At 37.2% G+C, this 60,948-nt stretch overlaps 3 protein-coding genes and 1 long non-coding RNA gene across 4 annotated transcripts in view; 2 read left to right on the forward strand and 2 right to left on the reverse strand.

Moving 5' to 3' along the window:
* LOC121420745 overlaps positions 1–38 on the reverse strand; it is a 2,382-nt gene extending 2,344 nt beyond the window's left edge. Inside the window, exon 1 of the long non-coding RNA XR_005970818.1 lies at positions 1–38. This exon is cut by the window's left edge and continues 30 nt beyond it. This is a non-coding gene — a long non-coding RNA (uncharacterized LOC121420745).
* Positions 39–2,970: 2,932 nt separating this feature from the next.
* LOC121419676 lies at positions 2,971–4,878 on the reverse strand. Its single transcript, XM_041614135.1, has one exon. It carries the CDS (start codon positions 4,876–4,878, stop codon positions 2,971–2,973), a length of 1,908 nt encoding a protein of 635 aa, XP_041470069.1.
* A 28,350-nt stretch (positions 4,879–33,228) lies between these two features.
* LOC121419677 (fibrinogen-like protein A) lies at positions 33,229–48,023 on the forward strand. Its single transcript, XM_041614136.1, has 5 exons — positions 33,229–33,256; positions 34,179–34,304; positions 42,666–42,820; positions 43,830–44,094; positions 47,623–48,023. The coding sequence occupies exons 1-5, from the start codon at positions 33,229–33,231 to the stop codon at positions 47,913–47,915; spliced, it is 867 nt and encodes a 288-aa protein (XP_041470070.1). The 3' UTR covers positions 47,916–48,023.
* A 4,096-nt stretch (positions 48,024–52,119) lies between these two features.
* Positions 52,120–60,073, forward strand: LOC121420838. The gene is made up of 6 exons (XM_041615463.1): positions 52,120–52,192; positions 52,891–53,209; positions 54,754–55,062; positions 55,987–56,252; positions 56,833–56,871; positions 59,931–60,073. Exons 1-5 carry the CDS (start codon positions 52,139–52,141, stop codon positions 56,854–56,856), a joined length of 972 nt encoding a protein of 323 aa, XP_041471397.1. The 5' UTR covers positions 52,120–52,138; the 3' UTR covers positions 56,857–56,871; positions 59,931–60,073.
* Positions 60,074–60,948: the final 875 nt, after the last annotated feature.

The following is a 60,948-nucleotide window of genomic DNA, read 5'->3' on the forward strand; positions in this document are numbered from 1 at the left end:
TTTGAATGTTTCGTGGTAAGATGGCCATGGTTCAACTAGATTTTGGAAGGGGAAAAAGAGAGAGAAAATAGGAAAAGAGTGAGCAAATGTTAATTCTTGACATAAAAAATTATATATATATATGAAAGCAAGGGACAAGCATAATCATGATAATAGTCTAAAATATAATTTTCGTATGGCCCGCTATGATGCGATTTCCACAATTGTTTTTACCCTGCAGAATAGTCTATATGTTTTTGTATATGGCAGTGGCATAATGATATAAGGAATATGGGGGAGGGGGAGGGGTATTTCGCATTTCAAAGTTTAATTTGTTTTCCTGTTAATATTTTTCCCCGTCTTTTATAGAGATTTTTTGGCGGTTCAATTATCTAGCCCCTCCCTCGTTCAGTCAGCAAAATACCAGTAGGATGGAGGGTCGGGTGTCCGGACACTTTATTTTGAAGCCTTCTTTTTGTCTTTGGATTACACTAAAAATACGAATTAAATAGTTGTAATCATCTTCTTTTTTTCTCTCTATAATATTTCCTGACATTTTGTACTAAAAATTGATAAAACTTCCCTTGTAAATTTTTTTTCCAAATGGTCGATCGACTTTCTAAAATTGATCGTCCGGACACACAACAACTGGGTGGCACATCACGCTAACATACAGCCTAGAATCTCATTCAAAATCCCAAATTGCGTGCAAAGTGAATGGGTGCGAAGACATGGGGCACCGTTTTCTTGGTTCAATCTGAAAATGACTGCCCGAGGTTTTTTTCCAAGAAAATCATATATTTCTTTCATTTTTTTAATGAGATATTTGGTATACTTACTAATAATAATAATTGTTAGGTGTCCGGACAGGTTGTGTATCCGGACGGTCGATTTTAAACAGCCAATTGAAATGCTCTTAAATGTTTTAGCACAAAATGTTAGACAATTATAGAGAACAAATATTGATGATGATTAGCACTGATCAATACACAGTTTTTGTTTAATCCAAATACAAAAATAAGGCTTCATTTTCGTTACGTGTCCGAACACCCAACCCCCATCCTATAGGAAACATTATTATCTGAAAGATTTTGTGAAATAAAATAAAAAATCATATTAAATCTTAACTCAAATTGTTAGGTGCGCAGACTTGTGGACCACCATCATAACTTCAAATAGAAAAGCTCGTACCGTATAGGGAATCTGTTCTCACGAAAGATTCTGCAAGCTCAGTTCTACTCGAGTCATGCCCGCCGAATTACTACCCAGAATATGAATGTAGACTTATCAAAATTACTTTTCTGTTACGTTTAGATCTAATTCTTTGTTTCAGATCTAACTCGCAATTAAGTATTATAATCGACAAATAGATCTAGATCTACGTATAGGCCTAATTTTTAGGTCTATTCTCTCTTGTGCAGTCGCCACATCTTCTTCTTCTTCTGTATCCTTCCTCCGCTGTATCGGAGATCCGCAGTTTGATACTGCATTAATGGTAGCGTTATATATTTTGACGTGAGAGTAAGGTAGATCGAGAGAGGTGAATCTTATGCAAGAAATTTAAGACAAGTAGGTTAAGGTCGTTTCTGGAGGAATCTGCTAATTCGACGTCAGGTAGAAACAGGACGGAAGCGGTAAATTGTTGAGGTTCTTGATCATTGAAATACACAGAAAAATACTGCAGTTCCTCGTCTTCTTTTATTAAGTGTAGAAGTGTTTTCCTGTGTGTGCTAAACGCTGGGCATTCTCCAACAAAATGTACAACGTTTTCCAGTTCGGAGTGGCAGAACTTGCAGGACGTTGTGGTACTTTGATTCATAGAGAATAATCTTCTATTCGTTGGGTATGTACTGCAGGATAATTGAGCTCTGATGGATATAGCTTCCCTCAAGAGAGGGCTGGAGACTTGCTTTGGGTAATAATTCTTTTTATTACGTTGGATCATGCCCGACCATAGACTTAGAGAAGATTTTTTAGCAACTGCAATTTCAAGGGCTGCATAGTGTTGTTTATAAATTTTTCCCATTGTTAGCTTCTTCCATACTTTATATGGAATGCGCTCTCTAAGGATGTTAGTGAGACTTGGAAGCTCATAACTATTCAGAATTTTTATCCAGCGTCTTACCAATGGTGTATTGTTTGCTATACCATTCAATAGGATTCTTCTTTCAGTGCGCTCGTCTGAAAGGCTTGCATATTGCCCAAGTAAGAGAAGAATTTCATAGTCGATTCGCTTATCCATTGGAAGGATATCTAGCAATAAATAAATAATTTCGTCAGCCGCACTCCTTGGCAAACCAAGCACTCTTTTAAAAAGAAAAGATTGAGCCTTGTTCAGACGGGACAGCATGTAGTTGGTAAGTTGGATAATCTGAATCCCATATAGCATTCTTGGTATGCAGAACATTTTCCAAAGATGAGTACATATTGGTGGCAGCAGGCGTAGAGTTCCTTGCTTTGTTCCAGTAAGCGAGAAGAAGGTGTTATATCCCTTTGATATGATGTCATTGGTGTGATCAATATTACAATTGCTTTTTATTATGCCAAGGTGTGGGTGCTCTCTGCTTTCCTTGATCGTCATTCCTCCCATTTTCCACTCGATTGAACTTACACTGGTTGATGTTTTTTTGTTTATTACTACTACGGCACTTTTTTGTGGATTAATTTTATATCTCCAGGCACAGGAATAATTGAAGGTGAGGTCCAGCATTGATTGGAGTTCACGAGGGCATGTACTGATAAGAGCAACGTCATCTGCAAGTACTATCACTCCCATGTAGCAACCGTTAATAGAGCATCCTAGACAAGCATTCCTTAGTGATTTGATCAGGCCATCGATGAAGACTGTATATAAGGTGGGAGAGAGCACACTTCCCTGTTTTACACCTTGAAGGATTTGAAAAGGAGAGCTGACTTTTCCTTCCCACATGACTCTACTGGTACTACCATTGTAGAATTCTTCCAGTGTAGATAACAGAGATTCATGGAGGCCTAGGTTTGAAGCTTAGAAAATAGGCCTTTATGCCAAACGATGTCAAATGCTTTCTGTGCATCAAGAAGAGCAAGATATGTTGTGCATTTCTTGGCAGAGTTCAGTTGGATTATTAATTCCAGTGAGGATGCAGTAAGGAGGCAAGATTTGCCTTTCTGGAATCCAAATTGTAACTGGTCTGGGACATCATTTATTGCAAGTGGAATTTCTAGTTGAGATTTGATGAGCATTTCCAAAACTTTACCAATTGTTGAAGAAACTGTTATGCCTCGGTAGTTAGAAGGATCTTTAACATCTTTTCCTTTTCCTTTGTGAACTGGGACTATAAGGCCGGACTTCAAAGGTTCAGGAATATACTTTAGGGATATACATCGATTGAAGAGGGCGAGGAGTAATTTCCGAGCTATTGGGCCAAGATATATAAGATGCTCAGGGGATATATTATCAGGTCCTGCAGCTTTTTGTTTCTTGAGAGAGTTAATAGCTTCATCTAGATCTTTTGAAGTAGAGGGTTGAAGTGGTTGATTCAGATTGTCCTGGAACGGGCGAGTGGGGAAGGCTTCATCTATTTCAGGCGGAGAAGAGGCATTTATATAATCCGGTTTAGCAAGATCTGAGAAATATGTGTTGAAGCCATCTAAAACTGCCTCTCCTTCATACGTTGTACCCCTATAAGACAGTGTGTCGGTGGACCGAGATCCTTTGGTGCGTTTGACAAGCCTATAGGAGAGTTTGTCATTGCTACCTTTAGCATCCTCAATTTCTGAAAGGAGATTATTGTGACACATCCTCCGTGCTTGCCTGATGCTACTTCTAAAACGACGTTTGGTATATATATGCTTGATCCAGAGAGGGTCCTTGCCTTTTGGTTTCCCGCTGGCCCTCCAGAGACGCCAATAATGTTGAGATTGTTTATAACATGCCTCTACCTTTTTTGTCCACTCTCTTTTCCCTTTCCTTTTTCTTTTCTGACGGCCCTTCGAGTGTGGTAGAGTTAGTGATACCTTCAGCATTTCTTTGCTAAGTTGATCAAGCAACAAGTCAATTTTAGTCGGATCCAAACACATTGCAGGAAGATTATAGAAAAGTTTCTTTGATATTAGTTCCATAGGAAGAGTATAGAGATGGTGCCGCTGGTCTGCACTGCACTGATGCCAAAATATCTTAGGACGAAGTATAGACTTTCCAGATCCTCCAGTGATGCGATCAGGTATATCATGATCTACTTGACAATTGGCTAAAAGTGGTAGTGAAAATGTCACTTTAACCGGTGTGTGGTCAGAGGTGTTGAGAGGATCATCATGCTCAATAAGAAGGTCAGAGAAGCAGTTTTCTAGTTTTGCAGGTATTATAAAGTCATCAATGTATGAATGTCGTAAACCATCATCTGATTGGAAGGTGTACAGCTCCTTTTTATTTTGGAGAGATGACAAGTTAATCATGTTCTCACTAATCAGAAATTCCTTTAGAATACGTTTTGTAGGTTTCTTGCACGATGCATTTGTCAGATCAGCATTCAGATCTCCACCAAGTATAATCAAGGCCTCTTTATGAGTTGTTTCGATGTGGGATATGGTAGAGAGCATATGATGATACTCAGAAATACTATTGGCATCAACATCACACGGAAAGTATCCATTGCAGATAATTAAATGCGAGTTTGATGGCTCATGGAGTAGATCTGTAATGACTAATCTTTGTGATTGAGATTCTATCTTTGTTGCTTTCCAAGAGCTTGATGTTCTGATGAATGTAGCTACTCCACCCTTTGCTCTCCTTCTTGGTAGTGGTAACAATGAGTTATTTTGCTGTGATATACTAAAGACTTGGAAGTTATCATTGATATTAGCAAGCTCATTAAGGTCCCAATGGTAAAGCCAGTGTTCTTGAATTAATAGGATATCCATTCTTCTAATAGACGTGATATGAAAGCATTGTTAGACTGTGCCCCCCTGCAGTTGAAGGTTCCCATTCTTAGTTGTTTTCCTTGCTGTTTTCTAGTAAGTGGAGACTTGTGGAGGTTAAGTGTAGTATTTGTTGGTGTTGGGCTCTCAGTGCTTGGCGAATGACAGGGTCTGTAGTGGATAGGGGTAGTGCTAGAAGATTTATTGTATACATCACTGCCTGGTAAGTGTTCTCCATTAGAGTTTTGTGGTCGGCCGTTGAGGCTCGGCCCTGCCGAAAATCCTGTTGCTTTGGTGAAGGTGTTAGGTTGGAGGCCTCCTGATTCAGTTCTTGAGTGACTGATGATCTATCTTTCGTGATGCTGTTATCCTGTTGTTTCCTGGGCTGTTGTAATTCAAGGCATTCTTGAAGAGATATTGGGCTGAGGGGCCTAGAGGTGTGGTAGTGGCTGTTTCTATTTTTCTTTCTCTGAGGTAGATCTGAATCATTGGTATCATGACGAGAGTTACTCTGCTCTTGACCATCTTTAACCTTGTCTGCATAAGATACAAACTGTGCCTGCATATCGTTTATCTCTCTTGCTGTATCCTGTTGAGTTTTTGATGTTACATAACTTGTTTGTGCTGGCCATTGTTCATTATAGTTGACTGCACTTTGCCTTCTTTCATTTGAATGAAACTTGGTGTTTTGACTCTTCCTGTTATTATTATTTATTCCTTTGCTGACATATGGATGGTTTGGTTTCCTTCTGATGAATTCTGGGTGTTTCTTTTTCACACTGAAGGGAGGTTGAGCCTGAATACTAGTATCATAGTTAGAAGCCTTGTCTGAACTGGTATCGTCAGATAAGAAGCATTCATCAATCAATGGAGAAAATGAGTTCCTGATGGGTATTCTATCTCTAGTATTACATGTAGATGTTCTCCTTTTCATCTGACCTTTAGGCTCATTTCTGACTCTAGAAGTTGACTTTGAGGTATGTTGGAGGAGGATTCTCATTCATCATAAGATCAACTCCTTGTTGAAGGCACTGTGCATATATGAAGTCGAGTTGAAGTTGTAAGTCATACACTGTATCATCCCGATCTTTTACAGCCTTCTCTAATTTATGAATGTAGTGATCTTTCTGTTTAAGTAGATTCTGATCATTAAAACGCAGATCTTGTAACTGCTTGATTTCTCTGGTAGACTCCCCCATCTGCCTGTGAAGACTCTCATTTTCGCTCATGGTCAGGCTAGTAAGTGATCTCTGAACTTTGAGGTCTTCTCTCAATCGATCTTTTTCTTTTTTCATTTTGAAACAATGAGTGCAGGGACCTGTAGAATCCAAAGAGTCTTGACTTTGATTGACATTATTACTCTTCTTGAGTAATTTTTCCCCTTCTGGCTCTAACTGCTCTACTGGAGAGATGATGGAGGGGGACTGGTTAGCATTAGGAACTGGGTCAGGAGTACCAGATTCTTCTTCCAAACCTCTGAAGTCTCCATGCTCAAGGTTGGAGGATTCACAATACTACAGGAGGAGCAGATAATTGATTCGTCTTTAACTGCTCTGGTAGGGAGGCAATGAAGGTGAAACCACTTGCAGCAATCTTGACATTCAACAGAGTTTTCAGTATTTGGTGAATTGCAAATAGCACAGTTTTCTTCTTGAGAAACCTGACTCTCTTGAGATGGTGTAGGTGGTGTAGACAGCTTCATAGGTATATCTTCCTGGAATCTGCAATCTGCACAGATGAAATCAATCTCATCCATACCTAGAAGGTGGGTCAAGTCTTGTGGAGACAAGATTGTGCATTCAAAATGTAGCCATCTGTTGCAGGAGGCACAAAGAATAGTCTCTGTACAGGCATGAGCTTCGCAAACTGGACATGTACATGTTGCCTTTCCTTTTCCTTTGCAGTCGCACCCATTGCGCTTCATGGAGTCATTTTGGAGAGCAGGTCAAGTCTTCTTTTAATCTCTTCAAGAGTTGATTTTACATCAGTCATATCCACTTGAAGATCAGAAGCATCCATGTTAATGATTTTTGATAACAGCTCTGGAATCAGCTGTGTCTGCTTTCCTCTTACTAGTAACTTGCTAGTTGCTCCGAAGAAAGTGATGGTTAATTTCTTCTGTTTGCCTCGCTTCCCATTAACGAGTTTATTGTAAGTTTCGATGGTATTCTTTGCAATCCCTTTGCTATTAACCCCTTGTGTTAGAACTGACACATGTTGTGGGTTGATGCCCCCTTTCTGGGTTGAAGCAAGAATGGCTAGATTCTGAAGATTCTCAAATAGTGGGTGTGGTAGGGTAACTGCAATTTGTTTTTCACCATTCCGAGTTAAACTACCCATATCATATCACCTAAAATACACGAAGCCATGGTCATATCATAAATTCAACAAATTTATCAAAACAGATGAAAGAAATTCAACGAAGTTGGAAGAAATAAAATATTTACAACAACAAAACCAATAATCATTAAGATTAAGAATAAGATTCTATTTCTAATATCAAAATGAGCTGTAGCTGCAGGATAGGTGAGAAGAAAGGCTGGATAATGAATAAAATAGGATGATGGCGATGGTGATGGTGATGAAAAATCATAGAATAAAAATTGAAGGATGTAAGATGAGAACGTTGAAAAATCTTCCAGCTCACTGACAGCAATCAATAAGTTTTTAAAGAAAATGAAGTTTAGCGAAGTAGGGTGTAACGTTAGGCAGTTAATGATAAGCAGTGTGACGAAAATAAATAGGCACTGAGTGCAAACGAAAAGGATGAAAGGGTTGACATTGAAGCGATGAAGGATGAATAAGGATGACCGAAAAGAGAGGATGATAAACGTTAGACTATACTAGCAAATGAATTGAAGGATGAAGGGTGACAAAAATCATAAGTCAAAGAGAGTGAATAGACAATAGAGACAGTCTGTAGATTTGCTAATAATATTGTTCAGTCGCCACAATGAAGGATTTTATCATACTGGCAATGTCCATCATTCAAATAACACGAGTCAAGTCTCAGATGTCAATCGAAAATGTCTTCCATACCTTTTATATCTTTCGTTCCTGATGAAACACAGCAGCCCATCTTACTTTGACTTGTGTGTAGTTCAGCATAGTAAGTGTTTCATATCCCTTTCTCGTTTGAATTGCAGACTTTAAATAATTTGATTTATTTTGATTAAAAATAAATGTTGTGTTGGTTTTATTATTGTCTCTTTGTTTAGTTTTTTTTTACCAAATCATCTACGAAATTCTGCGTTTTACAAAGAAGCGCGTAGTGTGATGCGCGCGTTGTTTTGCATTGTCACGCAGCGCAAAATATTGTTACGTCATTCAGAAAGGTTACGTTGCTCTTATCTCCCCCCCCCCCCCCGCCCCGTCCTCACTGTGCGGGTGGAGGCTGGTATAGGCGGAGGGGCCTACCGTCCAACCCAACCCCCCCAGACTGAAGTCTGGTTTAACTTAAACTCAGGTTTAAAGTTGTGGTTTAAGTATGGATAGCCAATTGTTACAGAAATCACTAACAGTAGAGATCATATTTCAGCTCATTTGGCTCGCAAATCATTCATAATTGTCTAGGAAGTATAAATAGATGATTTTTTTTCTATTTATCCTCAATTGAGGTACTTTATTATTCATAAAATATCAAAAGATACAGGTTTTTACATTAACAAAATTCACATATCACACGACAATATTTTACAAGAAATACAAAAAATACAATAAAATATGTTCCTTACACTACCAGTCACAATTCCTCGGCCCGCTGTCACCCGTCGTGAACCAGAGAACAATAGATTCAGTGGACTGAATCCATTGTTCTCCGGCTCCAACAGGCCAACCAACAGCGGACCATAAAAACCGCGACTGGTAGTGTATTCACTCAAAGTAAAAACGTATCTTCCGCAACTCAGTTTCATTAAATCTTTTCTGATTATACTTTAAACTTAGGTGAAATTTTATTTCTGCTTTCAGATCTTTCAATAAATAGTTTCCATGTAACACATGTTTCTTTTTATCATTACATTCTTTGACATAATTCTTATATACAGTATATTGGGCATAATTAAGGATGAAATTGACGAGTTTTGTTTTTCGGTTGCCTATATCATATCCTATAATAATAATTTTTTCATTAATGTCAATATCAAGGCCAAAAATATTCCGAATAAGACACGAAACTATTTTCCAAAATAACCTCACTTTTTTGCATGTCAATAAAAAATGACATATAGTTTCTCTGCAATTGCAAGTACAACATAAATTATCATTCAAAATTCCCCATTTGCATAAATTGTCTTTGCTGGGCAATATTTTGTGAAAAAGTTTAAAATTAAATTGTTTGATTTTATTGTCATTAATTTGTTGAAATTTGAATTTAAATACTTCACTCCAATCAAATTCGTTTGACAAGTCTAAACGATCTTGCCAAAAATGTAAACAAACGGGTTCTTCTTTATATTTATCCACTAACAAACTATAATAGTGTTTAGCTGACATTTTCTCGACATTTATTGAGTCACCTGTTGCTAACTCAATCACATTGGGTTCTTCTTTTTGTAGCCGTTGTGGGTTCTTGTATTACGTAATTTCTCTAACCAGAAGTGTGGAAATGCCTTTTTGAGTTTTGACATTTCGAAAGAAGTAAGCAATTGTCTGCGGTTAAAATAGTTGCTAATACACGAAAAATCTTTCCAATTCCCATCTTCTATAATCTGTCCCACTGTATAAATCCCCTCTTTGATCCAGTTTGAAAAAATAACGTTTCTTTCTCATGTTTTATATTACTATTATACCAGATAATTTCTTGGTTTACATTGCAAACATTAAACATGTGAATATACTTTATTTCAGACCACGATCTAAAAAGGTCAATGTAAAACACTGGTAACTGTTTTCTTTTGCATATTCTTATCATATCATTTTTTTGGCAATTAAATCTCAAACACATAGGAATGTCAGAAATTTTACTGATCCAATAATTGAATAAAATTTTCCATGATGTTTTTTTCACCTGAGATATATTTTTGAATCCATGATAAACGAAGAGAAGAACATTTGTAAATTAAATTGACCATTCTAAGGCCTCCTTCTATTTCAGAATTACAGCATACATTTCGCTTGACCTTTTCAGCTTTGGAATTCCATAAAAAAGAGTATATTAATCTATTTACCAATTTAATTATTTTCAATGGTACTGGGACTGCTGTTGCTGTATATACTAATTGAGAAGTGACTAAATGCTTTATGACAGTCACCTTCCCATACAAAGTTAGTTTTCGCATTTTCCATAAATCTAAAGTACTTTTCATTTTCTTCACTTTACCTTCCCAATTTAAAATTTCAACTTCTCTATGAAATTTTCCAACATAAACCCCGAGACATTTTATAGCATTTTCTGTAAATTCCAAATCCTCAGTGTTTTGGACATTGATATTTAATCTCATGAACTTAGATTTTGACCAATTAATTTTGGGACCGACATTTTTACCAAAATTTTCTACTTCTCTCATTATTTCTTTAACAGAGTTGACAGAATCTGCAAAAATTGTAGTATCATCTGCAAACTGAACTATGCTAATATCTATGAACTCTGAACAATCTGATTCAGGGTTAGGTACTTGAATACCTCTAATTTCTGAATTCTGTTTAACTTTTGCTGATAAAACTTCTGCCAAAATTATAAACAAAAGGGCAGACAATGGACATCCTTGTCTTACACCCCTGTTAATCGAAAACCTTTTAGATATCCAACCATAATTCATTATTTTACCACTGGCGTTATTATACAAAGTCTTAATCCATTTAATAAACGAATTTTTAAAACCAAGTTCTTCTAGTAAAGTGAATAAGAAATTATGATTAACGGTGTCAAAGGCTTTCTTAAAGTCTAATGACATAATGATACCAGGTGTTTCAGTACTTTGACAAAAATCAATTATGTCCTGTACAAGTCTAATGCATTCAGGTGCAGAACGATTTTTCATAAAACCAAACTGATCTTCAGATACAATGCAATGAATAATTTTCTTCAATCTAACAGTCAAAACACGAGCTGCTAATTTGTAGTCTATATTAAGAAGTGATATGGGCCGCCAATTATCTAGAAGATTTTTGTTGCCCTTTTTATACAAAAGAGTAAGGATGGCTTGACTTTGAGTTGAGGACAATTGTGTTTTGTCATATCCCTGATTCAAGCTGGCAACTACCATCTGTTTCAAGTCCTCCCAAAAACATTTATAAAATTCAACACTTAAGCCGTCACTACCAGGAGACTTGTTCAGATTCATTGACTTTAGTGCAAGCCAACATTCATTTTCTGTAAGCTTTCCCTCACATATATTTGCTTCTTCATCATTCAAAACATATAACTTTAAGTTACCTATATATTCTTTAAAATTATTTCTTACATCATCTTTTTGATACAGTTTAGTATAGAATTCATGTATATTTGACAAAATTTTCTCATCTTCCTTAATAATCTTTCCATTAATATCAATACAGTCTATTTCTTTCTTTTTGCCTTTTGCTTTTTCAAGCTGGAAGAAGTATTTAGACGATTTCTCTCCAAACTCTAGCCACCTTGCTCTTGAGCGAACATAGGCACCTTTGCATTGATATTCATACCATTTATTGATCTCACGTTTTAAACGACTAATTTCGTCTACATCTTTGCTACGTCGATCTTTATCTAGTTTTTCACAAAGTTGATTATATCTTTTTTCAATGTGTGTTATATGTTCCCTCTTCTTCCTTGACACATCAGAAGCATACTTAATGCTAAACTCCTTTATTTTAACTTTACACATCTCCCACTTCAATTGATTATCAAAATTGCTATATTCCATTTTGATCTTTTTAATAACATTTTTTATGCATTTTTTATACATTTCATCATCAAGTAAGGAATTGTTCAATTTCCAAAAACATTTTCCCCGCTTTTTTGTTGTTACCTGAATTTTCATCGAAACAGCATTGTGATCACACTTTAATACTGGTTTAATATCAAGAGAATGCACATACGGAACAAATGCCTAGGAGACTAGCCAATAATCAAGCCGTGAATATATATTGAGTGATAACTGCCTCCAAGTAAATTGTCTCCTCTCTGGGAAGTTCTTTCTCCATACATCTATTAAGTTATTACAGTTTTGAAATTTAACAAACCATTTTTTAGGTAAGTATGTATATGACATTCCACTTGTATCCAGCTTTTTATTTTGCACACAATTCCAGTCTCCTGCAATCATAATATCATTCTGTTTCTTTAACCTGTTCACCCAACTATACAGTGACGCATAAAATAACTCCTGTGCATTTTTAGCAGGAGCATATACATTCAGGCAAAAATAAACAAGATCATGACTCATGAATCTTAATGCTATGGACCTACCATCACCTTTGGCATACATATCAATGATATTAATGTCAAGATCCTTTCGGATTAAAATAGCTACACCTTTTGAGTGTTTCGTTCCATGATCATAAATTCCTAAACCTTTCCATTCATTTGAAATAAAATTTTCCAGGTCTTTTGACAAAAAAGTCTCTTGTAAAAATGCAATGTCACATTTTTGACGTTTTAACCATAAAAATACTTTCTTTCTTTTAAGTGTGTCACATATTCCACGTACGTTTAACGATACAAAGTTAATAGACTCTGTCATATATTAATTATCAAGATCCAAATGTTTCATATTCATATTTCTTCGAACTCACTTCTTCTTGTTCTTTACTGGTTTCATTTTCCTTTTCTTGGTCTTAGATTCTTTGTTTTTCCCTGCAGCTTTCGATGGAGAGGTCTCTGGTGACAACGTAGATTCATCGTCCTCGCTATTCGTGTAGACGCTACATGTTTCGTCATCATATTCTCCGTATGTTTGCTGCCTTGTTCGCTGTTCGTCTTCGCTACGTTTTGGCGTTGTTCCACTAGCCTTCACCTGTGATCGCGTCCCGTACGTTGCTCCATGAGGATTTCTCGACGCGGTTCCCGCGCTGTAAGAAGCTGATCGCGTCCTCATCGGTGATCGAAGATCGATGGCCTCGGATGTATCCGAATCTCTGCTCTCTGGCGGTTGCTGAACAAGCTTATTGATGAAGTCCGCGAGACGAGTTTGTCGCGTCCTGTTGCTTGGATTCGCAGAGTCGATGGACTGCGTTGAATCGCTATCCTTGAGTTGTCGTAGCGGTGAAGCACGAGGCGTTGCTATGTGATTACCTGGTGTGCGGTTGTTTTGTGGGCAGGCATTCTTCATATGACCAGTGTTTTTGCAAAGTTGACATTTTACATCATTGTGACATCTGGATACATGGTGTCCCGATTCAAGGCATCTGGAGCATGTGACTGGGCCAGCTGCACCGGAGTGCTCGGGTTGTCCAAGATGATACACGCGTCCCATGAAGTTGGTCCCGAATAACATTTTCCTAGGCAACGGTTGTGTTGGTGGGGTAATATATAATACCCGATCTCCGTTTAGACAGTTTGTAAGTTGACCGTTCACTCTCAGTTTTTGGCGATAGATATCTCCTTGAATCTCGCATTTCCGGTTTTCTATCTCACTGCGTATGACTTCGTCGCTGACGGACAGCGGGATATCTTTCACGGTCACTCTGGTGAGGTTTTCGTCCCTAGACCTTGTGAAAGGATTCACATCGTAGATTGCGACGGTTGCTCCGCGGATTACCAGTCCATTGGATATCAAATTGACGCGGTCTTCATGGGAGTTCAAATAAATTCTCCATAATCGGCGAATTTGCTGGATTCCCACTATGTTGTCTAGACTGAGCGTTTTGGCTAAGGCAACGTATATTTCCTCACCTGTGACCTGTTTCTTATCGTCATTCCTGATATCATCCACACGTAGAAAAATGGGCTTGGGTCCTTTGGGCATGTGTGTTTCTGGGCGTGGCGTCGCTTTATGTGCATACATAGTGCGTGTGTATCCTATACGCATTCAGTGTCACATACGCCAAACAGTTAAACTCCCCGAAATATATGAAAAATCGTAGCCAAAATATCCTTAAAACCAAGATAGGTAATATCAATGATCCAAAAACAGTTCCGTAGGCTAAAGATTACAAACAGATGGTTGTCCAATTTCGCGATATTTCCAGATATTAGTTCCGTAATGGAGAGGATGCTAGAGGGATGTCTTAACACCTCGAAAGCGCCCTCTATATTCATGTATTAAATAGATGATTGTCTTCACCAGAATCAGGAAAGAGCACAGTAAACATAAGAAACATACAACTTTATGAAAATTTTGACACTTGGCTTCCCATAATTTTAGCACAGAGTTAACTTTCATTCGACAAAATTCTAAACGAGAATGTGAAAATGGGGTCTACTTTATTTTTTACACCAACTTTTTACCCAGAGACTTATTTATATATATTTTTTCTCTCCCTCTCTCTCCCTTTCTCTCTCTCTCTCTTTCTCTATCTGCCAATTTGTCAGCAAACCAGTCTACATCGTAACTCAATATGCTGTTAGTTACCATGACAACGCCATATAAATCTTGATAACACCTTCGTGATATCACGTTTAATTACATCATTAAAGAACGTTAAATCTGTTCATTACTCTCAAACAAGATCTTCATTGTTATTTTCGTGTTTATAAATATTATTGCACTGATCTGTAATGATGAGTTAAAGGGATAGTCCGGGATGGAAATATTTATGTCTTAATGCATAGAGTAGATTTCACTGACCAAAATGCAGAAAAGTTCATCAAAATCGGATAAAAAATAATAAAGTTATTGAAGTTTAAAGTTTAACAATATTTTGTGAAAACACCCGTCATGAATATTCATGGCCTAATGATGTCACATCTCCACTTTCCGTTTTCTTATGTTATTACATAAAATGATTTTTTTATTATTATTTCATACTTGTGTGAATAATATGTCTCCCTTATAATGAAATAAGTTGCAGCAATAAACATCCAATATACTAAATCAGTTGTCAATCCAATTTTCCTAGTTCTTGGAGAAAAAAATTAATAAACCTAATTTCATAATAATAAAGCAAAAAGAACGAATAGGGATGTGACATCCGCAGCCTATCTAATAAATATTCATGACGACTGTACTTACAAAATATTGCTAAAATTTAAAATTCAATAACTTTGTTATTTGTTATCCGATTTTGATGAAATTTTCGGCATTTTGCTTAAAGAATTCTGCTCTATTTATTAAACTATAAATACTTTCAGCCCGAACCATCCCTTTAAAAGCCATAAGTTTTCCCTCCAAATTTAATGACTATTCCTAAATGGAGAGCCTATGGTGTTGTATGCCCTACGAGTTTGTAGTAAAGTGGATACGCGTTCACAACTAGGCCTTCATCAAAGTAAATAGCAATGAAAAGCGCAATGAGCGAAAACAATTTAAGGGCCACAACATGGTATCTGTGAAAAAAAATCTTTTAACATTCCGAGCGAAAAAATCGAGCGACCCAGTTATCATTAATTATGATAGATTCCTAAATCGTAACTCAATATTATTTAATTGCCATTTAAATACCATACACATCTTACTGATAAAATCTATTTCTTTCTCCACGGAATCTAACAATATTATTGTATCTAAACTGGGTTCCAAACGAAACTGATTAAACTTTACAAATTTTGGTCAGTTAAATAAAAAAAATAAAAATAAAAAGACTAGCTTCAACAATCTTTACTAAGCACATGTCAATAATTAAGAGGCTGGCTCAATCACAGCCCCTCATGTCAATCGATTTCAGAATCCAAAGTCACAAAATGGCAAAAGAAAGACCAATGAAAATGAAATCGCATTTAACAAACTTTTAAGTTTATTACACATGTCATTCATGGGCATGGCTTAATCTCAAGGAGACTACAGGAAATTAACATCAAAATTTGAAATGACTGGACCAATCAGATTGCCACGAACACCCCCCCCCCCCCGAAAATCTGAACTTGGTGTGTGTCTGTCTGTATCTCACTCAACCACACGAATGGTGATTTGGTTAGAATTACACCTAAAAATATATGAAGCACCTTTCGTAGTCATTGTAATTATGAACATGTTACTTATGTCACTATTCAAATATTGCAAGCACGAAGCGCGAGCTCACACCTTTTGAAATTCAGACCTGACGATGGGCAATCTAAGGTATGTTTGTAGGAATTCATTAAGACCATACGTATTTCGCAACTGAACCAAATAATGCGAGCGCGAAGCGCGAGCTGAAATTTTTCGATTTTGAGACCGGAAAAGGGACATTTGAAGGACTGTTTTTTTTTTAAGAATTCATGAAGAGTAGACATATCTCATCAATCCACTTATGTCAACGGTAAGATTCCTATAAATTTCCTTTAATCATGATAACCTTAATTAATAAGAATATTTATAAAATATTAAATTTCACATTCAGATCCTTCTTAAAATGATAATTTTGATATACAGAGACTGGGTATACCTATACAGCACCCAGGAAAATAAGGTCAGCGAGTTGTGCATATAAAGTCGCGCGTAATTTACGAACAGATTGATACAACACGTTCTACGTACGTCACTCTGTACTTACTAAGCGGCAGAATATTTACCACACCTTCTTATTCCTATGAATACTGAATCAACTGGCATCGAACAGTGTATTCACCGTCAGAAATCTTCTAAAGGATTCGTGGCGGGGGACTCATTGCAATGGTAAGAACTAACTGAGAAAATGACAAAGAAATATTTGAGAATGATGGGAGATCGTGTTATTGAATTGATTGAGGACTATTATAATAGTTTGTCTCATCTTGATTTCTCCGATCATATTTCACTCCTTTTCCTTTCCGTTTCTTTCTTTGTCACCTTTTTGTCTTCTTTGTCATGAAAATTATTAGGGATCCATGCCCCACCCCCATTTTGGAACACTTTAGAGATGGAGTAGGATGCTAATGACAGCATTTACAATGCATTTATTTTTCATTTTTCATTTTTTTCATGGTCCTGGGAAATATTTCTTTTCATTTTTACTGGGGGTGCTGATGTAAATTTGAAAGGAAAAAAAAAAGATTTTTACTTCAAAATGGAAGTCCATTTGGGTTCGACAGATTTGAAAGCAGAAAAAGGAGAAGACAAAAAAAGTTTCACCACAAAATGAAGGTCATTTTGGTTACATTTCTCAATTTCCACATCTTCCAGAATTTCAGTGGTGTTGCCTATGGAGAATAATACACGCAGCACCCCCCCCCCCCGGAAACCTTTAGGTGCTTCAGCACCCCTAGCACCCCCGCTTCCCAGGGCCATGGGAACGATTCTGACCCCCTGCGGCCCCCCCCCCCTTGGTGCCGCCACTGAACAAGAAGATGGGTCATTCTATTTCTCTGCACCTATTTTTTCTTACAGACGAGACGATGGCAACCATTTTGGCCCTTTTTCTTCGGCACTGTCGTCTCCCTATTCCTTTCTACAGTAGGTACGTATATCCCCTTTCTGAAATATGATTTGGCTTGTGCACCGAGTCCCGTACTTCATTATACTGAAATAAACAAACTAAAAGATGGGTGTTGAATCCCGAGCAGAATCGATGGGAATCTGTTTGATTTGCTAACTTTTTTTCGTTTTCCTAAAAATAGCAAAGTGGTGAAATAGGCCTAGAGTGCTGGAAATAATGCTCTGACAATGTTTAATATTTCTGCTTGAATATTAGATTATAAAACTCAGTTGCTAATTAAACTATAGAACAGGTATACTATTCATTGTGGCTCACTGGTAAAGCCCACGCCTCAGGAAAAGAGGTCATGTGTTCGATCGCGACCCGGCCGAGTACTAGCTGTCATACCAAAGACTTCAAAGTAAGACCTGCTTTCCTGTCAGTATCTCGACGTTTTAGAATGGAGAAAGGAAATAGTGCCATTATGTTATGAAGGGCGCACTGCTGGGAGATAAGTTCACAAGAGCTGAAGTAGCTTTCCTGGGTAAATAACAATCATCATAATATTATTTTCAATATAATTGAATTGAATTTATTACCAAATATTAATGTCAGGTAGAATTACAAGGAATAGTACATCACATATAAACAAAACATTTGGTAATTGGAGCTAACATAATAGCAAGATGCTAATCGAGGTTAACCCCAAATAATGTCATTATCATAGTTTAAACAATAAATTTAACTAAATCTCAATATTGTACAACTAATTCAATACTAATTCTACTTATTAATGTTGCAGAAAGTTTCGATCATTTTCAGTGAACATATTTACACTATTTACAAGAAAAAAAACGTCTTAATTATTCACAAATTCTTTACATAGAATTATTTGTTTTCAGGCAGTATTTTACCATATCAAATTAATTATAATCTTCCAGTAGCATTAATTTTAACGATTTGCTAAATGTCTTACGACTGGGGTGTTTCTAATAGTACTTGGCAGGAGATTCCATAAAGTAGGACCAGATAATGAAATTGATTGTTTTCCCAAATTGGTATTATTTTTCTCATAATTAACATTTCGCTTTTCTCTATTTCTTGTATTGTAAGGATGATCTATAAATGAAAAATAATCAATAAAACTATGTGGCAACCGATTATTAATTAAATCGTGCATAAATACTCCTATCAAATATTGGTAGTGTTTGAAAATATCGAGAATATTTAGATCATAAAATAAAGGAGCAGAGTGGTAAGTATGATGGTTGAACGTCATTATTCTAGCTATTCGTTTTTGTAATAATAATATAGGGTTCAGGGTTGTTTTGCTCGTCCCACCCCCATACTTCCAGACCATACGTTATATGTGATAAAATAAATGAGTTGTATAACATAACTAAGATTCTCTTTGTTACATAATTCCTCGATTTATAAATTATTCAAATTTTTTGCTTAGCACATTGCAGACAATGTCAACCTGTTTCTTGCATGTAAGGTTTTTGTCGATACATATACCAAGAAATAATGTTGATTCAACACACACTCTGATAAAGTTCCTTTCAGTGACAATTGTCCTGATATCAAAATATTTTTTCGTCTATTTTTAAACAACATATATTTAGTTTTCGTAACATTGATTGTCAATTTGTTGGCATTGCACCATGCTATTATATTGTTTAAATTGAGACTAATTTCTGATAAATCAATGTGTTGTTCATCACAATTGAAAGTGTGAAATAAATTTGAGTCATCCGCAAAAAGTCGGAAATTGAAATAATTTGATGAGTTTGCCAAATCGTTTATATACAAGAACAAAGTTGGATCCAAAACTGATCCTTGTGGAATACCGCATGAAACCGACCTGTATTCGGAATTTACACCATCATAATTAACAAATTGCTTTCTGTTTCGTAAATAATCATTAAACCATTCTACTGCCATACCACGAATGCCATAGTGTTCTAGTTTCTTAATGAGAATAGAATGATTAATCGTATCAAAAGCTTTAGCAAAATCGATGAATATTCCTACTGTCACCTTCCTTCATCAGTATATCTTGTAATTTGATTAATAAGATTTATCAGCGAAAGTTTTCGTACTGTATCCATTTCTTAAACCATATTGGTGTTTATTTCAATATAATTTATGATAACTATCTGCATTGTTACTGACAGCCTCACCCGCACTGGTTGACGCAAACGGAACAAGAGAAGGGTGCCGACAGATCGGCTTCGGACTCAACTACTTTTTACCAATGTTCAACGAGTGTCAACCGAAAGAGCATCCAACGGCAGCATGTTGCAGACAATCCCCAAACTAATTCCTCTGTCTTCTGCCTTGTCTCTGGACCGGGATCGTCGATTTCCTCCTGGATACAGAATATGCAGATTCCCAGGTAATATTTCATTTCATATCGATTTACATGGGACAGTGTCACACGAGGATGAGATGGGACATAAAGGGGGGCTATCACCCACAGAAAAAAACCGTTCTTCATACAAGGTGCTTTTAAGGGTTGAATTAGTGGGTTATCGCATACATTCGTAATTCCGAAGCTTCGTTATTCCGAAGGTTCAGATATTACGAAGGTTCGTTATTCCGAAGGTTCGGATATTCCGAAGGTTCGTTATTCCGAAGGTCATACTTCCGAAGGTTCGTAATTCCCAAGATTCGTTAGTCCGAAAACAAAGTGAGGTTCGTAATTCCGAAGGCTCGTTAATCCGAAAACGAAATGGGGTTCATAATTCCGAAGTTCGTTAGTCCGAAAACGTAATGATTAACGAACCTTATTTCGTTTTCCGCTTATCGAACCTTCGGAATAACACCGCAAATGTTCTGATTAACGAACCCTTTTACTTTTTCGGATTAACGAACATCGAGGTATAGGCAATTTGCGTGTTTCGGAATTACGAACCTTCGGAATTACGAAGTGTTACCATATTATTGCAGTGTCAGAGTTGGAGTGGGAGTGTTTCTTATATCATGTATATATACATTGTTTTGAACAGCGTTTTGGCAGTGTGCTTTTATTTGTTGTTTTTATATTGAAAGTATTGTACCAAGTTAGTGCCCGTCTTACCAGTTCTTCTTCCACTTCCATGGACTACTGATCCCATTTTTTAAAAATAATCTAAATATGCATATTGATGTATATTTTGTTAATGAGTTGAAGTACATTTGTATTGAATTTGAATAAAAAAATCTTCCATTTGAGCATGAAACAGAGGTTACAAGGGATAGTCAATACTAAAGAAAGAAGATTATTGAAAGGAAATAGCTGTTACGTCGAACTAAAGACATTGCAGATCTATTCGTTTGTGGGATTTTTTTTTCTCTCTTTTACAAAAAATCACTCCATGTTCAGTTCCTTCTCATTCCCGACCTTTCGTTTGAGGACGCGGACGCTAATTTACAACGGTAGTTGATTTTGGAAGAGACTTTAGGGCCGTCGTAAAACTCTGGCCGGCAATGCAAATTGTGTGACATGAGATTTTTTTTTCGTTTCGCATCTGCGACGGATACGTTCAATATGCGTTTCGTGTGCAAAATTCTGGTTGCTACTATGGTAACAGCGATATATCGATTGAGGACGACTTTCCAAATCAACATTTGACTCCTCCTAGAGCTCGAGAGGCCGCCCGGGGGCCCACTTCCATTGATTAGTGGATACTAAGAGCGACTACGCGTAAAAGGGGACAGAGTGGGCAAGTACATTACGTATAGACCTATGTAACGTTATAATTAAAGGTGTCAAACGATGTTAAAATGCTGAAAAAGGATACATATCCAATACTCGTAGGGTTTCACACTTGTTAAGAGATGCATTTAATAATCTGGAAAATAATTAATTGCTTCCCTTGTTTAGCGGGGTACTGTTCGAAAATCCATGGTCGTGCCTGGTATCCACTCATCAATGGAAGTGGTCCCCCCGGAATTTGAATCTAATCCACATTTCTGCGGAAAGTAAAACATAATGCCCATTATCACCCGTATCAGACATCTGAGCTGGTCATTTACAAAACCGTATTGCCCTACATTTTCTCAATATCGCGCGGGAAGGGTACCCTTATAAAAAAACTGAATGGTATACCATTGACTACCATTTATCATACACCATTGATATACCATTGGAATACCATTCGACAGCACCCACCATACACCAATGGTATACCATTCAAGCCTCAATGGTATACCATTCAAACTAATTTAAATAATTCGGACCTTACTATTACCATATTCATGAGCACCATTTACCATTCATATACCATTGATCAAACACCATTCACCATTGATCTACCATATGGCCACTATAGACAGGTTTACCATTGACCACCATTCACCATTCAGCCACCATTCACTGGCCTACCATTTACCATTCAGCCACCATTCACTGGACACCATTGGCCTACCAATTACCTTACACCATTCACCATACACCATTCGCCTACCATTCAACATACACCATTTGTATACCATTCATCGTACACCATTCACTGTACACCATTCGTGTACCATTCACTGCTCACCATACACCATTCAACTACCATTCGTCGTACACCATTCACGTACCATTCACCGTACACCATTCAAAGTACACCATTCGTGTACCATTCACCGCTCACCATACACCATTCAACTACCATTCGTCGTACACCACACACCATTCACCATTGATTGACCATTCACTTTACACCATTCTACCATACACCGTATACCATTGACCTACCATTTACAGTACACCATTGGCCTACCATACACCATTGAACTACTATTCACCGTACACCATAGGCTTACCATACACCATTGGCTTACCATACACCGTACACCATTGACCTACCATTTACCATACAACACTGTCATACACACTACACCGTACACCATTGACCTACCATTTACCATACAACACTGTCATACACACTATACTATTAGTCAACCATTCAAATAACACCATTGGTCATACACTATAGACCACAAGTTCAATGGTAGACCAATGGTTTACACTGAATGGTAGACAGTAGAACAACGATGTGCAATGTATAGTAGGCCAATAAAGTACAGTAAATGGTAGACCAATGGTAAACAGCATATCTCTGGGGTTAGTGGTAGGCTTAATAATGGAATAAGTATACACAAGAAAAAAATGAAAACAGTAACTTATTTCAAGAACGTTAATAAAATGTTTTTACTATAAGAAGTTTAAGTACAGCATAAATGGCACAGAGTATTCACAAGTATAGACTTTATAATTAAAGCACATAAGTTATTAATATATATGACTTAGCTACTCGTTGATATCTATACTCTGTCAATCTTGTTATCTAAAAATAAACATGCATCAAGACAGAGTTTGATTGAAAAACACAACAAATGAAGGCTAACATTTCCAAGAATAAACCTGTTCTCTCATATTGCTTTTTACATGGATTGAGTACTTGGCAAAACCACTGTTCTGCATACAAACCTGATACTTGTAATACAATAAACTTGATGTTAAATCTGTTGTGTGTAATTGCTTTCAACGACATTAATAACATTTTTTTACTAATAAGTTCAAGTACAAAAGAGTATTGACAGGTATGGCATAATGTGACTGTGCGACTCCACAAGAGATCAATGATTGCACTCCACATAAATATTATGTTAATCTTCCTATAAACAAATTTACATGTAAGACAGAGTTTGGACAACAAACTAATGAACACCAAATTTCGAAGATTAAACTCAAAATGTGTGATAGCCTTCACATGGCCAAATGAATAAAGGGTACCACACCTAGAAGAAATGAAATATCCCCAAAAGGGGGGAAAATAGTACTCCCAAATTGGTCTCTTTTTTCTTTTCACCTAAAAAGATATATCAATGGCATGTTTCTACATAGAATTGTTAAAAGGTATTACCCGCCTAAGTATCCAGAATCCCCTGATAACTTTCCTGTAGAAACAGACGCGATGCGGTTTATTGATAAATTGCATCGCGCAAAATACGGTTTCTCATAACCATCTCTCTGAGAGGTGGTTATTGCCATGTTAATCCGTTTAACTTTTCTGTAAAAACACGGGGCAAAATAGCATACGTGTCTGGCTTAAGTGCTTGAACCAAGAAGTGCGATCTCACAGTAAACATATATTCTGGCCGTTTTTTATCTTGCCAGCTGATCGCGAAACGTGTACCTGCTACAATGAGTGAGATCTACCATGAATTTTGAAAATTTTCCTAACGAGATGCAATTTTTGACATACCAAAATGCAATGTGAGGTTATAGGTTGAATTTTCCGATTTCCACTGTATTTGCGACGCGAAATGCAAGTTAATCAGATTATTCAGTCTGTAGAAACAGGTTGGTTTAAGAACGATAAGGTTATTCGAGTCCGGAAAAGATAAACTGTTTTTAATGATTTACTGTAGAAACACGCCAAAAGTTTATCATAAATACAATAATGATACATTAAGAAATAAATAATATATCACACATAATATAATGAAAATAAGGAAAGAAAATTATTTAATTTGGAACACTAAAAAACAGAAGAAAAATAGAGACCTTTTTTGCAAAATATATAGAAAATAATATATACAAGATACCAACTTATTTCTTTTCTGTCTATTTTTGTTATGTTAAATATGTGTGAGAAAGATTATTGTCTTACACAGTAAATTAGTAGTCAATCGTAATTCGAGTCCGGAAAAGATAAACCGTTTTTAATGATTTACTGTAGAAACACGCCAAAAGTTTATCATAAATACAATAATGATACATTAAGAAATAAATGATATATCACACATAGAAAAAAATATAAGGAAAATAAGGAAAGAAAATTATTCAATTTGGAAAACTAAAAAACAGAAGAAAAATAGAGACCTTTTTTGCAAAATATATAGAAAATAATATATACAAGATACCCACTTATTTCTTTACTGTCTATTTTTGTTGTGTTATATTGTCTTACACAGTAAATCAGTAGTCAATCGTAATTTTTTACAACCGAGCTTGGACAAAATTTAAATTCATATAATACAAAAAATATATAAATTGTGATCTTGTATATTCATGAGGACTTGCAGAGAACAGTTTTAGCAAAAAATAACAACTTTAATTCGTCAAAACTTTGTTAATCCTAAACAAATTTGGATGAGATTTTCAGTGTTTTTTGTTGTCTGATGTACACTTTGAATTATATCACATAGCTTTCAGTCTCGAGTACCTCTAGCCCTTCAATCAAATTGGTTGGACGACCGGTTACACTTTACATATAACATAGTTATAAGGAGAATGAAGGGGACCATAGAAAGAAAGCATGAGAAAAGGGGAGATTTTGGTAGGGAGAGAATGAATCAGAAAAGGATCATGCTGAAAATTTCATTAAAATCTGATAATAACAAAGTAATTGAATTTGAAATTTACAACATTTTGGTAAAAAATTAACCCAATGTACACACGATCGTCAGGAATATTTGTTAGGCTTATTCTATAAAATGAAATAATTATTTCATATTTTCATACATGTGTGTATGATATGTCCCAAGTATCATATCATTATTTCCAGCAATGCATATCTTCACATTAAAGGTCTAGTCCACCACAGAAAAGATTGTTTTGAATCAACAGAGAAAATCAGGCAAGCATCATGCAAAATATTTCATCTAAATCGGATGCAAAATAAGACCCTCACTTTTTGTTTTGGTTTTCATTGTTTGAATTGTACAATATTTCAATTTTTTTTACAGATTTGACAATAAAAAAATAAAAAAAAACTTTATTTCATAGGACAATGAGGAGAAAATTATAATATTTCATATTTAAAAAACAAAGAAAAGTGAATGAGTGATGTCATCAGTTCCCTCATTTGCATACCGACCTGGATGTGCATGTAACTATTAAGTGAAATTGAGCAAACTTAAAAATGTCACACCTTTCTTATTTTTCATCCGATTTTTATGTTTGATTTTTCTATTTTAATCAAATCAACTTTTTGTTAGGGTGGACATGTCTTTGAAATAAATTTTCACTCCATTTTTTATAGTTCTCGGAGGACAAAATGTAAATTAGTGCGACTTCTTGTAATAAAATACAAAAGAACAAGTGGGGATATGACATCAGCTGGGAACGTCGTGGTCTAGTGGTTCTGACTCTCACCTTTCAAACAGAGGGTCGTTAATTTGAGTCCTAGCCATGGTGTGTTTTCCTTCAGCCCGAATTTCATCCACACTGTGCATCACTAGACCCAGATGAAGTGAATGGGTACCCGGCAGGATTAATTCCTTGAAGCTGTAATAAGAAATATTGGATGAAAACAATGCAAAGGACAGTATATTAGCTAAGGGTTCAAAATATGAATGCTTGTCATGTGTGTAAGCTTTCTTTAGAAGTTCATATATTTTTTTATATATTGAGAAATTTGCAGTATACTCTACCATTCAATTGAATGATACCAATTAACAAATATCAACAAAACATTTTGTAAAATATGATAAATAAATTTATGTTTAACCATAGATGGGTAGACAATAACCTATTATATAATGGGAGGTTGCCCCAATGATGACAAATACCACAACAAATGAATACCTGGGGAAAAAGTGTCCACCCTTCCCCCCTCAGCCAACATACTGATTTTTTTTCTGGGGGGGGGTGTCAGAAAAGACGTGTGCTCCTCTAAATAGGGATGACATTTGTCCTTTCTAAGGATTTTTTACCATTCCTGACAAGGTCTTTTTTCAGCTATGCCACTGCAGGAATACAATCTGTTTTATCTCATGAAGCTTTGCATTTTTTTCTACTGAAGAAAATTCTTACACACCTACCTTTCATAAACTCCAATAGTTTCTTTTACACGGTACGTTTTCTGTGTTCAACACCCGTCGTGTCATTCCAAGATAAGGCTGGATCATCTACCTTATCATCCAGTGTATCCGTCGTCCAAACTTTGAAAATGAAATAAAATCAATTTAAGTGTTGTAAAATCTGCATGTATGTGCAGATACAAACAAAAATAGAATACTAATATAGTAATAGAAAAATAATGATCTTAGAACTTTAATGTTAAAGATATTTTTCATGGACCTCTGATTACCAGCCAGAATTTAGGATAAAAATAAGGAAATGTGATAGTATTTCAGCGTAGTTCAGACAAGGCTATATTATAACTGTGCATGCTTTATACTAGTAATAGCTATGTCATCTGAAATCAAATTTCTAGAGCAGCAATTTCAAGAGGGTAATCGATGACATAAATTCCATTTATCTGGTATTGACAATCGCAGAAGCAGATCCAAGTGGGCACATTTGACCTGTGCCCCCACCTTGAGAGCAATAGTTGATGTGTTTGATAAAAATGTGGCTTTCTTACACAAGTGTTCTCCCCCCCCCCCCTTCGAAAGTTACAGCAAATATTTATATTAAAAATATTATCTCATACAAGAGGATCTCCTTTTTGGTTTGCTTGTTATTTAAAGTTTCCTTGGGAAAATGTGCCCCACTACCCCCTTTGAGAAATCATGGATCCATTCATGGACAATCATATGCCAGTGGATGAACTCCAGACGTTTTTTAGGCAAGTTTTGATCAGTAAATAAATAAAAACAGATAAAATGTGATCACAGGACAAACTTAACTTTAAAAGAGGATAAAATTTACTTCAAAAATTGATATGCCTAGCCCATGAAAGGATCTAAGAATACCCTCCGGCACTAATGCAGTTTCACACCAGCCAACTCACAGTGAACAATTGTGTACAACGGATAGCGGAGCGTGAACGTAGCGGTCGTGTACATTTTTGCTTATTACATGACGTCATCCAGCCACTGCCGAGAACCAATTTATGAATGAAAATATAGTAAGCATGCGCAGTGCAAGCCTTTTGTTTCCCCACACAGAATTCCACCAAAACAAGTGTGCAATTCCCTATCACCTCGTACCAAAATCGACCTAGAATTTCAATTTTCCTATATTTTATATGAATTATGAAAGGTATTCTCGGAGGATCTATTTTCTCACCGATACCGCACAGGTAAGCGAATTTTGAATACTTCTTGCTTTTCCGTCAAAATCTTACGAATTAGCGTCTATATGTCATCGTGTTCCTTGGAATTTGTAGAGTCTATCGCAACGTGCACAAAGTCAATTGGCTTCCGGGTTTCGGAGCGTCGCGTGAATATGCATGAAATTGCAGTTTCGATCCGATCACGAACCAAGACCATTTACCGTGTACACAACATGACCGGATATCGTTATCGATACTTCCGCACGCAGTCCAAAGGAATTATTTTTGGGACCACGTGGTCATGACGTGATCTGCGCTATTGACCAATCAGCGGTCTTCGAATCGCTGTGCGGAGACGATCTATCCGTTGTACACAGTCTATGGACAATTGTTCGTTGTGCATGCAACTTCAAGCAAAACTCCCCACCAGAATTGTCTACACACATTTTGAGATCAATACACAATATGCCCACCACTTTTCAAAATATTGCGGATCGCTTGGATTCGCCGTCATGTTGATATGGACCGAAGTTATGCGATCAAAAGATTCGCATGCGGCATGCTGGCAGTTTGTTTGCCACATGTTAGCATGATATGGTTGCTAACTTCAGTCCATATAAATATTACGGCGAATCCGAGAGATCCGCGAAGTGATGTCTACGGATTAGATCAACGACGTCGAGATCGAAGACTAAATACAGCCATTCCCAATATTTTGAAAAACGGTGGGTATATTAACATCGAAATGTGACTGAGAGACCTGTCATGACATTTGGGAACAAGTTTTGGTGATGAGGTATGCTGGTAATCGGCCGGTGCAAAACTGCATTAGCGCCAGTTTTCTCTGCATATTTATTGCAGCCTCTGTAGAAAAATTGAATAGGAATCGTTTGTCACTCCGTCCAGTCACAGTTCCACACACAAAGTGCACATTTTACCATTGAAATAGTATGTGCAATGAGTGGTGTGTACAGTGTAGCTAAGTTATAGACCTGCGTAGCCTTTATCATTTTTTAAACTTTAGGACCCTTACCATGTTTCACCTCCATTTTATCTCATTTACCAACATCTATCAACAACAACAACAAATTATAGGCCTAATTTCAAAGCAATATTTGTCGGCAAGTTTTCAATTTCAGTAAATTAACGTGTGCAGTAACAGTCTATTTATTCACAATTAAAACTTTGACAGTCTTGACATTAGCATTAACAAATCATTCATTCACGAATTCAATGTATTCAGAGATGGTTTTTGTAAAACATTGACAATAAACATCAGGCATGAGCGAATTACTATTCAATGCTCGCCGATCTTAACTCTGCCAATACAAAGCATAAACCATAAGCACTCCCTATCGTCAAAGCCACGTCCCGGCCCGTAGAGCAGCGGCCAGCGCCAACGGGGCAGTGACGGTGGCAGTGCAGTGGTCGTGCATGTCGTGGCAGTACAACGACATCTAATATTTTGAGACAATTTGAGAAATAAATCAAAGAAAATTGTTATAGAACTTACTGTTATAGCCTTCTTCAAATGACTTTGAAGTCGCTGTCCGAATCTGACCTGTGTTCCTTTAGTTTTTGATGAATTATCGACGGACTTATCAACAGCAAAACGGTAGTACCGGTAGATCGAGTTTTCTTTTTCAAATATTGCACTTGGCGGTTAGACGTTCGCGCGTGCGTAGTGCGAGAACAACACGTATAATAGAGCTACCTGGCAAGCAGCCAAGCGGGCCTCTCGCCAAAGCATATGGGGGGGATAAATTATGACAAAATATGGGGGGAGGGGACTTCTTCGCCAAGATAAATACACATCCCGATATGGTGGGGGGGGGGTACTAATTAAAACCAAATCAGGGGGTGTCTTTTTTCCTCTCGATTGGTTCTGGGTTGGAAACCATGATGGCGTGAGTGCATGCCACTGTTTTCCTTGGATCTTGGAATCTATGAAAAAAGTTTTCGATGCCTTCACTTTTTTTTCCTGTTCTCTCTCTTATTTTCTTTTTTATTTTCGTTGTCTTTTTTTCTTTTCTGTTAATCTTTCTTTTCTTCTTTGCCTTTTTTCTTTTCTTGTTTTTTCCCCTTTATATATATATTTTTTACTCACTCCTCTTCCCTTTTAATTTGCTTTTGTAATGATTGAAATTGAGATTTCATTCAGTAGATTTCTTTTCTGTTACATTGTACTATACCCTGTATGGCGGCAGGGAATTTGATAGGGGTGAGGGAGCAAGACCATGTGGATAAATCATTTCAATCAAGTAATGCCGGCCTATAGAATAGCTCTCCTCTTTATAAACGCCGTCCACAAGTGGGAAAGAATATTTAGAGCCTAAAATAGAATTAGAATTTTGAAAATATCATTTGTAAAAAAAGGGTGAAATAATTCATGATTGGAAGCAGCTATAATAGCGTACAAATGGGTCAGATGGGGCTTTTGACGTTGCAGACAGACCAAATCAGGGTTTGCGGATGGGAATTTGATAGAGGTTGGGGGACCAAGACAACCAACAGTGGGGCATTGCAAGAAACTTGCAATCGAAGCAATCGAACGCAAATCAATTTCAGACTCCAAAATCATGAGAGTCATACTTTTCATTGCAAACTTGCAACTGATCCATAAAAAAATCCAAATTGATATGTTCTAGATAAACTTAATGTATCATCACCTGTAAATTTGCATCTGATCGAATTTTGGGATTGATTGCAAATATCTTCTTGGAACACTAAATATATAGTTCTTTTTATAAAAAGCGGCCATAAACAAGCAAAATGATTATAAAAATAGAATAAAACTTATTAATTAAAAATTCAAAACCCTTTTTATCAAAAAAGATTTCATTGACCGATTGATTTTATTTTTGCACCCATTGCATCAGATTTAAATTTATGTACAATTGTAAAATATAACAAATTTATAATATTGTATCATAACCACTGGATCAATAATATTTAAACACATATAGACCTTTTACTTAATAAGGACAAAGACAATTTAAAAGAATGCAAGAGACCATGTTTACAATCATGAGCGATTACACTTGATTTGGGGAAGCTGCTCGCATAAAAGTCACAGGTCAAATATTTAATTAACTCTAAATACCTTTTAATCTTTGATATATTTTCTTTAAATCTTCGGAATTATGTTAATGGGTAATGCAATTGGGCATATCATTCACCATTAACACAAATGGCATTCATTAGGCAAACACCACTAAGCCACTATAGCTTTACAATTATCCAACATGATTATATTATATACCACTAGGCACATACTACTAAGACACTATATTGATACCAATCATACCATTATAGAGGCACATACTACTGAGACACCATTGAATACCACTGAGACACCATTGTATACCACTGAGACACCATTGGGTATATAATGGTGTACCATGCAGTCATACCATTAGAGGCACATACTACTCAGACACCATTTGACACCACTGAGACACCATTGGGTATATGGTATACAATTCATCATACCAGTCATACCATAGAGACACATACTACTGAGACACCATTGAATACCACTGAGACACCATTGTATACCACTAAGACACCATTGGTGCATGGTATACCATTCATTATACCAGTCATACTATTAGAGGCATATACTACTGAAACACTATTGAATACCACTGAGATACCATTGTATACCACTGAGACACCATTGGATGTATGGTATACTATTCATCATACCAATCATACCATTACAAGCACATACCACTGAGACACCATTGAATACCACTGAGACACCATTGTATACCACTGAGACACCATTGGGTATATCATGGTATACCATGCAGTCATACCATCAAAGACACATACTACTGAGCACCATTGAATACCACTGAGACACCATTGTATACCACTGAGACACCATTGGTGCATGGTATACCATTCATTATACCAGTCATACCATTAGAGGCATATACTACTGAGACACCATTGTATACCACTGAGACACCATTGGTGTATGGTATACCATTGATCATACCAATCATACCATTACAGGCACATACTACTGAGACACCATTGAATACCACTGAGACACCATTGTATACCACTGAGACACCATTGGATGTATGGTATACTATTCATCATACCAATCATACCATTACAAGCACATACCACTGAGACACCATTGAATACCACTGAGACACCATTGGGTAAATGGTATACCATTCATCATACCAATCATATCATTAGTCACATACCACTGAAACACCATTCGGTATATGGTATACCATTTACCATTAAATAAACTACCAATTACCATTAAGAACTTACCATTGAAACACCACTTAAATACCATTCGCGTACCATTTACCATTCAGATTACCATTCAACTACCATTCGGCACCATTCAAATACCATTGGCGATTTTTATAAGGGTAGGTATATTGTTTGTATTTTCCTCGGTCTCCATGTGCGTATTTACTTTGCATGCAGAGACGACGCAAAATATACCTTTGTATTTTCCCTGGTCTCACATCCGGGCATTTGTGGATGCGTATAAAGAGATACAGGATCCGCGCGCCAACAATATACGTCATAATAAAGACAACGCTGGATCCGAGCGCTTGCACGTACGTCATAATGGTAAAGTGCAGAGCCTAGACCGACATTAACATGACACAATAGAACTCTATTTTTAAAAGAAATATCCCCATTATCATGATTTTTTGCTCTAGATATCTGATTTAGATGATAATAAAAATATTGACTGGCTCTTCTTTCGGGGAACATCAAATATATTGCCCTTAAAAGACCCATATTGCCCTCGTCTAAAGACTCGGGCCAATATGAATCTTTTGCTGGCAATATATTTGATGTTCCCCTCAAGGCCAGTCAATATTATATAATTACATCGTGTGCTAGAGGCATATCGTTTGTGTAGAAGGGGTTAAACAAAAGAAACAAAAGAAACCCGCGAGGTCAACACGTCCCTGGTCAAACGTATTGCATGCTGTGTACATACGTGTATCAACGCATGCGAAATGAAATGTTCGGCTGGAGAGGTTAATCTAACCCATGAAATCAATTGCCAGTGATCCACCAATAATCCACATTAAATGCAATATCGATTCGATGGACTGAAATGATCTATATCTAAGCCTTCATTCAGTAAGTTTTTCCTCTCTCAATATGTAGTCGATTTTTTTTAAAAACCACTCTCTTATCCATGTCATAACTTATTTTAGGTCCTGCATTTCGAATATCTCCAGCCATCAGTCGTAATATACATACACATATGGTGCGGGTGTCGCGGGAAAGGATTTTGCACACGAAAGGCAGATCTGTAGGGCCTGTAATCCCCGGTAACACAAAGCTTAGCATTGATTGTAGAACAGTTTTCTACGTTTGATTCTATTGACTATAGTGTACAATCAATCTTAAAAATCAAGTGTATGATTAAGCGTTAACATTTGTGTTAGGGGACCCTAATACTAGCGTCGGTGAAGATTGCGAAAGGTCCCAATTAAAAACATTGACGCCACCCTTGTTGACGCCACCCTTGTGACCTTTAATCTTCTTTCATCTTTTCAAAAATTGTTATCTATACCACCATCTGGGTTCCGTAACACAAAGATTGACTGACCAATCAATATCAATGTTACAAGCACATTATGTTTAAAATACTGACCAGGGACCTATCAGTACGGTTCTTTCATATTCATCGCAAACCTTTGTTTTACGGAGCCCCGATCGTTCATGGTCTCATACACGGCGTCGGATATTGTTGCAAACTCAAGTCATTGTTCCAAAATAAAAATGTCAATGATGAGAGATTGATGAGTATTTACCGAGATATATTTTTTTCTGCAAGATTATTTGTATACACTTTACACTGACTGGAAAAATTGTTTTAAACAAATAAAAACAACTAAGACAAACAGTATCGAGTCATATGCACTGGTGATGAAATATGGACGTTTTGGTATTTTAACGTATTGCTTGTTTTCACAAAATGATCGGGGCCTGTACATGGACTTCCGGTAGGTATTCGAATATGAGAGACAGTGATGTCACCAGCTATTATTTAAAAAAACTGTTATCTATTAAAATGTAAGAAAAACTTCTTCATTGATTTTTACAACGAATAAGATATTATTCATTAAAGTAAAAGTACATGTGGCCTCTTCAGTTCTCTTACTTAATATGACTTTATGAAAATAGTGACGTTTTACTTCCTTTTGGGGGCCTTTTGCATAAAATCTTTTACCTGAGAAACTCTGGTAAAAACTGAAAACTAAGGTTAGTCTGTTTTCTGCCATTGACTTTGAACACAGGGCAAAGCGGTAAAAACAACCTGAGTTTTTTCAGATTTCTAATTACAATATTTCTGGTATACATAAAATTGTGATAATTTTCACACATCAAAAAAGTCACAAGAAATGTTTTCTGGCGTATATTTCATAACTATGTCTACCGAAGATGATTTTTGTGTAAGCCTAATTTAATCCAACGGTCTGGAAACTCAAATTCTCCATGTGATTTTCTATATAAATCTGGTCCAAGTCTTACAAAGAGTTACGATTGATCCAATCAATCATAACTCTATGGAAATCCATCAGTGTCATAATTTTTTGTACAACAAATTTGCAAAATGACCTTTATAGACAAAGGAGAACCCATCAAATTTTCAAGAAATCAATGAATTCATGGAAATACATAACATATATGTAGAAAATCTTGTAAACAAGCATGCATTTCATGTTGACTTTGCTGGCTTTTCATATTTACGATTGATTGGATCAATCGCAACTCTTTGTAAGAAGGGCCCCAGATGTGTGTTATAATTCGTTCATAGAATTACACGGTGTAATTCTTCTTTCATTACAGTGTGTATTGCGATGCTCTATGTCATAATATTATTAAAAAAGCATATTATTATCAATGTTATTTTTTGTTGGAAAGATTGTGACAAGAATGTCTGCGAAGGCAACTGCTGCGAGGAGACTATAGACAGCTACCGATGCCACTGCTCGACATCTGGCAATAAACCTGAGCCAAATATGACCAAGTTATTACCATCTAATCAAGGTAAATATAAGAACATGAAGAGACTGGACGTGCACTAGAATTGAAAGCAATATTAATAAACCCAAATCCAGTATTTCGTAGCAGGCCCATGTCCCAAAATGACCTTTAATATCCACAGGTATTTGGAACTTGGAAAAGGTTTTTTTTTCACTTCGATCAGGGGTTTCATCATCATTTCCCGCCCGTCAAGTTTTTCAGATCTGACAACTTTCAATGACTTTGATTGGCTAGAAGCACAGTTCCTATAGTAAAGGTCTGTCGGATAAAGCATTCATTCATTTCATTCATTTATTGATTCCACTTTTAAAGCAAATATCATGATATACGTAACAAATGTGTTCATAAACATAGTGTATCAATCATAAAATTAAGTATCTAACATAAGTATTTAAGCATAAGGTACACTACAAAATGTAAAAAAAAGTGAGGAGCCTAAATAAAAAGCAGAGTTTGTAGAAAATTAGGCTCCCAATGGGGGAAAAATATAAGTTGTTACTTTGAGCGAACAAATTTGGAAACGGAAATGTGGAAACATACTTCCGACAAGGCCGTTCTTGAAACGCTCCCAAAACACTCATAAATTAATATAGATGCTCTATGAATCGGTTTCTATCCCCTTTCGAAGAGTGAAATCCCTCCTGGGAGCTTAAGGAATGCACCATGAACAGATTCGGTAGGGCATGTTACAACCGATAATGTCGCACCAACGCATAATGTCGCAGCAACGCATAATGTCGCAATCTGCGACATTATGCCAAGAGCGTCCGACGCATAATGTCGCAGTCAACGCATAATGTCGTAGTTTTTCTAACGCATAATGTCACATGTCGCAACGCATAATGTCACAGCGGTATTTTCTTCAGGACTCGAGCTACAGATAAGATATAAAACATGCTTTTACTTAGTATTTTGAGACACGAAAACGAGAATGAAATTATTTTGAAATCAGGATTACTCTTTGTATGGATATTTGTCGCTTTATTGCCATTTCGTCTACTGCCTTTTCCCCACTATCGCATGGTCTGATATCACTTCGTCTACTATTAGCTAGTCAACTATCAACATAGTCCAATAACCATTTCGTCTAATTACCATCTCGTCTAATAGCCAGTTGGTCTAATAGCCGTTGTGTTTATTAATATTTAGTCTAATTGTATTTTTTTCAGTTGGTCCAATATCCATTTTGTCCAATATCATTACGTCTATTACCTTTTTGTCTAAAAGCCAATTGGTCTAATAACCACTTGGTGTACTCTCATTTTCGTCCATGTTCCATTTGGTCTAACTTCAGTTGGTTCGCTATCACTTTGTCTAAACCCATTTCGGCTAACAATCATTTGGTATCGTTACAATGGGTCCAATCACCATTAGGTCCTATCACCGGTTCTAGGACAATTACCTCCCCCCAGAAAATCACCTTCCGGACAACCAATTCTTGACATTTAGCCTCCGAGGTAAATTACCCCCCCCCCGGACAATTACCCCCGTACAATCATCCACTGGACAATTATTTCACAGACAATTACCCCCCCCCCCCAGCAAATGCCCCGAGAACAATGATTCCCCAGACAGTTACCGCCAAACAATTACCCCGGAAATCCCCCCCCCACCTTCTCTCTGGCATCGAATCAAGCGTGACCCCAGGGGGGAAGGGGGCACTCGACCAAAAAAGTGGTAGGGGTGTGCCGTGGGCGAGACAAAAAACGGGGTCCTTGGAACGGATCGCTAGCGTGTCAGTGCTGATGCATCCCTGTGGAACGGATATGCGTGCATGACGTAGCCCCGGGGGGGGGGGGCACTCGACCAAAAAAGTGGTGGGGGTGTGCCGCGGGCGAGACAAAAAACGGGGGCCTTGGAGCGGGCTTATTGTAAAAAGGAGGGTCCTCGGAACGGGCTTCGGAACGACAAATGTTTGTGAAAACGGGGGTCCTTGGAACGGATCGCCAGCGTGTGAGCGCGTATGCCTCCCTACGGAACGGTCATGCGTGCATGATGCAGCTAGCGCGGCCTCCGCCGGGGAGCTCTGCGGCCGCTTTTCACCAAAATTGCAGCTCATTCAACGCGATCGGAGCGGCGTAACGAAAAATATGCGAAGCTTTGGAGCGGATTTCTCTCTTCTTTTTTCTCGATAAGAAGAAAATGCTATGCCTTGGAGCGGCTTTCTGTGTTCTTTTTCTCAACAAGGCAAAAATGCTATGCCTTGGAACGGAAATTTGAGTGTAAAAATGGGGGTCCCCTCCGCGGCACATACCCACTATGCATTGTATACTGAGTGCCCCCCCCCCCCGGGGATGTAGCTCGCCCGGCGGCACGTCCGCCGGGTGCGCTCGCGCAGAGGTGATGGTCGGACAGCGCTCTGCGGCCGCATTTCACCAAAATTGCAGCTCATTGTAGCGGATCAATGTGACCGGAACGGCGTAACGAAATATATATGACAAGCTTTGGAGCGGATTTCTTTCTTCTTTTTTCTCGATAAGAAGAAAATGTTTTGCCTTGGAGCGGCTTTATTTGTTCTTTTTCTCAATGAGACAAAGATGCTATGCCTTGGAACGGAAATTTGAGTGTAAAAATGGGGGTCTCCTCCGCTGCACATTATTATATACTTAGTGCCCCCCCCCCCGGGCGTGAACCATTATAATGGTCTGGGTCGGTGGCACAGGTTTTCAATATATTTTCTACTTTATCTTATGTTAATAACTTTCTCTCTTATATCGCTCTTTCTCCCTTTTTCTCTCTCCCTCTCTCACATTTTCTTCTTTTTCATTTTTCTTCCTTTTCCGCCTTTTTTCTTTTTTTTTGTTTAGCAATGCCTTCGGCATCATGAAAAATGGGGGTGGGGGCTTGCGCTATATAGCTACGCATCTGCACATCGGAAAACTGTGTAAACTGGCCCACATACTAAGTTTTCATAGAACAATTGAACATTCATGAAAAGACACGATTAGACATAATAATCACAAATGCCTAATATCTCTGATTCCAGTTGATCTGATTTTTTCTTGATTCATTTGGGGTTTAATTTCAGGAAAAAATCAGGAAAATAGATAAAACATTAAAAAGACACCTTCACAGGTAGAAATATTGAAAGTCGGTAACGCAAACCATCAACACTACTATTGACAAGAAGAACCTATAAACCTGTTATTTTAAAACAATTCATCTAACAAGAAGCTAAGAATTATGAAACAATTGGTGCACATTCCAGATTAAGATGTGGCTTAAGTTTTAATACAGTAAGCAAAAAAAAATATGCAAAGATAATATACGCAAGAACGCCTTGTAATTTTACTATTTAGGCCCTAACTCTGTGCTCTCCCTTTGTCTAGGGGGTTATTGTCCCCGGGGCAGGGTAATTGTTCCCGTTGGTAATTGTCCTCTGGGGTAATTATCGGGGGTAATTGTCCTCGGGGGAGGGGGTAATTTTCCTAAGGGGTAATTGTCCGGGGGTAATTGTCATCGGGGGGTAGTTGTCCGGGAGTAATTGTCATCGGGGGGTAGTTGTTCAGGGGGTAATTGTCCGGGGGTAATTGTCCAGGGGGTAGTTGTCCGGGGGGGGGTAATTGTCCTCAGGGGGTAATCGTCCTCGGGGGTAGTTTTACAGGGGGTAGTTGTCCGGGAGTAATTGTCTAGGGGGGTAATTGTCCAGGGGGTAATTGTCCGGGGTGTAATTGTCCTCAGGGGGTAATTGTCCTCGGGGGGTAATTGTCCTCAGGGGGTAATTGTCCTCGGGTGGGTAAACTTGTCAGGGATTAGTTGTCCGGAAGGGTAATTGTCCGTGGGGTAATTGTCCTAGAACCAATGATTGGACCTTTTGGTGATTGGACCCGTGGCAACGATACCAAATGAGTGTTAGCCGAAATGGATTTAGACAAAGTGATAGCGAACCAACTGAAGTTAGACCAAATGGAACATGGACGAAAATGAGAGTACACCAAGTGGTTATTAGACCAATTGGCTATTAGACCAAAAGGTAATAGGCGTAATGATATTGGACAAAATGGATATTGGACCAACTGAAAAAAATACAATTATACTAAATGATAATAAACACAACGGCTATTAGACCAACTGGCTATTAGACGAGATGGTAATTAGACGAAATGGTTATTGGACTATGTTGATAGTTGACTAACTAATGGTAGACGAAATGATATCAGACCATGCGATAGTGGGGAAAAGGCAGTAGACGAAATATCCATACAAAGAGTAATCCTGATTTCAAAATAATTTCATTCTCTTTTTCGTGTCTCAAAATACTCAGTAAAAGCATGTTTTATATCTTATCTGTAGCTCGAGTCCTGAAGAAAATACCGCTGTGACATTATGCGTTGCGACATGTGACATTACGCGTTGACGATTTGCTGCGACATTATGCGTTGCGACATGTGACATTATGCGTTAGAAAATCTACGACATTATGCGTTGACTGCGACATTATGCGTCGGACGCTCTTGGCATAATTGGGACCTTTCGCAATCATCACGGACGCTAGTATTAGGGTCCCCTAACACAAAAGTTAACGCTTAATCATACACTTGATTTTTAAGATTGATTGTGCATTACAGTCAATAGAATCAAACGTAGAAAACTGCTCTACGATCAATGCTAAGCTTTGTGTAACAGGGGGGTTACAGGCCCTACAAATCTGCTTTTCGTGTGCAAAATCCCTTTCCGCGACACCCGTACCGCATACATGCATGTATATTACGACTGATGGCTGGAGATATTCAAAATGCAGGACCTAAAATAGATTTATGACATGGAGAAGAAAGTGGTTTTTCAAACAAATCGAGAACATATTGAGTGAGGAAAAACTTACTGAATGAAGGCTTAAATATAGATCATTACAGTCCATCGAATCGATATTACATTTAATGTGGATTATTGGTGGATCACTGGCAATTGATTTCATGGATAAGATCAACCTCTCCAGCCGAACATTTCGCATGCGTTGATATGTACACATCATATGCGATACCTTTGAACTCGTTTCCTTTTGTTTCTTTTGTTTCTTTGTTTACTCCTTATACACAAACGATATGCCTCTCGCACACGATGTGAGGGGCATTATGTTTTACATTCCCCAGAAATGGGGATTAGATTCAAATTCCGGGGGGACCACTTCCATTGATGAGTGGATACCAGGCACGACCATGGGGTTTCGAAAAGTACCCTAAACATGCTAAACAAGGGAAGCAATTCTTTTCCAGATTATGAAAATGCATCTCTTAACAAGTATTTGGCTTGTGAAACCCTACAAGTATTGAATATATATCCCTTATTTCAGCATTTTAAACATCGTTTTGACACCCTTATAACGTTACATAGGCCTATATACGTAACGTACCTGCCCACTCTGTCCCCTTTTACGGGTGGTCGCTACTGGTATCCACTAATCAATGGAAGTGGGCCCCCCCGGGCGGCCTCTCGAGCTCTAGGAGGAGTCAAATGTGGCTTTGGAAAGTCGTCCTCAATCGGATAAATCGCTGTTACCATAGTAGCAACCAGAATTTTGCACACGAAACGCATATTGAATGTTTCCGTCGCAGATGCGAAACGAAAAAAAAATCTCATGTCACACAATTTGCATTGCAGGACTGAGTTTTACGACCATGATCACGGGCCCAAAAAGTCCCTTCCAAAGTCAACTACCGTTGTAAATAAGCGTCCGCGTCCTCAAACGAAAGGTCGGGAATGTCGCAGATTGCGACATTATGCGTTGCTGCGACATTATGCGTTGGTGCGACATTCCCGACCTTTCGTTTGAGGACGCGGACGCTTATTTACAACGGTCGTTGACTTTGGAAGGGACTTTTTGGGCCCGTCACCATGGTCGTAAAACTCAGTCCTGCAATGCAAATTGTGTGACATGAGATTTTTTTTTCGTTTCGCATCTGCGACGGAAACATTCAATATGCGTCTTGTGTGCAAAATTCTGGTTGCTACTATGGTAACAGCGATTTATCCGATTGAGGACGACTTTCCAAAGCCACATTTGACTCCTCCTAGAGCTCGAGAGGCCGCCCGGGGGGCCCACTTCCATTGATTAGTGGATACCAGTAGCGACCACCCGTAAAAGGGGACAGAGTGGGCAGGTACGTTACGTATATAGGCCTATGTAACGTTATAAGGGTGTCAAAACGATGTTTAAAATGCTGAAATAAGGGATATATATTCAATACTTGTAGGGTTTCACAAGCCAAATACTTGTTAAGAGATGCATTTTCATAATCTGGAAAAGAATTGCTTCCCTTGTTTAGCATGTTTAGGGTACTTTTCGAAACCCCATGGTCGTGCCTGGTATCCACTCATCAATGGAAGTGGTCCCCCCGGAATTTGAATCTAATCCCATTTCTGGGGAATGTAAAACATAATGCCCCTCACATCGTGTGCGAGAGGCATATCGTTTGTGTATAAGGAGTAAACAAAAGAAACAAAAGGAAACGAGTTCAAAGGTATCGCATATGATGTGTACATATCAACGCATGCGAAATGTTCGGCTGGAGAGGTTGATCTTATCCATGAAATCAATTGCCAGTGATCCACCAATAATCCACATGAAATGTAATATCGATTCGATGGACTGTAATGATCTATATTTAAGCCTTCATTCAGTAAGTTTTTCCTCACTCAATATGTTCTCGATTTGTTTGAAAAACCACTTTCTTCTCCATGTCATAAATCTATTTTAGGTTCTGCATTTTGAATATCTCCAGCCATCAGTCGTAATATACATGCATGTATGCGGTACGGGTGTCGCGGAAAGGGATTTTGCACACGAAAAGCAGATTTGTAGGGCCTGTAACCCCCCTGTTACACAAAGCTTAGCATTGATCGTAGAGCAGTTTTCTACGTTTGATTCTATTGACTGTAATGCACAATCAATCTTAAAAATCAAGTGTATGATTAAGCGTTAACTTTTGTGTTAGGGGACCCTAATACTAGCGTCCGTGATGATTGCGAAAGGTCCCAATTATCGGTTGTAACAGGGCAAACTGATTTCAAGATGCACGTTTCTGCCATGAGCGCCCCCACCGATGATCTTTACTATTAAGGCTTGGTAGTTGGAATCAATATTGCTACATCGGACATGTAGGTGGGTTTTAGATTTCAGCTTTAATGACCTATATCTGCTCATGCTCAGATTGTACGAACTCATTTATCAAATATGTCTGCATATGGCTTTTCTTTTGGATAGTATAATCGGCTTATACTGTCCTAAACAAAAACTAGATCAGGAATATGTATTTATAACACACCGTCAATAAAAGACCACACGCAGTTCACTCCCCATTTAAACAACGTGCTTAAAATTTGAGACAGCGTTTATGTATCTATCAAGGTTAGTAAGGGGTATTTTCATTCTCGCTGATATGAAATATGAATGAATAAGCAGAGCCCGACGTCGCCATGTCAAAATCATTAAACATTTCATAGACAGCGATAACCACGTACGCTATCACGAGTTCGACTTTTGATTCTCTTTCTTTTAGTTTAAATGTAGTTCGTGTGGGAGATGTGATTGCCTTTGCGAAGTATGCTTGGGGTGTCTTTTATCATAAAAAGAAATATGGTATGTAGTTTGGGGCAAGCGCCTCCTTTGTATAAAAAAGGCATTACCGACGGCGCGCCGTCATCTAGACATAAATTATTATTCAGGCAATGTGATCTGCTCTGTTGCTATGCGTGCGTGCATGCGAAAACTACGTCAGAGGATTTTTTTATTAGATAAACCTCAAAAGGCAGATGCGTCGATTCTGAGTTGGGGGGGAGGGACAAATCGATGTGTATCGACTTGCTCCCCCTATACCCCCCTTCCCTCATAATTTTGACAAATTTAATCATTCACAACATTCAATGCAAATTCTGTTAAAAACATGGGATGGCACTATAAAACAATTAACCTTGGAATAAAAATAGTATTAAACATGCGACATTATCAATATCCCGCCCCTTGGAACATGGATTAATTAAGCCCCTGTAAAACTGTGTTCACATTTGTTCTACGGCGGCCGTACGGCGAGTCGAAAACAGTCGTTTTATTCATTTTTATTCGAACCACCTATATGTAGCTGGTACAAAAAATGTTAAAACGGCTGTTGTCGACTTGCCGTACGGCCGCCGTAGAACAAATGTGACCAAGGTATTAAAGGGTATGTATATTGTGTAACGCCTCGATATATTGTTGTCATAATGCTCTCCTATTTATTATAATCAGATGATGTTTGTCATGAATAGCTTTAATATGAGCGATTTTTATGTATCGACAGATGCTGTAAGCAACATTGGAAGATCCTTGCATCTGATTTGGTGAGGACATTGAAATCACCGATTATTGTTTCATGAATCATTATTCCCCAGGGTCTAGCATCCCACGTGACTGCTCCGAGATTCAGACTGGTGGCCAATCCAATATCAGCATGCTCAGTGGTGTATACCTAATCAGCCCTGAAGGAGAGGACGGGGAACCATTCTATGTCTACTGTGACATGGCGACCGATGGTGGACTATGGACGGTGAGCTAGATGCTCGAAAGTTTTCGCATAGCGACGCAGGTCGGATTCAATAATTCAGTATCAATATTTTGAAAATGAACAGCTGGGAGGTCTTTGTCAAGAATTGTCGAACCGGAACAACACTTTCGTGCTAAGTTTCAGAGCTGACGGAAAATGACAAATGTGTCGTTATTCCAGAGTCCGCACAGCAAAAACTGTGCTGTTAACCGGTGTACATAGAGGACCACACCAGTTATTTTACACCGGTGTTAAATTGGTGGTGTTAGTTTTACACCTATAGGTGTTATTTCAACACCTTTGGTTGTTACATTTACACTCATTGGTGTTATGTTCAATCTCTAGGGTGTAAATTTAACACCTCAGGGTGTGGTCCTCTATTAATACCAATTGGTGTCAGTTTTAACACCACAGTTTTTACAGTGCGGTACGAAACTGCTGTTTTGATTCCGCAAATTTCGACCAAGACGTCTTGGTAGTTCATTGTCATGAATGGCATTCGTCAATACATCTTCTATGTTCTTGGATTCGTCATGATTCATGGAGCGGAAACTACCCGATGCCACAGCGAATCGTACAATTGCTATGACGTCATTACGACTACATTTTCAATTCGTTTTTAGTCTAGTAGCATAGCAACATATTTCAATGCCTATACCGTGGTGGTTCAACCGATATTGCACAGATTGATCTTTGAACACCTCCTTAGTGAATTCTTCTGGCTGTATCGGATGCACTAAAAGGACGTTTCTGACATTCTGACGTGCTTCAACCCGGCGGCAGAGGATTTCGCTTTTCCCTGTATGAATGTGGCTACAATTTGGACTTCCTACTTGGTCAAAGGTACCTGTACTTGGGCCATAAAATCCATTCATTGTAATAAAGGTCTTGTTTTTAATTGTTATTTTTTTTAGTACCAAATCTCGTATAGCATCATAGAAGTAAGAATGATAATGATCACTACCACTCTCTCTCTACATGCCTGTCTTCCTCTCATTCTCTTTCCTTTTAGGTCTTCCAGCGAAGACATGATGGTTCTGTTGATTTCTATCTCTATTGGTCGGACTACAAGCACGGTTTTGGGAACGTTTCATCAGAGCACTGGCTAGGGAACGACAACATCCACCGTTTATCTCGACAGAAGATATACGAGCTACGGATAGATCTAGAAGATTTCGAGGGACACAAGTGGCACGCCACCTACAACAATTTCAGCATCGGGGACGAGATGGAAAATTACCGGCTCCTTACTCTTGGAAGTTATTCTGGAAACATATGTATGAAACCATGGATATTTTCGTGTTTAATACAGGCAGATTTTATCACATGACTTTGCTGTGCAACCGGCTTTCCGAAAACCACTTCGTGCAACGCAGTGTTGTAGGCCTAGATCTTTCGTTAGTATTACTTCCGGGGAGGCAAGACGAGTAAAAAAAAAATAAAATAAGAAACTAGTGAGCGAGGGTGCAAAGTGGCCGGGCTTGTCATTTAGGAGTTTTTGGAATTTCTAAAGCAAAATTGAAGGATTTCGCACACACTTTTGGTGATTTTTTTTTTAAAGTTTTCGAAATTTCTCTGTGTGTGCGTGGAGGGGGGTTAACTGCACAGCTTTGGGGAAAAAATTAACATAACGGTGCACATCTCTTTTACCACGCATCGTTGAAAAAAATATTCTGCGATCATTGCTAAGCTTTGTGTTACGGGCCCCAGGTTACGGTGCAGAAAGAGTTGCGTTTGAACGCAACGCAAAAAATTAGATCAACATCCTCATACGCGAGTTTCAGTGGATGAATAAAAATGCTTTCACAGGCCTTATAGGTCACGTGTCGTGCGTACACAGCAAAAACTGATGTCAACCGGTGTACATAGAGGACCACACCAGTTATTTTACACCGGTGTTAAATTGGTGGTGTTAGTTTTACACCTATAGGTGTTATTACAGCACCTTTGGTTGTTACATTTACACTCTTTGGTGTTATGTTCAATCTCTAGGGTGTAATTTTAACACTTCAGGGTGTGGTCCTCTATTAACACCAATTGGTGTCAATTTTAACACCACAGTTTTTACAGTGTAAATTATTCGTCCCGTAATTTGCGAATACCCTTTTTTAACACTTCCCAGTCCTATGTACAGTGACGTACAGTGAGTCAAGGCATGGGGGATCAGCAAAATTATGAGTCACTTCTTGGGTGTACAAAGCGCGCTCATTAGCCAGGTGGGTGTTTCATAAAGCTGCTTGTAAAGTTACGCACAACTTTACGAACGACTGGAACATGTTCTTATATCCTAAATGAATGACATAGGAAGGTATCTTCCAGCCAAAAAAAGGATCACCATGCAGTCGTCCATAAAGTCATTCGTATCTTACGAACAGCTTTATGAAACCAAGGAGATATCAACACCCACCAGGTCCCCTGACCTGATAAAGACATTTTAAGGACTGTGCCATGAGATCAAATAACGTGAGCGCGAAGCGCGAGCTGAAAACTTTTTCATATTAAAGACCTAAAAGGGACATTAAAAACATTTTTTCTTTTCATAATATGTACCTGTCACATTAATCAAACAGGGACATTTTGAATGATTTCAGGGATTCATGAAGAGAATAAATGTCTCACCATAGTCATTTAATGCGAGTGCCAAGTGTGTGCTGATTGATTTTTATTTTCACTTTTTATTTTTTTTTGTATCTATTTTTGTAGAATTGCACCTAAACACATGAAACACTTTTTGTAGTCATTGTAATCAGGAACATCTCACTAATCAAGTATTGCGTGTTTAATTTTTTTGATATTCAGATCTAAAGAGGGGAATTCTAAGGCTTGTCATTGGAGGAATTCATTACGACCATATGTATTTCACTAACCAAATAATGCGAGGGCGAAGCGCCAGCTGAAAATATGTTATATTCAGACGAGAAAAAAATAAGGACTGCTTTGGGGAATTCATGAAAAGCAGACATATATCACCAATCCACTGAATGTGAATCTAAGCACGGCCTGGAAATGTTTTATATTCAGACCTTAAAAGGGGGCAAGTTATGAAAAAAAATCTTGTGCAAGATAATGTACTTTATATAACATAACATGATATAATATACAATAATTTCTTCTTCCCCCACTAGGTTTCACTTTCTTTCTCCCTCATTTTTCCCTTTTCCCCGTTTTTTTTTCTTTTGGCCCAGCCGATTGGGTGGCACGTGCCCCCTCCCGTAGTTACTCCACTGCTTGATTGATATCCAATATCAACAAAGACCTAGAACTACCTATGTGGGCAATCTATCTGTAGGCTCCAACAGACCTTCTGCATAGGGCCTATTACTAGGAGTTCATAAGCTCATAGCGCCCTCCAGAGGATTTAGGAATCAATACGCGTATTTTGATAATTCCAGTTTAGGACGTTCCACAGTTAATATGAAGTCCATGTCATTTTCACCATATTTTGCAGAGAATTACTTTTGTATCTATGTATTATGAAAATGCAAAATATAATATAGGTTTATGGCTTACCTTTTTTCTATGGGACTATGGAAATCGCCTAAAATGCGCCGAAAACATGCAAAATTCTAACAATATACCGTCTAAAAAGCAAATGGTCAAATGGTTCCGTAATTCTGCTCCCATACAATCAAAATCCATGTCATTTTCATCCTACTCTCTAGATTTGTTGATAAATTTATTCTGAAGACTTTAAAACAATAAAAAAATATGGGGTGCTGTGAGTTGGCTTGAAACATCCCAAAATTCGCCGAAAACGTGCAAAATTCTAATAGTATCTAAAATGTCTGAAATACGAATGGTTCCATAGTTCTGCTCACAAGCATCCAAAATCCATGTGATTTTCATCATACTCTCAAGATTTGTAGAGGAATATATCAGTTCTGAAAAACGTTAAAACATTAAAAATATGGGGTGCATGTGCTCGTTTTCAAATTATCAGTGTCCAAAGTATTGTGAGTTGGCTTGAAATGCGCCGAAAACAAGCAAAAGTGAAATACCGTCTTAAATGCGAATGATTCAGTAGTCTTGCTCGCAAACATTGAAAATCCATGTCATTTTCATCATACATTGCACATAGATACTGTAACACCTGAATATTTCAAATAATTATGTAACATTTAATATGGGTCCATGTGCCTGATTTTTTGCTATAGACCTTCAAAATTCACCCAAATGGATCTTCTTAATAATTGCGCATTCAAAATAATTTGGCAATTTTAGACATCACGAGATCACAACAATAAGTTTAAAACTCGATACTAAGTCAAAATCCATGAAAATGTCATCAAATATCGCAATATAATCAATAATTGTATCCTTAACGTAGATAATCTATTTATAATGGTATTAATTGTTTGCTCTTTCAAGTCTAACAGCAATCTCAGTTCTTAGAAATTGCGCGAAAGATGACAAACATTCAACCTCAAAAATTTGAAATTTCATAACAAACTTTAGTACAAGAAAATCAGAAATGCTGCATTTTATTCGGAACCCATGTCATTTTCACCAAACTTTGCAAAGTTGTCGAGGAAGGTGTACCTAATACGTGCAAAAATTATAAAATATGGGTTCCTGTGCTTATTTTCAAACTATCAGCACTTTTATTAGAGCAAACGTGCTTTTTGAAACACCCCAAAACCCACAAAAAGCTTTGTGTTTATACAGCTGATTATAATCACCTGCTCATCAATTGTGACGTCAGTGCGCGGTTTATGTGCGAATACAGACAAGTTGCTGTATGGGCTAACTTTAAACAGAGGAAATTCGATGTCATTTTCTTTTTTTTTTTCAAAAACACGATACAGATGACAGTATGACGTACCATATCGGTTATGAGTTCAGTACCCCGGGACCGGGACCACGACACGAGCCCGCTCGAATGGGAAAACTGCGCCACTCGCTACAAAGCAGGATGGTGGTACGGCGGATGTTACGCTGCCAACCTAAACGGCGTGTACGGTCTAAAAAGCTTGGATGGTATCTCGTGGCAAGATCGGGCATACAATCGCGAGACACTCAAGAATACAGAGATGAAAGTTCGTCCGGCATGAGCATCGAAGTTCCAATGGCATCCTTTGGAAAAAAAAACTTACTTTAAAGAAATGCAACTGTTTGAGACTCTGCGCATTCCTCTGCGCATTTAGTATGCACCTCTGTAGAACTCACTTTCCATAGAATAGAATAACTGAAGATACAGTTTAGGGAAAGAGGCATTTAAGTATTAAATGAATTCATTTTTCTAATATTTAGCGATATAGGAGGGGGTTGCGGAACCGAGGGAGGGGGTGGACTTCAGCCCCCACCCCTCCCTTTGTTTCCGAAAACCGTGTACAAAAACGTAAAAATGACTAACTGATTGTGATTTTTTTTGCATGGTCAGCTCCTACCCCAATTACAAAACCGTTCCGCGGTCCCTGATATGTACCACACTAGAGCATAGGCCTATTATTTGACGTAATGTTAATTCATCACCCTATAATCGGTCGCTTATCAAGGCATGTAAAAGGCAATATGCATCTCATGTTTTAGAATAGATTTCAATAAAAATTATACATGTCAGTTAAAGAAATAAAAAAAATCTTTCAGTCAATGTATTCAATCGATCTACATGAAGACTAAAGGATCTCTGATGTATCAAAGATAGTAACAAAGATAGAAACAAACACTTTTTTTATAATCCACAGGCATTAGCGGACATTCTTTAATTGGAGTGTGTGGGTGCGTGCATGTGTGTGTGTGAGTGTGTGCGTGAGTTTGTTTAGGTGTGATTTCCTAGTATTATATATGCTCCTGCATTTTGTATATTGTATTGGTCAGTATGATTCCTTTGTTTAAAATACTGATCCTTATACCATATACAACAAATTTTACTTAATTTAACAGGTACTGAAGAGTGGGAGCAGCATTCCTGCTGTTCCTCTGAAAAAAATCTGAAGTGCATGAAGTCATACTTATTTCTAATTGTATATATATGAATATGTACACACACACACACACACACACACATATATATATATATAGTCTGCTTCGGCATAAGGAATAAAGTAATCACATAAGGCTTAATAAATGCCGTGCAAATAAAATCGTAGATTTTAAAAGGAGCATAGCTCTCAAAAATGAAAGGTGAAGTCACACTCTTCGTCAGTGCCCATGATGTGACAAAAAAAAAGAGAATTCAAAATCCGTTTCTGAAACAGTCGTGAAAAAACACATCTGTTCATGGGCATAAGGATAGTGAACATATAAATATGTGAATTTATAAATTATGATTATAAATTATCAATGTGTGAAATTATACACGTACAACAGCTTTGGCAAGTCTTTTATTTAAATATTTTGTGTCCTCTTCATCCATTTCTTTCACAATATAATTATATATGGGTGTGTGTGTGAGAGTGTATGTGTGAGAGGGTGTGTGTGCGTGTATATAAATTGGATTTTAATAACAAACAAAGGAACTTTTATAGATCCATTGGAACGTACTATACTAGGGGTGTTCGTTGGTTTTAGTTGAAAATAATGAAACCTAACTTGAATTTAATGAATTCAGTTCCATAAAGATATAGTAAGTTTACTTTTTGTAACGAACACAGAAACAATTTTCTATTGTAAACACACACTACATCTTGATCAATAGATATTTCGTTATATCGGAAATAGAATATGCATCCCAACAATATGAAGTATATATATGGTTAAAGAGCTCCAGATAACAAAGCATCTCACTGATGGTAGTCCAAAAGATGGTATTCACTAATAGATTTTGAAAATGTGGATTTATTACTTTGGAATAAAGTTTGAAAATGAAATGCATTGCAGACTCAGGCAACAATAACGCGAAGTCTACACTGTTAAAAAAAACTGATTTTAAAGAAAAAAAAGAAAGAAGATTTTGCCAAAAGCAATAACAGAATCATTCTGCAAATTCATAAAACATGAATTTTCTCCAATATAACAGAACAGGGGTCCGTTGCAGAAAGAGTTGCGTTTAAACGCAAGTCAAAACATCAAGTGCAAGTCCCAAATGCGCGCTGTTGATTGGTTGACAATCAAGTTGCGCATGATTTTTAGAGTTGCGATTGATTGCAACTCTTTCTGCAATTGTACCTACACTGTTAAAAAAACCCTGATTTTACAGAAAAATAAAAGAAGATTTTGCAGAAAGCAATACCGGAATCATTCTTTAAATTCATGAAACAGGAATTTTTCTGCAATTTAACAGAACAGGTCTGTTAGAAAAAGGGGAAAAGAGTGTTTTATTTAAGGAAATTTGTAAGATTACACACACAAATACCAATTTCCTGTAAGATTACGCAATCTGGTAAGATCACAGGTGTTCTCGAGACTCTGCTGCAGGAACTTCTTTTAGTTTAAGGATAAATTTTCGCAAAGCGTATCAAGTGAATTTTCATACCTTCTTATCAAACCCGACGTGTTACCTCGTCGTGGAGGGGGCGGGAGGGGTTGTAGGGTGACACCCACTCGCCCGCCGGCTATAATAGTCCCATGACATTTACTCCGGTGACAATTATTGCTCCTCTTTAAATCCCACACAGTAATGGAATGACAAACTTGAACCCTGGATTTAACGCTACACCTTATGCTAAATGTAACCCTAAACCTTACCCTATTGAAAACCGAACCTTAACCCCTATATCTTAAACGAAATAAACCTCGGGGCAATTGTCGCCGGAGCAACTGTCGTGTCACCATCGACTATTTCACCCCTCCCCGAACTATCCCATCATGACATCCTATAGCTGAACTTCTTTCTAATTGAAGAAATGCAATACAATATCCTTAAGTGATGAATAAATAACATCCGCATCAACACCAAGATTTTAGACGGAAATACTTATTCTGTCAAATAAATGTAACGCTTTCCCCTCCGTTATACAAATAAATCAATCTCGAAAATTAATGCTCCATATGATATATATCATTCGAGTGAATAGCCACACCCGGAAAACGATAATTAGGCATCAATTCTGCAAGTAACTAGGACGTTGTTCCATCGCCTTTCTTGTAAAGAAAAATCTTCAATTCTACGAATCCCGGTAAGTATCAAGTCTTCATTTAATAACGGTATTTCTTCCCGATTACTTGAGTCATTTGATTTGATTGTTAATAAATATTTCACCTAAATTTTCTCTTTAATCTAGCCTACCACAAGTTTAGGGGTCTGTTGCATATTTATTTCTAAAGAAAACTATAGTAAATAAACAAAAACTCTGTTAAACATCGTTAAATGATATAGCATTTGCCCTTGCACTAAAAAGCTCGGTACAAAAATTGCCAGAATTTTTCTTTCTTGCAACTGGTCCTATGGGTTTTCCTTTTTATGATATTGTAATTGTGATATAGGTTTCATAACATTATATTATGAATGAATTATTTATTTCATCATTACATTTTTATGGCGTCGAAAGGGGAGATTTCCCACATCGCAGCTCTTGTTTGCATCAAATGTGAGGATCTCCATAGCATCAGTGTTTTTTATATTCATTATTTCAAGTCGACATAACTTTTGAGTCTCTGTCCAAGTTTACTCAAAATTTCTTTGATCTTATCCTTTCATTTTTCTGCTTTCACACAAGCTTACCTTTTCCATTGATTTCATTCTCCTTTAAAGAAGAAGTTCACCCTGAAGAAAACTTTGTTGTAAAAATAGCAGAAAAGAATAGTAAAAAATATTGGTGAAGGTTTGAGGAAAATCCGTTAAAGAGTAAGAAAATTATTAGAGTTCAAAGTTTTGGATTTGTGACGTCATAAACGAGCTGCTGCCCCATGCGTTATGTAATATAAAATGCATGAATTTCAAATTTTGTATGGTTCCTGATGACTTAATTTTGTTTTCTATTCATGACCGGTTGTGAAATGATTTGTCTATTGATATACAAAAGGTACAGTGAAAACCATTTTCAATTTTCTGAGAAAATGACATTTCATTGATTTTTTACCATTCGCTATGTAGGAATGCTGCTCGCATATGACGTCACAAATCAAATAATTGAAATTCGAATAACTTTTTAATTATTTGATTAATTTTTCTCAAACCTTCAGCAACATTTTTTATTATTTTTTTTTGCTATTTTTACAATAAACGTTTTGTCAGGGTAAACTTCCCCTTTAATCACTCCGCCTGCTATAAGCAGTTCGCATTCAACCAACTTTGAATCAGCTTCATCTCTTCGAGCATTTTTTTTACAATCATCTCCGCTGCTCTGTAAACGCGACAGAACCCATTGATTATTTTTTATTAAGTATTCGGCTTATTATTTTTATATTTGACTTCCTCCAGGAACTTGGGAAATTTCGAAGATGAATCCAAGTCAGACGGTAAAAGTAGCAGGGTGGATTCTCCTGTTAACTATGGTAAGCTGAAGTTTATTTGTCGTAGCCAAATTAAAGCAAAAACTTCTTTACTATGTGAAATAAGAATATTTGCGTTTATTGGATTGATATTACTATGACTGAAGATTTTTCTTCAGCTTGACCCTTTTTGGGGTCGAATTATTCTTAACCAAAATTTGACCCCCATTTTGTAGTGAAAACGCTTTTTTTCCTTTTCACATTTACATCATCACCCCAGGTAAGAAAAAGAAATCGTTCCCAGGGCTCTGAAGGGCGCAGTTCTGTTTTTGAAAGAAATGCCATTTTCTCAAAGATAAATGGAGTTGATTTCATTAAGATCTTAAAGATGGCCAAACGAGAAAGATAGAAATGTTTGGTGACAGGTTGTACTGTCAATTCACTTTTCATTACTGTTTTTTCTTCCTCTTGCTTGAAAAGGTATAAGATTTGAAATTTAATTATTTTAAAGAAATTGTGTAATGTTATGCATTTGTATGAATTAGGTAAACTGATATTGTAAACGCCTTGGGCATGTTGGGTCCTTTTGGAAAATCGCGTATAGATATTGGGTATTTATTGCTGTTGTTATTATTATTATTAATAATATGATTATTATTGATAATAACTTGAGATTCAAACGTGTCAAAATTTGTATCACAATCACATTTTTATATCCCGTCAAGTGAATTTACTGACGATTATCATTTTTAATTTCCTAGGTAGCGGGGTCCACGAACGGACAATCTGCGACCATGACAGGGCCTTCTATTGTGGAGGAAGGCAGCAACGCCGTCTTCACATGTGAGAGCGATGGTACGATCACTGCTGATTCGGTCGTATGGAGGGAAGACAATGATTTCATCTTCTTCGGCTCTTTAAAGGTTTCTCCTTATGAAAAATTTGACAACTTCGTACCATTGGCGGATGGAGCAGGAGCGCCGACCCTTACTATCCAGAACGCCACGGTGGAAGACAGCGGTTCTTATAGGTGTGGTTCTGTGTCAGTCCTCAGTAACATAATCAATTTCGTAGTTGAAGGTAAGACTTCCCTCGGGAAAAGAACACCACTTTCCGCAGTTTTCCCTATACACAGTGTGTTCATATTTTTAAACATATATACAGCGCGTCCCAGAAAAAACGAAACCGAGAATAAGCGATGATTTATCATAACTTAATCACAAATACTATAGACAAATGACCTACCAATGTAAAGCTCAGAATCTCTTTTTGGTATCCCCTTTTCAAATTGCTTTTGCTCACTCATGCGTGAACGAGATATAATCTAAGTAATTTAAGATGAAAAAGGAGGTTCTAAGCTTTAAATTGGTAGGTCATTTGTCTATAGTATTTGTGATTAAGTTATGATAAATCATCGCTTAATCTCGGTTTCGTTTTTTCTGGGACGAGCTGTATTCTCACTGTTACATTTGAGCATTTCAACAGCTAATGTTCCCCTGTTTGTTCACAGTGTGAACTTGAATTCATACCGTTATATCCCGGGGGCCACTTACATTGACGAGTGGATACCATGCGCGACCAAAAAAACACGTAAAAAGGATGTCTTTTTCACGATAGGGCACGTTACGTACGTAACGTGATAAGGGTGTCAAAAACACAAAAATAATGAAAAAAAACGTATCTATTTCGTTAAGAAAATTACGTGATTAGGGTCGAATTTGCGGGGATGATAAAACAAAATTAAAATGTTTCATTAAGGATGTCCTTTCTGCCCCAATACTCACGTTTAGGGCCGATTTGCGCGACGGGTGTACAAGATGGGGTCGTACTAAACCAAATAAGGTAAAGCCGACGACCGAAGGACCCATAACTGACAATAAAACATTCCTCTACTTGTTTAAGGGTTCATTTCAGGGAATATTTGCTAACAGTGTCGCTTTGTTTCCAATACTTGTTAAGGGTAGGGTTTCACACGCCAATACTTGTTAAGGGGTGCATTTTCAGAATATGTAAATTACGTGTTTAGGGTGCTTTTCGAGACCCCATGGTCGCGCATGGTATCCACTCGTGAATGGAAGTGGCCCCCCGGGCGTTATATATGACCATTCTAACACTTTGCAACACATTCTCGAATAGTTCATTGCGTTTATGTACACTGTGACTACACACATTTCGATGTGTCCACACTCCACGGTGTGAAATTGTTATATTCTAGCAGTGTAAATCGCATTTTTATTATAATTTACTGTGAATTCACATTGTGAATATCCACTCTCTGTCGAGAGTCCCACACTGTCAATCAAACATTCGCATATGGTCCTCTATTTGAGTACTGCACTGTGTCAGACTGTGGTCTTAGAATAGGGTCAATTCGGATTATTGGGTGGAGTTTGCGGACATCATGTTAGGCTAAATCCGAGTTCGGCACACATGGTTAAGCCAGAGGTTCTCGATTTTTTAAATGCCCTATTTTTGTTAAGGTTTTGCTTCTAGGTGGGAGAAGGTATAGGCCTATGCTGAAATTGCCGTTTACCGAAATCGCGATCAATAAAAGTCAATCTTTCACAGTATGCATTAATGTTTCCATTGTTTGTTTTGAATTTTTTCCCCTTTTCTTTTTAAAGTGCGATCAAATGTATCTCTGGTCTTGGATACTACCATGGTTAACAATACCCTTCTGTACCAGGGGACATGCGAAGCCATAGGGGCCAGCCCGGAGGAGCACATCACTTGGAAAATAGGAAACATCACTCAGACTTTGGGCATAGTGGAAACGGACCCCGACATTTCGCATCATCTCTTATGGGATAAAAGGAGCGTGATCACATTTCCAGCAAGTAAGGAGAATTACAACAAGTTGCTGACATGTTTTGTTAGCGGACATGAGATAACGGACTTTAACTGGCAGAAGTCAGCCATTCTTGATCTCCATGGTAAGTTGAACTTCATCGTGAATATCATTGAATACTTATCTGTATATTTTATCAATTAAATTATTCATTTTTACTCTACTTGTATTGATTTCTTTTTCATTATTGTTTATTCATTTCATAATTTTTCATCTATTTATTTGATTCCTTTTGCATTGTAAATCGATAAATTTTGTGACTTTTTCCTCTAAACATACAAACGCATTATTGAATGAATAAAAATAAAAACAAGCACATCATGAATGTATACAATATTGTAAGATTTAGGGCTATTCATGAAACGAAATTTTCCCAAATCGTTAAAGGGATACCGGGGCTGAAAATACTTATATCTTAATAAATACGGTAAAATTTCAGAGTAAAATGTAAACAATTTCATCAAAATCTGATAAAAATACTATTGAATTACAAAGTTTGGCAATATTTGTGAAAGATTATGCACGTCGCCATGAATATTCATTAGGTGGGCTAATTCCCACTTCCTTTTTTTTGTCATTACATGAAATCATACTTTATTTTTTTCCTTAAAAGTTTGAACGATAGGACTTCCTTATGCAGGTTATGATAAAAAAAAAGTTGCAGTAATTAGTGCCTAATGCATTAACTCAGTTGTCAATCCAACTTTTGTAATTCTTGGGGGACAAAATTTGAATAAACCCTATTTCACATCATAAAATACAAAAGAACAGGTGAAGACATGACAGCATCAGTTTGCTCATTGAATATTCATGAAGGCATGCATAGAACTGTTTCACCGAAATGATGCTAATCTTTCAATGCCATAACTTTTTCATTCTTTGTCCGATTTAGGTTAAACTTTTAGTGTTTTGTTTGTCTGATTTTTCTTTATCTCTTCACATCACATTATTGTTAGCCTGGATAACCCCTTTAAAACGAAAAGTGTGTTCTTTTTTTCGTTACATCCAGGACCACCTACCCCTGATGGCATCATTGCAAATTTCATTATCGAGGGTTCGAATATGACCGTGTCATGTGACCTGGATGAATCAAGGGCCATCCAACTCCAGCCGTCTCCTTCTTCTACATCTTCCTCGATGACGTTCTCATCCACAGTTCGAATCACGCCGAGAATAACGTCACAATCTCCATCCCTGATAAGTCTGCGAAAGTTACCTGTATTGCGGGGAATTATCTCGGAAATGCTACGAACGTCATACTTTATGAAGAGGATGGTAAGGTCTCATCATTTTGGCCCAAAAAATAAAAATAATAGGCCGATTGTCCTTTATCATATAATATATACAAAATTAAAATCAAGTTGTTTTTTATTTGAGGGGGGGGGCGCCCTCAGATAACGAATTGTGCTCACTCCAGTCAGAAAATGGGCCCGGATATAGGATTGAATTCAATTTATTTAAGTGTATAAGACCTCAAGAACGCGTCCCCATGTTGTCAAGTAATTCATATATGAGTCCCCAATTGCGATATTTGAATATGTAGGTGTAAATATGTGTGTGTATGAGGGTGTGTGTGTGGGAGGGTGTTATGGTTTGTGTGTCACTATATTTCTCTCTTCCTCTACTCTCTTTGCATGCGTGTGACGGTGTGTGAACTGGGCTTGTGTGGGTGGGTGTGTGTGTGGTAAAGATGTGATTGTGTTAACTTCGCGAAGTTTGGAAGTGAGTGTATTTGAATATGGAATACAGCGAACAGGAAGTAGAAAGATTTCAACGCTAATTGTGTAGCAATTATCGATCTTTGTCTCAACTTATTTATATTTTTTCTTCCATTTTCACTTTTATTTTCATATAGCCGGGAATATTTTGGATCACGTGACAAATTTCATGGATGGTACGTTTTTATATCCCTAAGAACACAGTGTTACACAGTGTGTCCTATGGTGTGATCATGTGGAGTGAAACACAATGTGAAATTACCTCACACACTGTTCAATTTGAGCATTATGTGAATCACAATCATCCTCACTACGTGAACACATTGTAAGCTCTCACACTGCCGAGGTGTCCACAGTATAAAATTTCCTCCACACCATTAGATTTGAGCATTTCATGTGTGAATCGCTTCTCCACACAATCCACATAGTGTAACACAGTGTGCGACATTGCGTTCTTTCAAGGGGCCGTTTCATAAAGCTGTTCGTATAAGTTGAGAGTGATTTTATGAACGACTGGTGATCCTTTTTAGTGGTAAATGATAGTCACTAATAAATGTTCATTGGTGATTATTTAGCGCGTAAGAAAGGATCACCAGTCGTTCTTAAAGTCACTATTAACTTACGAACAGCTTTATGAAACCGCCCCCTAGACGAATCCAATATTTGTATTCAATCACCTAGAATTAAGAAATCATTCGATATGCCATGAATTGTGTCACCAAAGCCCAAATTGAATGTCCATAAAGTTCAAATTTTCTGAGACAATTAGAATTGTAATTATAATGCTTATTTGCCATCAATGTTAATCCGTGTATCATTCTATGAAAAAAATTAAATCAATCATGACTTACAAAGAAATATATATTTTTTTTAATCGGGCATTTTTAGCAATCACTTCGCGGCCGCTTTCTATAACGCAGAAAATATATGGTCAAAAGCCCGTACCGATGCAGCCTTTGTCGAAATTCCGTGAATCAAAACAGCAGTCTTGGACTCTGGACAAACGATGTATTTGCAAATTCTGCCCAGTCCGAATCTTAACACGATGTGCTGTCCCGGTCCACCAACTTTCGACAATGACCTCTAATCTGTCCATTGCGATTTGACAGGCACACTGTAAAAACTGTGGTGTTAAAACTGACACCAATTGGTGTTAATAGAGGACCACACCCTGAGGTGTTAAAATTACACCCTAAAGATTGAACATGTCACCAAAGAGTGTAAATGTAACAACCAAAGGTGTTGTAATGACACCTATAGGTGTAAAACTAACATCACCAATTTAACACCAGTGTAAAACAACTGGTGTGGTCCTCTATGTACACCGGTTAACACCACAGTTTTTGCTGTGCATTTTCAATAGATACTGAACGTTGCAGAAAGTTTCTGCGAAGAAGTTGCTAAAATACGCTATTTACATTATCCAATGAAATGACATAGGGATATGGCCTCAAAATTATCATTAGTAAAAACTCTCTTATTTGATTTTAAATCAAGATTAGAAACGTAGCATAATTTTTCGCTTCGTTTCAAGGCTCCATTATTTTTGGAATAAGAGGAAATACTTTGATCAAACCATTAATTGGTACTTACGTAAAAGTAACAATTGAAATGACTACTTAAATGTTATCATATGTCTCTTCAAAAGAAAACAAGTTTATTTTGTGGTTTTACGAGCACCGTCATCGATATGATATAACAGGATTTTATTTTGTTATTCGTTCGTACTTCAATTGTTGTTTTACAGAAATGAGTAAAAAATGAATGGCCAATTCATTTCGCCTTTAACCACAACATCTTGAGTTACATACGCATACGATTATTCTTATTAATCGGAAACAACAACTCTAGCATTGTCCTCACTTTGATCATATAAAAAATATAATTGACAATGCATCATTGCGTTGTTTGAATGTTAAAGATGCCAGTTGTTTTTACACTGTGAAATAAAAATAAAAAAATAGTTATTTTACTAAAAAAAGGAATGCTGGTACTCTATACTCCTACTACTACTACTACTATAACGACGACGAGTACTACTACTACGACTACTACTACTACTACTACTAGTAGTAGTAGTAGTAGTAGTAGTAATGTTGTTGTAGCAAAAAGCTGTTAAAAATTTAAAACAGCGCTCTTTATATGATACTTAGAGTATTTGTTTATCAATTCAAATAACCATGCTTACTTATTGAAAATTAAATATAAAAAAGGAACATTTTGTTGTTTAAGATTTTAAACACCACTTTAAACTGTTTAAACAACTACTTGAAGTTTGTTTAACAAATTTTCGGCATTACTCCTATTTGTTTAAGATCAGTATGCTCGATCTGTAATGAAAATCATAAGATCAGTATGCTCGATCTGTATGAAAATCATAAATCATAAGTCAGAAAAAATTGGGACCAGTGGGATTCGAACCTACCATCTACTACTGTCCGCGCAGCGGCTCAACCACCAGGCTATTCTGGTTCACGGCTAAGCCACGATGAACCGAAAAGCAGTAGATGGCAGGTTCGAATCCCACTGGTTCCATTTTTTTCTGACTTATGATTTATGATTTTCATACAAACAAATTGGAGTAATGCCGAAAATTTGTTAAACAAATTATAATTTCCTCCTATATAAAAGCCTCTTAATTTACTAACTACTTGAAGGTTTGTTTATTGTGAACAGCGTTGTATGAATTATTTTAAACAGTTTTTACACTCTTAATATAGTTTATATTGGGGTTAAAAACGATATCATGTATGTTTGCTGGGTAAAACTACCATAGATTTTACACAATGTTGCAATGAAATTTAACCTTTAAACTTGCATTTTACCCAATATGGGGGGAAATGACTCAGCAAACACGCTTGTTCCCTTTTAACCAAATATTGGGTAAATTTTTACTTAATCTTTTTCTTAAACTTTTACTTATTTTTTATTAATATTAATATTAATTTTCTACTTAATTTTTTCTAAATCTTTTTTACTTAATCTGTTTTCAGGGCAACCTGAAAACATAACTGTATAAGAGTGTGTTTTTTATAGACATCGACTTATTGTTCAGACATGTATTATATGTAAATAGTTTTTGTTGTTCTGCTCTGAAGCGCCTTTAGCAGTTGAGCATCAAATCAAGATGGAAAGTGCGCTATACAAATCTCATGTATTATTATTAGTAGTATTACTACTACTACTTCTACAAAGTGATTTTTATTTCTATTGTTTTTTTCTTTCTTTCTTTAAGGGCTGCCAATTGCTCCAATATTTGCCGATATGTCCGGTGGAGAAATACTGAGTATCATCATATGTATTTCAATCATCTTACTCATATCTATCATCGTAAACATCGTCCAGTGGTGCAACAGTAAATAATTATCTCTTTAACCCGTATTCTGAAGTTGGGTTTGAATTAGACCATGGTCTCAGTTTGTGCTAAAATTATGGAAAGCCAAAAATGTGTTTACATGATCTCCCCTAATGTGTTTACACATTAGGGGAGATCATGGTGTGTTTACCGTGATCTCCCCTAATTCCTTAATGGAGAAGACAATTATCTTGTTAATATTTCCCAGACAGTTGAGAATGATTTCAGAGTCAAGTTAGCCGATATATTGAACTATTATAGGTAGATTTTTACGTCAAAATTGGCTATCCATAGTTAAACCACAACTTTAAACCAGAGTTTAAATTAAGCCTGACTTCAGAATACGGACCTTAGAGTTTCCAAAGAGGTGCTAAGTCAATTGAAGACAAAAGATGAATTAATAATGATGGTAAGGTCACACCAGCGAAACCGTCTACAAAGCGACCAATGGTGATACTATTGGAACTTAGGGGAATTCTCTAAGTCGATATGGATACGGTTTCGTTGGTGTTACTGAACTGATTTTTATTGCAAGTAAAATTAAAAACGCTTTTTTTAAACTTTTGGTTGGATGCCCAACCTTTTAAGTTATCCAGTTCTATTGTAATTCGCCTGTAAATAAAGCTTTTATACATTATGTGATTAATGATGTACCATTTTATTGCTTCTTACAATAATTTCATATTTCAATTGCATATTCATGTTTAGACTGTACCAAAAATTTATACAGGTTTAACATACTGTTAGAGCATAATTTCTTATAACTTTCCAAAAGGAAGCGAGCTTTCCGAATTAGTTGTTATTAGTCAATACGTAATGTGTCAGCATGCAATAAACATTTTAATGAGTGGCAAAATAATATTTAGAGGGTTTTTTTTTAAACAGATCTACATATAGA

This window comes from Lytechinus variegatus, chromosome 8 (genome assembly GCF_018143015.1).
Source record: "Lytechinus variegatus isolate NC3 chromosome 8, Lvar_3.0, whole genome shotgun sequence".
NCBI classification, from domain to species: Eukaryota; Metazoa; Echinodermata; class Echinoidea; order Temnopleuroida; family Toxopneustidae; genus Lytechinus; species Lytechinus variegatus.

Bases quoted from the DNA above. Each gene is read 5' to 3' on its own strand.
- LOC121419677 (XM_041614136.1), top strand. From the start codon at position 33,229: ATGATCGGGGCCTGTACATGGACTTCCG. The intron at 34,305-42,665 runs GTAAATATAAGA...ATTATTCCCCAG, and splicing joins GTTATTACCATCTAATCAAG to GGTCTAGCATCCCACGTGAC. The intron at 44,095-47,622 runs GTATGAAACCAT...AACACGATACAG, and splicing joins AAGTTATTCTGGAAACATAT to ATGACAGTATGACGTACCAT.
- LOC121420838 (XM_041615463.1), top strand. From the start codon at position 52,139: ATGAATCCAAGTCAGACGGTAAAAGTAGCAGGGTGGATTCTCCTGTTA. The intron at 52,193-52,890 runs GTAAGCTGAAGT...TTAATTTCCTAG, and splicing joins GGATTCTCCTGTTAACTATG to GTAGCGGGGTCCACGAACGG. The intron at 56,253-56,832 runs GTAAGGTCTCAT...ATTTTCATATAG, and splicing joins CATACTTTATGAAGAGGATG to CCGGGAATATTTTGGATCAC.
- LOC121419676 (XM_041614135.1), bottom strand. From the start codon at position 4,878: ATGGATATCCTATTAATTCAAGAACACTGGCTTTACCATTGGGACCTT.